Genomic DNA, 64,425 nt, shown 5'->3' on the forward strand with positions numbered 1-64,425 from the left:
ATGCAAGACAGGAGAGATGCTCAGTACATATTCTTGTAACTCAGACCATCTGTGCATCTTCTCTACACACTACCACAGTGGTTTGTAAAAATAAAGCCTGGATTAGAGATTAAAATAGGCTTTTGGTAACTTCAAGGAGAGACTCTTTAAATCAGCATGCTGAGCTGTGGGCATGGTGGAGTTGATGATCGTGCCTCTCCCATGGGAAGACTTTAACTACTGGCCAGGTAGGTGTGAGCTCTTCCATAATCAGATGCTGCTGAAGGATCACAGAATCACAGAATATTCAAGGTTGGAAGGGACCTCTAGAGATCATCTAGTCCAACCTTCCTGCTCAAGCAGGCACACCTACAGCATGTGACACAGGGTGGCATCCAGGTGGGTTTTGAAGACCTCCAGAGTAGGAGACTCCACAACCTCCCTGGGCAGCCTGTTCCACTGCTCTGCCACCCTAACAGTAAAGAAGTTGCTCCTCACCTGGAGACGGAACTTCTTGTGCTCCNCTATGATTCTACGATCCTATGATTCTATGATCTGCGTCCTCTCAGGCCCAGCAAAGGAGGAGGCTCCACTTGGAGAACAAACAGTCTGGTTTAGATTCCTGCTTTTCATCATCTCCCTTTTTGACCATCACCCAACCTCTTCATCCAACAATTCATGATATGAACCTCAATTTATAATTTCTGTGTATCACTGACCTCATTTTACCCCTTTTTTTCCATCTTGCACACAAAATTCAGTTGAAGTGAAGAAAAATTAAGTACAGAAGTCGAGGGAAAGAAAAAAGTCTCCTCCCTGACCCTTCCTCTTCTGATTGAACAGTACCCGATGTCTCTTTTGCTACTTATACCAGGAGTGGCTCTTTTGACTATTTTGGTTTTGTTCAGCAGCCGTCCTGAAAACTATCTGACCTTGTTTAAATGAGAGAAATAAAGCTGTGTGGTAGAAAACTGACCTTTGGAGGCACGCCGAAACTAACAGAGGAGCTGCCAACACCCCATCGCACCTCTCATTAGCTTCATATCTTTTCTTCATTTACATTTATAGCACTCCCACTTATTCTTCATAACATCCTGGATCTTAATTGGTCACTAGAAACAAAAGCGAATAGTGCCTCTTTTCAAAATAAAATGCAAGTTGAAATGACTGTTGGCATGACCAAAAAATAACATACAGATGTCAGATACATAAGTGCCTCCAAACTGTGAAAAAGTCTAAATAATAATAAAAAATATTATTTTATATTTTTAATATTTAATAAAATAAAAATCTACAAATCTGATAGTGCTTGAGGACTTCTGTCCTACCTCTGATACATTCTGCCTCTCACAGATGATAGTCCAAGCCATAACGGTGTTTCCACACAACCCCATCAAATGGCACAAACGCCTTCAATCTATCTTGTCATTTGCATTTTGCACTTTATGCTTCACCTTTTCAAGTAATAGTCTGCAACACATTGAATTCTCTACATATTAAGCCACCAGATGCCTCAAGCAGAGAACAAAACCAGGATGTTGTCAATGTCCTGGTATTCTGGGACAGAAAGAATTAATTAGATGAGGAATAATTCCAGATTCCTAGGGGAAAAGCAAGGAGTGGGTGTGAGAGGCGAAGCCCTTCAGGAGGGGGATCCTGCACACATGATGCCGCACTCTAGAAGCAGACGTTGCCTCCATGGTCATGGTTCAGACTGGAAGCGGCCGGCCGGTGTATTTAGGCACATCCACACACAACCGACCTGTCCAAGTCCAAGCATCGCACAGCGTTTGCACTGTGAGTACTGTCTTTTTGCACTAACACCCTCCCGCTTGTCCTATGCAGGTGGAATAGATGCTGTCACCTGCACTGGTTCTCTGACAATGCAGCGCTGCTCTGCTCCACTCCCAAAATAGTGCTGCCTAATAATACATGAAATAATAGAGCCTGTAGTTTTACACCAGACACACAGCTAATCACTTCCAATAGTTTCAGTTTTCAGCTTCCATTTCTTCATAGCAATAAAGGGAGAGCACAGAGTCATTCTTTTATTTCAGCTCCGGCGATGGAAGCCTAGCTAAAGCCGAGGCCTGTAACCCAGGAAGCAATTTTGCTCCCATAGGGATTTCCTGGGCAAAACTGCAGACAAGTCATTTCTCCCTGGCAAGTGTTCTGACAACCAAGGGTGGAAATGTCTTCCTCCTCACAGAGATATACTGGAAGAACTATATGAAGAGATATACTGGAAGAACTATATGAAGAGGTACTGAGCCAGGCTGCTAGGACGATCCATCGAGGCTAACGGCACTTGCACCTCGAGGCTGTGAGTGCTGTGACACCTGTCGGAACAAAACTTACAACCCCATAGCTACAGCATGCAGTTTTATACCACGAGGAAAACTACCCTTTTTTTAGCAAACCCTACTAACCCTACCCTTTTTTTCCAGATCTTTTTTAGATGTTGAAGCCAGTTTTCACCTTTATGAACAGCAGTTTTTCTGATGCTTTTTAGCTACTCATTTTCCTGAAAGAAAGCATATCAGATCTGTTTTATTGCCAGCTGCAAAGTGAAAACATACAGAGGGAAAAACGCCATAACATAACCAGCTCAGCCCTTCTGAAATAGCAAGTATTACCACCCACAAGTCAACTTTTTTAGAAGAGCCTAAAGCCATGACAAAGGAGTCTTAAATGCAGGTAGGCACAAGGCTAGGAATAGGCTGAAACCAGGCACCGTAATCTGGAAAAACTGCCTGCAAAATGCTGCGGGGAGTCCACAGAACAGACGAGTTCAGGTGCCATGCTGTGACACCACCATAAACGGGACCAGCAATATAGGAAGCACTGGTGTAAAACAGAGCCTATATGCAGTGCGGTTTCTAGTCACATTGTATTGTAAAAGGCAGAGTGAACGCAGCCAGAAGCTGAAGACATTTCAGACAATAAAAAAGGTAAAAACAGTTCATTAATCACAGGAACTATTCACATGCATTTTGCTGCATTATCAATTATTTAACTACTTCAAACTATCATTCTTCTAAAACATATATCCTCTGCATGGCATTGCTTAGCTTCTTTGCTCTTTTCATGCAAGACAGGAGAGATGCTCAGTACATATTCTTGTAACTCAGACCATCTGTGCATCTTCTCTACACACTACCACAGTGGTTTGTAAAAATAAAGCCTGGATTAGAGATTAAAATAGGCTTTTGGTAACTTCAAGGAGAGACTCTTTAAATCAGCATGCTGAGCTGTGGGCATGGTGGAGTTGATGATCGTGCCTCTCCCATGGGAAGACTTTAACTACTGGCCAGGTAGGTGTGAGCTCTTCCATAATCAGATGCTGCTGAAGGATCACAGAATCACAGAATATTCAAGGTTGGAAGGGACCTCTAGAGATCATCTAGTCCAACCTTCCTGCTCAAGCAGGCACACCTACAGCATGTGACACAGGGTGGCATCCAGGTGGGTTTTGAAGACCTCCAGAGTAGGAGACTCCACAACCTCCCTGGGCAGCCTGTTCCACTGCTCTGCCACCCTAACAGTAAAGAAGTTGCTCCTCACCTGGAGACGGAACTTCTTGTGCTTCAGCTTGTGGCCATTACCCCTCGTCCTATCGCTGGCCACCAGTGAGAACAGCTTGCCCCCTTCCTCCCTGCATTCTCCCTTCCTGAACTTATACATATTAATCATATCTCCTCTGAGCTGTCTCTTCTCCAGAGAAAACAGGCCTCTCTTCATACGAGAGATGTTCCATTCCCTTAATCCTCCTGGTTGCCCTTCTCTGGACCCTCTCGAGAAGCTCCACGTCCCTCTGGGAGCCCAGAGCTGCGCACAGTACTCCAGGTGCGGCCTCACCAGAGCTGAGTAGAGGGGCAGAATCGCCTCCCTTGACCTGCTGGCAACACTCCTCCTGATGCAGCCAGGATCCCATTGGCCTTCTTGGCCACGAGGGCACACTGCTCACTCATGGTTAACTTAGTGTCAACCAGGACTCCCAGGTCCCTCTCCGTGGAGGTGCTTTCCAGCAGGTCGACCTCCTAATCTGTACTGATGCCTGGGGTTATTCCTCCCCAGATGCAGGACCCTGCACTTATCCTTATTGAACCTCATGAGGTTCCTCTCTGCCCAACTCTCCAGCCTGTCCAGGTCCCTCTGGATGGCAGCACAGCCCTCCGGAGTGTCGGCCACTCCACCCAGCTTGGTGKCATCTGCAAACTTGCTCAGGGTGCAYTCCGTGCCCTCATCCAGGTCATTGATRAACAAGTTGAACAGCACTGGGCCCAGTACTGACCCCTGGGGGACACCACTGGCCACAGGCCTCCAACTGGACTCGGCCCCCTTTATCACCACCCTCTGAGCTCTGCCATCCAGCCAGCCCTCGATCCACCGCACCGTGCACGTTTATAGAGGTGCAAGCTTTCTGTATCGAGTTCAGCTGGATATGAGAAGCAGCTGGCCTCTTCAGGCTGCCGAAGACACTGGATACTGGGGAAAATCCCTCGGAAGCGAAAGCTTCAAAATAAACCTCACCTTGCACATGGAAAGGAAATCAACTTTCTAAACCAATTTATTGTACATTTTAAGCTTAAATCATGGGATTAAAGGATAGCAAAAAATGTTGCTACAAAAAAGAATGATGGAGATGATTCTTCCTCTTGTTCGCCATCTCACTTGTTAATTTAAGGCAGCTTCCAAATGAAAACAAAAACAAACAAACAAACAAAAACCATAAGCATAATAGTGAAACTACACAGGACTAAAAGACTAAAGTTCATTTTTCCACACCCATACCTGCTTCAGAGGTCCAGATGTCTTGTAACAGTCATGCTGTATTTCTCTACAGTCACACCTGAAAAAATAAYGTTCTTTACAATGAAAAGTTGCCAAGAAGCATTTGGGGCGAGAGTGAAGCACATGAGTGCCTCAAGAGACCCCTTCAATACTGTCACTCAAGCAAGGCTGGAAGTCGAGAGACTGGACACCAATGAATTCTTTGGTGATATACAGAACCTGTGTTATGGTTCGCTTCATGAAAACAAGTGCAATGCAGAGTGCCAGTTAGCAGTTATGACTTCTTGCTATTGAGTTGGGATTAAAAACTGGAAGATCTGGTTAGACAGCTTCTGCCTAGATAGGTAGAAGCAAGAAAGCAAATTCACACTTAACCCAGATAATCTAACATATACAAATTAAGTGTCTAGAACAGATCAAAACCGAAGGGGCAGAAAGGATTAGTCACAGACTTCAAGCCAAAAGGAGCATTCGCCTTTTCTTCTACTATAGCATAGTCCAGGGGATCTGAAAAAGTAAGAGCATAAAAACATAAGGAACTCAGAGAACAAGGAAAGTGAGGTACTAAGCATCCCAGGCCACCGTGGCTTGCTTTTCTTATGGCTTCTGGGGAGCCAGGGCTGAGGGGGACAGCAGGGCAGGGGCTGAGCAGATTGGCCATGTATGAAGGAGGCGAGTGCAGCAGGCCCCAGGATCGCCGCAGGTCCAGGGATTGTGGCAGGCCCTGGGATAGCAGAAGGCCCAGGGATCATGGCAGGCCCTGGGATCATGGCAGGCCCCGGGATTGAGGCAGGCCCCGGGATTGAGGCAGGCCCCGGGAGTGCGGCTGGTCCAGGATCACAGCAGGCCCCGGGATCGTGGAAGGCCCAGGATCACAGCAGGCCCTGGGATCCTGGCAGGACCTAGGATCGAGGCAGTCCCTGGGATTGTGGCAGGCCCAGGATGGCAGCAGGCCCAGGGATCGCGGCAGGCCCAGGGATCGCGGCAGGCCCAGGGATCGCGGCAGGCCCAGGGATCGCGGCAGGCCCAGGGATCGCGGCAAGCCCAGAGATCGCGGCAAGCCCAGGGATCGCGGCAAGCCCAGAGATCGCGGCAGGCCCAGAGATCGCGGCAGGCAGGGCCACTGAAGCACCCAGCTCACCACCAAGTCTGCGATGACACGACAGGTGCGAGGCCAAGCCAGGCAGTTGCTCGGCCGACGAGGGCCAGGCCCAGCGCAGTGATGGGACTGCTGGGCAGCTCCATGCGATGGGCCGGTCTGCGGGCACAGCCTGGGGCTGCGGTTCCCAAGGGATGGGGTCTGTTTGGGAACGTTTGGGAGGAGGCCCTGGGGGGGTGGCCACTGAGGCCCACAAGTGCACTCAGGGCATGGAGATATGGATGGGATGTTTATGTTCAGTCCCTGTATTCCTATGTCTCTCCTCTGCATGTGTTTTTTTTCCTATGAAAATGTCATTCCAATTTGAGATTTATTCTCTATTTATAAAATGATGAGGTTTGTGAGGTTCACATTCTAACAGCTCAGACATTGATGGGGTAAAGAGTTAATAGAAATATGAAACACATGATGCAACATGCAGAGTGGGACTCTGCACCAGCTAGAAATGCAAACTTCACACTGGATGTACTTTGTCAGGGTAAAATCTACGTCCCTCCTGCAGGTAACACTTCTTTAGCAAGTGTTTCAGAAAAGAAAGATCTTCTCAGTTCAAAATAAGAGCACAGCAGGGTATATTCCATCCAACCCTTGATCAACACTGACAGTCTCCAAACTTTCCTTCTTTCCAGATTCTTAGATGATCTCTAGAGGTCCCTTCCAACCTTGAACATTCTGTGATTCTGTGATTTTGTGATTCACTTCTGTCCTTTCCTGGGAAATGTAAATTCCCCACTGCTAGAAACATCCCAGCGGCCARTGTCCGTTCTAGAGAACAGACACTGATCTCTTTGCTGGTGTGAACAACAGCACAGACAATATCCTCAAAGAAGTGCAGGGATAATTCAGTTACAGAGAAAAGAAAGAGAGGTGAAATAGTTGGATTGAAACAGTTGGATAAGTTAATGCCAACAGTGCTAAAAAAACAAAAAAGTGTTGGAAAAACAAAAAAGAAAAAAGAATGCCTTTTCTTTCAAAAGAATGTCAGTTTTACTTCCCTCTTAATTTGCTACATTTTCATCAAGACAGGCACTGGAAGAAATAAAGAGAGAACTCCTGCTAAGCGCTTAAGCTTGAAAGTTACACCACAAGAGTGAGGAGATGATAAAAGACAGGCTCAGGTTTTCATGATGCAATCAAGACTGAATAAATCACCGATGAGAATGGTTCTGAAAGCTAGATTGCTGATTACAGGTCTTACCATGAAGAGGCAGGAGTCCTTCCAGGCACAGGCTGTCATTTTCGTTTCCATTTTGTCATTTCCAAAGGAGAAGGATGAACACTGACACTCTGGAGGCAGGTGTTGACGTCTTTTTCATGTGTTTTGGCAAGGCTTGTCTACACGCTATGCCAACAAAAACCTAGAATTGGACTGAGGACGGTACAGCCTCGGACATGCATTCCCATGTTATAATCTGCTTCTTTTCTTACCTTGCAGTTGTGCCAAGGCAGTAGTCTTGGAGCCATTATGTGAAGGGGATTAGAAAACAATTCCAAATTAAAAAAAAAAAAAAGAAAAAAATGTTTAACAAGAGTTAAGGCGAAGTAGCTGTTGTAAGAGGTACCAGTGCTGGAAATAAACCGATTGAAGYTCAAGCTACAGTAACCCAACAGCACAGAGTATCTTTATTAGCATGGGTCATGTGAAAAAAGCCAGTAACATTATTCATGGAGTACTCATACTTTAACAGCTCACTCAAGTTCTGGAAGATACTATTTTTGTTTATTCTATCAATTATTCTGGTCTGGGTTTTCTGCATAATGTTGGTATCTCTCCTATTGAAATTCTAACTTCTTTTCAGTATTTCCTCATCCCTGATACGTGATAGAATCATAGAATCATTATGGTGGGAAAAAACCTTTGAGATCGAGTCCAGTCATAAGCCTTCAACACCACGCCCTGTTAAACCATGTCCCTAAGTGCCTCATTTACAGCTAAGTCCATGTGCTGCAGCAACGATCAGTACCACCAGGTTTTGTGGCTCCATGGACTCTTTAATAGTATGGTTCATTTGCAGAATCTCTCTCTATATAATTCTGATCTTTACAAAAAAAAATAAATTCATGCAGTCACCAAAATGACTGCCTCGCTTTTGTCTGTGCATCTGCTACTACTGCTATTTAACTCGTGCTACTGAATTTGTGTGCAACTATGCACATCACTTTCTTTGGAGAAAGGAAACCTTATACTTCTAAGCAATGAGGAATAAGGGGTCACCTTACCAGACAAGCAGAAACTTCTAAGATCCATGTGCCAATCTCGTGTCATCTCAAAAGACAAATCTGTGCAATACAATCCTAAAATCTACTGTGATCCTTAATAGGAGTTCTGTTCAGACTAGGGTCAAAAATTAAATTCCCAGAAAACCTCCAGCTTGCTCCCAGCGGCAGTTTTGTATGTTGGGTTGCTTGCTCAGGAAAGCACGGCAGCAAAGATTGTGARAAAGGGAAACTTTAAGAAGTCACTGATACAGGCTGAAAGATCATCAGCAGCAATATCTCAGCAGAACATATATTCTTTCATAAGGCATACAAGAATGGAGGACATTTCAAGTGCTCAAAAGGTGTAACACACTACTTATAGACAGACAAATGAAAAATGCTGAAGTGGAGAAAATCAAATACACGAGTCTTGCTAGCATCAAAACTGCCTTTTTTTTACTAAAACTAATATAAGAAGTGGTCTGAGTAAACCAAAGGCCAGTTTTGAAGGCAYGATATGCATCATCCATGATGAATAACAGTAATGTTTCTGCATCCAGAAATTATTTATTAATAAGTTTTCTATATATATATATTATAAAGCTAAAAGGTTGAAAGTTGCTAAATCAAAGGGAATTTAACTAGGGCTTTGTGCAGGATAACTTAATAAAGGAAAGATGATCTTTCATCTCAAAGCAGTATAAAAGTTAGTTTTAGTTATTTCTTCAGCAGCAGTCTGAAGGCTTAAGAAACCAAGACAATTCCAAACACCCCTTTATCTTAGTCACTTCCTTTCTCTGTATAGTGGTAGCAGCACAAAAGAAGACAACCTCCTCAGACAGGGAAGAACATTACACATTTATTGATACAAGTGATGAGAAACTCCTTCAGACTTTAAATAGCCTGCAGCACTGTGGGTCTCCCTTAATTACTGGAGAGACTGATACAGCATGTACTCACAAGATCTAACTGGAGGAAAAAATTCACATCTAATCAATAAGCCAAACAGCACCAAAATCCCTTTTGCAAGAGATTAATTCTTGAATTCTACCTCACATGTGTGAGAAAAACCAGAGTATCACAAAGAGCAGGTGTCTGTTTTCATTCACCCCCTATCTCAGCTAGCAGCAAGCAGCTATAACCATCACTCGTGATACACACACATATTTGTGCTATGGCTTGGGTTCGTCATCCTGCACAATATATCACCAGCTGCAACACAGACCCACACAAAAGAAAGAAAAAATTAAGGATTACCATCATAGCAAGATCCCCGGGCGTGGTGTAGGCAGCACATGGGATTCCTGCCCATCCTTCCAAGGTCTTCATCATTAGTGCCATTTGCTGCTTACTCTGCCAGTGTTGAAACCTCTATTTTAAGAGATGCTGCCATGTGAAATTACACCCACTCCTTTCCGATTACCTCTTTTTTTTTGCCCCCCATCGCATCATGTCATTAATCCAGATTAGAAACAATGTGGGGCAGCAAATGGCTCTTTACTGCTGGATCTTTGTTTGAAGGCAGTTAGCATAAAAGAGACCAGGTCAAGACATTAGTCACAAACAGTAATTATCTGGATGTATTACTAAATTAATCCAGAATGACATATGTACCTTATAATGGCATATGTACATTATAATTAATAGAAAAGCAAACATAATTTACAAATGAATGCAATGGCTGTGGAATTTTTTTACAAATAATCAATATCAGCTTGGAAAAAGAATTAAAAATAAGTATTCCCAACCTTCAGAACAAGAAACCAGCAAAACATTAATCTTAATTAGTTATTGTTTAGTTATCAATTATCAATAATTACTAATTATTAATTTTAAGGATACAAGTAATGCCATCAGGCCATAGTGTGATGATAAAACAGTTTTTAGATCATTAGGGATGAGATCACCTCTGTTAGCTATACCTCTCATAAAAACAGGGGTTCTCAGTAATTGTCATGTAAGATTCTAAGTGAATTGGATCAGAACATGTTTAATCTACTCAAATAAAATTTATAAAACTTGGAATAGCAAAATAATTCTGGTGATGTATTTGTGTATACAGAATAGGGTATGTGTTCACTTTGGTATTCATGTCCTTAGGTTACCTTTAAAAAGCTGGACCAGGGCAGAAATGAACTATAAATATAGTTTAATAGATGAGGGGAAACGCAATGAGAGATATTTAAAAGTTCAGTTCATTTCAATTCCTAAAGAGGAGACTGTAAGGTGATGTGATTTAGTTGCATTTCTGAGAAATATTTTAGTCAAAAAAAGGTTATTAGACTCAGTAATAACTGACTAGATTAAATTCTACAGATGYTGTTATGTAGGAGGTTGGAGCAGAAGGGTGATATAGACCCTTCGGAACCTAAGTTCAACGAACACAGGGACACTGAAATTTTCCTCAAACACCATAGCTAAAACATATTCTTCAAATGGGATCTTGCTTGCTGATAAATGCTAGAACCAACTTCACATTGATTTTACACTGATTTACAAATCATTCCTCTTTACAGAATAAAAGGTTTATAAAGCCAGAATAAAAGGTTTACAAAGTCAGACACCAAAACCCTTTCAAAAATGATTGTTGACACCTATGTACCAGTTCAGCAGTGTTTAGTCAGATAAATTCTGTCTTAAATTCCCATATCCTTCCAAAACTCTAGCTGCAATATCCTCAATCTTTTGGGCCCTCCTCATGTTTCCCCCTCTCTCCCCCATTCTCTGACAGGGGCAGATACATTATCTCGATCCAGACTCAGAGGTTCACACATGAAACACTACATTCTGATAGAGAACACAAGTTAAGGGGCTGGTGAATCATCACCATTATATATCATCATCACCTGCACCACCAGCGCTTCCCTCCTTCCCTCCTTCCCTCCTTCCCTCCTTCCCTCCTTCCCTCCTTCCTCCCTCATACATATGCATTGCCACAATCTGCAGCAGATTGAAGAAGCAATGACTGAACAAAACAAACAGGATTCATTCACACAGAGGCTGTGCTGCAAACCTGAAGCCTTCCATCCTGCTTTGAAGTACTCCAAAACTAAATATGAAGACGAGCATCCCAAACCCAGGTGTGGAGTTGTCGGCTTAGTCATCCTGAAAGGAGTCCTCCACAAAAAGGAGTCAAAGAAGTCAAAGGTTAAACTTGAAATATGAAACTCAGCATTATCAGAGGGACAAAAACCAACCAAACAAACAAACAAAAAAACCAAACCCCGCCTGCAGTCATCACCGGAACTTCACTTGGAAAGCTATTTTCTGCTTAGGAAACAAATAAAGATCGTAGGTCAGCAACTGGACTCACAAGCACATAAAGAAACAAAATGACAGCTAAAATAGATACACTCTTCAGAAAAGGCTGAGGAAAGATAATAAAATGTAATCTACTAGGAGTCTGTAGAGTATCAGAAAGTTTATATTTACATTATTTTGAGGTATTAAGAAAGAAAATACCATTGGGAATTATGAAAATGTTTAACTTCCCAGCTATAACAGGAAAGCAGCAGATGGTAGTAATAATAGCTGGGCCTAAGCAGTCACACAGGACATAACCATTTTCTTCACTGAAAAATCTTAAAATCAGTGAGAAGAGACGCACTGCCTTACAAACCCACCTGCTAGAGAGTGTTTAAGGTAATTACGGAAATCTTGAACACAGCACTGAAAGTGAGCGGACCATTTAAATTTAATATTTGTGCCTCAGTTCTTTTCCCTCAAAATGGGGATAATCACTCCCGCACAGCCCAATCGAGTACTGAGATGTTAATTAATATTTGCAAAGCATTCCAGTAGCATGCTGATGAACAGCATGGCAACACCTACCTGAGTTAATAACGCTATTCCGTGTGGTGTTTAAATAGCATGTGGTGAATAACGCCTGGGGCAATACAGTAAAGGAGGATTAAAAGCAATGTATCGACGAGTTGCCTCCTCGTTTGGTACTCTCCATTCTTTGTGCTTAGTGAGACAAGTTCTCACAGCGCAAATACTTCACAGCCATGTCACTGAAAGCTGCTSCGTGATGCATAGGCACTGGGCAGGACAGAGATCACAGATCCACGATCCTCAGGCACCCGCCAGCTGCTGATTTCCAGCCTCTGAGGAACCAAGTCGGCGCCTTCATACCGAGCTCCTTTTTGTAGTGCCCACACCAGGTCACAGGCACATGAGCGTGCAGCAGGAAGTGCTGCTGCGGGGCGCAGCGCGGCACGCGTGGCCATGCCAGCGGCCCTGCCAGGCCCTGCTCATGGCTCGGCCTCCACAACGCCCCGTGTCCTGCTGCCCTCCCCTCCCGTGGGCCCCGGGGCCGCTGCAGGCGCACGAGGCCATGGCGGGGCCCGGCAGGTGGCACCGCAGCCCTCGCGGCCTGCGCAACATGGCGCCCGCGCGGCCCGGGCGGCGCAGGCTGAGTCAGCGGAGCTGCCGCCTCCGCCGCGCCCTGCGCACCCAGCAGCGCCCCACGGCTGCCAGGCCCCGCCGGTGGAACATGGAAGGTGGAGCAGCAGCGGCTGCCACGCCCGGGGCTGCGGGCGTCTCACTTAACCCTTCTCTGCCAGTGCCCTCATGGCCAGCCTCCAGGGCCTGGCCACACCGGGGCTCATGGCGTGGGCGGCTGTGCCCCCTGTCCGCCACGCTGGATGGAGAGAGGGCCATTGGGATCGGGTTGATCCCAGTGCTGCTGCCCCCTCGATGCTGCCCCACCTTGCCCCATACAGGAGGGAGGCCATGGCCTCGGCACCCCTGCCCCCTCCTGCTGCCAGGGTGCCGCTGCCTGGGCAGTCAGGGCCTGCCATGGCCTCCCAGCACGGCCTCCCCAGAGCAGAGCCCGTGTCCCCTCCCAGCACGGCCTCCCGAGACTGGATCCCATGTCCTCTCCACAGAGCAGAGCCCATGTCCCTCCCTAGAGTGGAGCCTGTGTCCCCTCCCCAGAATGGATCCCGGGTCCCCTCCCAGCACAGCCACCCTAGAGTGGATCTCATGTCCCCTCCCCAAAGTGGATCTCGTGTCTCCTCCCCAAAGTGGATCTCGTGTCTCCTCCCAAGAGCGGAGTCCATGTCCCCTCCCCAGAGTGGATCCCATGTCCTCTCCCCAGAGCAGACCCCATGTCCTCTCCCTAGAGCGAACCCCATGTCCCCTCCCCAGAGTGGATCCCATGTCCTTTCCCCAGAGCTAACCCCATGTCCTCTCCCCAGAATGGATCCCATGTCCTTTCCCCAGAGCTAACCCTATGTCCTCTCCCCAGAGCGGATCCCGTGTCCCCTCCCCAGAGCAGACCCCATGTCCCCTCCCAGCACAGTCTCCCCAGCGTGGAGCCCGTGTCCTGCGGAGCCCACAGAGGCCAGGCGGGGACATGCGGCCGGCTCTGCCCGGTCGCCAGCGCTGAGCCAGTGCTGCTGGGCTGCTGGGCCRGCCAGGCCCGAGCTGGTCCGACAGGCTCCACGCAGACGGGAAGGGAGAGGCAGCCTGCGGCTCAGGAATGTGCAGCCCTTATCTTTGGCTCCCCTGCAATCCTGGGGAGGGAATAACTCTCCGGAGTTTGCCTTTCTCTCGCTCTTACTCACCCTCTGCCCTGGGTGGAGCTTGATTCTGCTGGCTCGGAGGTGCCTGTGAATCAGGCTGCGGGCACGTCCAGGGGAGCCCAGGGGAGCCGAGAGCCGGAGAGCGCGACCCGCCACCTGCCCTGGCTCGCCAGGGAAGGTAAGAGACACACAGCCCCTCGTGCGCCCCGAGCAGCGGCGTGCGCGCCCCGTCCTGCCCCGGCGCAGGGCTGGCTGTGCCGCGTGCGGGGCAGGGGCTYGCGAGCGGCGCCAGGCAGAGGCGGCTGGTGACGGGGAAGGCTCCAGCAGCAGCAGGAGCTGCTGGCCGTGCCACGACTGCCGGGGTGGCACCAGGAGGCCCCGCAGGAGGTGGCAGTGGCAAGGGCGGAGGGCGCGGGTTGCAGCAGAGGTGGCACCGCCATGGCTGGCGAGGGAAGGGACTTGTCCACCGTCATCAGGCGGAGCACAACCGCTCCGTGAGCACTTCACCAAACCTCTGTCCCATCGTCTTCGGAAGAAAAAGCGAGGAGTGGGTATTTTCTAGCATATCACTGTCCTTGGAAGGAGATTGGGCAGCCTGACCCCGTTTCCCAGGTTGGAGCTGAGTTGGCCTCCTCCTGCCGTAGGAAACACGGTAGGGGCAGCTGCTCAGGACGCTCAGAGGACCTCCCTGGTGGCAGGTCTGGAAAGGCCAGCGCGAGAGGTAGGCAAGACAGCAGAAATGGCTCCTGTGGCCCACTGCGCCTCTGCGTGCGCTGACCTCGCTCCACATGCTTGGGTGTGTTGCTGCCTGCTGCCATGGCCTGCAAGCAGCGACACACACCTTTGTGCACGTACATGCAGAGGCACAGGCAGCTGCGCAAGGACACATGCATGCACAGACACACGCGCMCGCACTCGCTAGCTTTTTTCCACAAATACAAGCCTGCCGGACAGAGCTGAGGTTCGGGGTGCGCACAGAGAGGAAGGGGAAAGCCTGGTGTTCCTGGCACTCTAGATTGATTAAGGTCAACGGAGTTCAACCACGGCTTTTGTCTGGCCTGAGGAGCCAGGTTCTCAATTTTCTAAAACAGTTAGGAGCGGAGAAGCTGCTTGGAGATCACCAGCACCTATCTTGGCATTCTTCTGATGAAAACATTTAATTCAGGAAATTTGCAGTAAGGTTCTCTGTGATAAAGGCCAGAGATAGATGAGTAACARTTCTAATCAGCAGGGTAGTGACAAATACATTGCAGGACACTGCCGGCCCCAGACTGCTCTGCACAGCCTATAGTAATATGTGTATTCATTGGAGAGRCAGTAAAAGAGCAAGCAGATAAAAAAACCCATAGCATACCTTCACTGTCTTCACCATTACAGGCCTACAGAAGAGCTTCAGTGTGGGGAAAAAAAGATTTTTTTCAGTGTACTCCTCTTTATCCAAAGTGCTTTAGAGAGTTGTATGGGAGAGGCTAAGAACTATATTTGTTCTCACTTAGCAGGGGAAATGGTGATATTTGATGGAAAAACAAAAGTTGTAATCACTGTGTGCTTGCAGGGAAAATTGCATGTCAAAGGGAGAAATAGGGAAACGTCGCACACTGCAGTCTGGTATCTGGTATGACCGTGCCAGTGCACAGGGCAGAGGCACCTCTGTTCTACAGCTCAATTTTCACGTAGTCGCAACTTTGCAAGCAGCTAAAATCCACCTCAGAATCCTGTGGAATTGGACTTCTTTGTATTTATGGGTAAATGGAATGCTTTTGAACTGTTTAACAGACCCCATTTGGCAGGATTAGCCTGCCCTAATGAATGAGCTTCATGAGTGGATTTCTACAGTCTAAGTTGGCAAGGGGAGTGGAGCAGAAGGCCAAGGGCAGCATGCAGTGAGGAATCCCCTTGTGCAAATCATACCTTACTCTGGTGGACCTTTCCTTGCAATTCTGTTATGGACTTCTATGCATTTGTTCTTTATATAAATGCAAATGCAGGCAATTGACTGAAATAGGGGAAGCGTTGCCTGAGTGTTGCTGTCTCTTTGGGTAACCTGCTTTCGGTAGAGGCCTGTTTGCATGCAGAATCTCATTTCCCCAGCTTTGTGACAGTGTGCAGAAAGTGGCTAGCTGTAAACATGAGGTTTTCCCTAGTGGCTGTCTGCATTTTGGATTTACACATGCCACGGCAAACTCTTTATTGCATAAGGCAGTTAAGATTGACATGCTGTCTCAACAACCACTTCACAAGGAAAATTACGACATGTAATTTTTCGGCTACTTTTCTCTTCCTCTGGCCTGTAGGAAGATCTTTGGACATGCTAAATGTCTGGCTAATTTCCTGATTCTCCAGCAGAATTTTTTGCGGATCCTTCGCACTGACTCAAAAGCGGAGGTGAGCGGGAGTGGAGCCGGGGCTCTCACGTGCTCACCAGCCTCCCTGTTCTGCTCCAATTCCTGCCTCTGGCACTCAGCACATTCACTGCTCCCCTTGGACCATGAAGAGTTTATTTTGCCAGCTCACAGGGTGAACTGGCAAATGCATGCAATATAGAACATAAAATTGCAATCTAGGGATATTCAATGATTGAACTGAAATGAATTTAAGCAATTTCTCATCTGATGACCATGACTTCAGAGAGAATGAAACTCCTAGACTATAGCAGGCAACTATATCCTCTTTTAAATTGTGTCTGTGATTTGTGCAAAACCATCTAGTGTGAAGAATGGGACTGTCTTCCCTCAGATGCTCTAATTTAGGGCGGTCACTAGAGGCTGATCAGATGACCAGAAGGGAAAGCTGTGGGTTGTTTACATGGCATTGTAACAGGAAAAGCAAATTCTGTATTTTCATCTTCCAAACAGAAGTTTTAATGGTAACACACAAGGATTTTGAGCCTAGGTACAATTCAAGAACAGAGAACACRGACTTCAGCAGGAAGTACAGAAAGGAAGATCAAAAGGGGAAAAGTAATTGTGAGAACTTAGCAGACACAGCGTGGCCAAGAAAGCGCCTCTTTCAAAACAACAGCCACAGTTCCCTAGACTTAGGGGAATGTGTCTGAGCCCTGCTTGAAACAGCACCTATAGGAAGGCGCTGTAATCTCTAGGGTGGTCCAGCATCCTTTGGCAGCTCTGGTAGAAACTCCAGTGCCAAGTGTTGTGGTTAATTGGGAAATTCTGGGGTATGCTGCTGAGCTGACAGTGCTACATACACATGGCTGTGAGACCGGCAAGCAAGAGGCCTTAAACTGAGAGAGATTTTATCAATAGAAATTAAATCCTTAATAGAGAAAGCTAGAATGTGTAGGAAGAGCTTCCAGAAAAAGAAATGAATGTAGCTGTCAGAATTAATGCAGGTTATTCAGCAAGCTGCAGCAGGGCTAGAGAGCACTAGCAGGCTCCCTATCACACAGAGTACAGTTAAAAAGCCCCCCTTAAACCCTAGCACAGCATTTTCTTGAGTGCAACCCAGATTTTCCATCCCATGTTTTTCCTCTTATCATCACAATGTCTGTCCAAATAGCTTTACTTTCAGCATTGCTGTTGTCTTCTGAAGTCAGCAGAATACTAGCCAACTGTTCTCATTTTTTTCTCACCATTTCTCATTTCTCACCATTTTTTTTCTAAGTCATTGGTTTACAAACTCGGCGATTCCATAAATTTTGGAAAACTGAAAATTTTTCACAGGCCACCATAAAGAGATGTATGGAACATTGTTTAACAGGGCTGCGTGGACCACTTGTGGCCCATTTACTCCTGCCCGCTGGACTGCAGAGTGGAAGTGACTGCTTTACATTTTTCTCCAGGACATGCGCCTCTTTCTACTTCTCACATCACTTTGAGTTTGGCACTCACACGCGTTCACACACAGGGAGTTTGTGGCTGTGTGTGCAGCACAGCAGGCTAAATTAACCCTTCTGTTGCCACCCTTCTCTTCTTGCTGCCGCCCTGCGCCATGAAGAGGCACTTGAGCCCAGCAAACCGCGTGTGTTTGCACATGAGCATGGGGGTCTCCGGCAGATAGGGTTTATGCGGCCTTTGCTGCATCTCGGGCAGCTCCCTCCGCTGCTGCCCAGAGCGCTGCGAAGGCCTCGGCTTTTGGGAGTGTCTGGAAGCAGCGAAGCAGGTCCAGCCAGGGAGCGATCACTTGAGAGAGGCAGCCTGGGAACTCGCTGTGCCGGCAAAACACGTCACAACAAGCACCGGAGTCAGCACTGCGCAGGAAGATAGAGACAGCCTGAGGTGCTGAGACATCAGCAGGGGCTGGCAGCGAGCAGCAGCAGATGAGAGGAGAAGGAAACACTGAGCTCATTTTGCTTAAACTGAAAAAATAGAGTCCGTCAACTCGAAGGCAGATCACACTTGATTCACACCTGGGACGGAGCAGAATTAAGAAAAATGAAGGTCCTCTTACTTTTTTTAGTATTAAAGAGAGCAATTCTCATTGGTTTGATAGCTTTTGTCGATCACAAAACTAAATGCTTGAGATGAATATCAAACCAAATAAAGTCACTCCCAATTGCACCAATCTGGACAAGCCTCACGCCAAGCCTGAGGGAAATTTCCCTAGGAGACTCCCTACTCCGAAAAAGCTCTTGGTAATTGCACACTGAGAGATTCATGCTCTTTTCTCTCCTATTTCTTCCTGCCAGTGTTTTTTTGCCTGAGTAGAATGGTGATTTTGTTGGTAGCCCTTGTACACTGGTGCAACCAAGTCTCTTTGGAAGTGCCCAAGTAGATGGGTGAGAGAGACCTTCGCTGCCAAGAGACCTTCACTTCATCTTGCTTCTCATCAACCCAGTGTATCGGCCTTCATCTCCTGCTTGTTAAGTTTTCAACAAGCTCCTTCCTTCTCTCTCCTTTATCCACTGCCCCTAAGCATGGGAGGAGTTGCCTGTAAACAGCTACAAAGCTGCCTTCTTTTTGTTCTTCTTCAGCTTCCTCCCGAACAAAACCAGCCGTCCCATTTTAACATGCTACCAGTAACGTCTGGGGAGCTAATGTACTGAATGCTTGTTTCTTTATACATTCCTGCCCGTATTTGTCTGTGTTCACTATATTCTTATATTCTACTTAGAGGGCACATATTCTACTTGGAGGACACATCTGTAGTTTTTTGTAGTTTTGCCTGTTCAGTTCCTAATAAGATAGTATTCTGATTTATGACTGGTTCTTTCCGAACTTAAAATTTTTGAGCCTGCTTTTATGAAATGACTGTTTAGGATAGCAGAGAACTGCATGCAATGACAAATAATTCCAACAGTCTTCTAGAACAGGTGGAGAGAGGGCCCTGTGAATCACTGTTTTTCTTTGTCCTCACTCTATGAAATACCAGTTCTGAATGACTACAAAATCAGGAGGATGGTAAATGCAAAATATTGTATCGTTTGTATAACAGCGATGGAAACCAKTGTGGTAACTGGTCTGAAATGATAAGTGAAGGGTGGTCTGCAATTTCTCTAAAAATAGGTTCCCAGATTCTTTGTCCTGATCCATGTGCTCCTCACAGTGCAGCATGACATGCCCCGTCAGATCTATTTTCTCTCTGCCGATGCCAGGTACTTCACGCGTCTTTTGGGTGTTTCTCCTACGTTTCTCTTTATGTTGGCAAACTCTATCAAAAAGTTTGTTCATCGAATCACCCTTTAGCTTTAGTGCAGTGGCTATAGCTCGCTTAATTGCACCTCTAATTGTGTGCACAATGCTAAATTTGCACATCTCCCAGTTGTTCCTTTTTAGCCCCCCCAGATAATTTTTCTCTATCATTCAGTCTTCATTATGAGACCTTCTTCAGTAAAAACCCATTTTAATAACTGCTGGTACCTCCTGTGACACAATGGTGTCATGACTCTTGATTAGAGTCTCTTATTTAACTGCAACCAAACCAGCCAGGCTGCTTTCCTGCAGCCTAACTCCACGGTGTCAGAAAAACTAATTGGTGGTCCCTGGGGACAGTTCAGTAACAGCAGGGCTAAAAGCAAAAATCAAAGCATAATAATGCTATCTTGTAAATAACAGGATTCTCTTTGCTCCACAGTAGTAAAAAAGCAACTAACAATTGGGCAAAAACTACTATCAGGAAGGAACAGAGTATCAAACATTACACTGCTCTATATTAATGCATGTTTCACCTTCATCTTGCAGTTCCAGCCCCACCATCTCAAAGCAGGATATAGCAGGGGTGAAACAAATTCAGAGCCAAAAATAGACTAGAGGATCATCAAATACATATAGTGTTCGATGTTTCCATATCCGTATGGATATGTTGTTTCCATATCAATACGGAAACTGTCCATATTTTAACAGTGTCCATATAAGAAACAGCACGAGGTTAGGGCCTTCCATGTAGAAAAGACATAGTTGACAGGGATGTAGAAAATGAGGAGCAATACATATTGATTCTTCTATTGAAAGCACAAAACAGGGAACAAGGAGCAGATTCAAAAGAAAGGGAGACTCTATAGCTCTCTCTTGCTGAAGAAGAAATTGTCTTTCATTTATGACAGGGGAGGTGAAGGGCAGTTACTGTGGATCACTCTGCTTGTGTCCCCGAGCTTTCCTTGCTAATTTGATCCTGAATCCATTGGCAGCCAATTTTTAGCTGGTTGAATATAATAAAATCATTTTAGTGGATAGAAATGCATTACTCTCAAAAGGCCTTTGACAAGATCTCTCACAGAGATTATTGAAAATAAGTAGTAATAACCATAACTCTGGAGAATTATGGAAAGTTAACCAARCTAGCTGATAGGTGAGTGTAATGAAAATGAAACCATGAGCTGCCAGTGCAAAATAATTTACACAAAGGAAAATACTGATCTACTTGTATGGCTTCTGGGATTGCGCTAAATATTTTAAAAATCAAGGACATTTATCCTGTCAATTCCAATGAAGGGCATTTATCCTGTGCTAAAGACATTCAGTCTTGATAGGAAAGAATCACATTTCCCTCTAAAAATTGGTCTAGTATTTAATTATCACAACTGTAAAAATCAGCCATATTATCCACCTGGATTTCAATTCGAGTTTGTTCCTCTCATTCTTGTGATAATCATCTTGTTTCTCAAAATTACAGTGAAAATATTGAACACTTTTTATCAAAATAAAGCAGCCAATGGTATCTTATCTATATAGATTGCTCTTAAGTATAAAGAAATGGTATAGTACATGGAAGACTGCAGGGAAGAATGCCTGGCTGTCATGGTTAAGGGCAATATCAAGATTAGATTTGTTTGAAGCATATCAGAAAGAAAATAAATCCCAGCAATGAGAGYGACCCATTTCTAAATAGAGTAATTACACTTCTAACAAAGAAAAGGTAAATTGTGTAATGTATGATGCACATCCTGTTAGGAAACAGTATAGTATAAAATGATGGTACATCAGGCTAAAAAAGTCAGGAGGACGGATCCTGTCAAATGGTCAGAGTCAGTTTTTATCTTTTTTGGTCATTAGTAGTATAAGTTAATTTTATTTTATCAAGACTTTTATTTGCTAATCACAGTTTGCTAGTCACAGTCACATTGTCCAGGGACAGGAAACAAGCCTCACAAATAGAAAAATCTATTAAGTTTCTCACAGAGGAATTTAAGAAGAGATTTACATTGCACTTGAAAAGACAAAAATATCTGATATAGGGTTTTTTTTCCTGTTTTGCTAAGAGGGGTGCTGTAACTGCTAGTATCTGAAGTTAGCTTAAATTGACTTTGTTAAAAGATGCATTTTCACTGCATTAAGATAAAGGAGAATGAAGTAGCTCGCTAGCAAAATGGTTGACTCACAGCTGTCTGTTATTTTTCAAACAAAATATAACTTTCTAAGATATATGCTTACATATAGTTCCTGGGGCAGATGTTATTGCCTATGTGTACAAGGGGTGGAGTGTCCAGGCTGAAGGATTTACTGCCTCTGTCCTTTGTATCTGCACGTCCCTTCTCTGCTCTGCTCTACCGGCCAGGCTTGTGCTCAGCAGGGTTGCCTGCTGCATGCTAATCATGCCTATTGTTACTCCATATATGTAGTAAAATCAAAATGACAATGAGATTTCATATTGCAGGACTCGTGTTTTGAGATTATCTTGAACAGAGTACAAAAAGTTGTTAAAGCAAAACGATGCTTCATAAAATGTACGGCGAAGGAGGGACTCATCAGCCCTAATGTAGGGTCTACTTTAGCATAAGGTAAATACTCCCTTGACTTTGTTCCCTACATTCTTTGTAGATGCAGTAGGAACATCCCAGACATTCATGGGATTGTGCTGGAGATGCCTCATGTGGGACTCATCTGCCCTACTATGGAAGCAGGGCAAAAAGTACAAGTTGTACCTTCAAAATAGAACTGGAAAAGTACAAAACTGCCTCCAGTTTATTTATCAAAGGACTGTATCATCAAAGTATCTTCAGGGGAGTGAAATTCTGGAACCACCTCCTGGGCAGGTGCTGGTAAATGATCTTTAAAGCTTCAAGAGGGATCTTGATAGAAGGGAATGTATGACAGGATAAAGGTAGTCTTGGAATTGGAGATTAAGCACTGAAGCTTTGGAAATGTTAGTGTTCCTGGGAGAAGGACTGAGAAAACCCAGCCAAATACAAGCATCTATGCTGGAATGTGAATCTCATCTTGTTCTCCATCAGCTATGAGGGGAATACAGGGCAATTACTTTGCATGTAAACATTTTGGACACTTCCACTTAGCCAGTGAATCCTAACCCGTGGTGAGCAATCCGGGTTCATGAACAGAGGTGTCTGGAGTCATGTTCGGTGCCTTAGGGTAACGCAAACATGGCATATGTGGCACAAGCCCCATGATAGGGACACTGCTCTGCACCAGCAGCTGGAGGCCAGTCAGGACACCTGAGGGCATCCCAAATGACACTGAGTACCTGCATGCAGACACCTGCATTGCTCCCCAACAGTTTATTTGTACTTGATTTATTTTAATTTATCCAAGGCTTCGGGGTAGAAGAGGTGCTGACAGAGGTTAGAGAAAACTGGAGGGTTTCTTTTATTTTTCTCTGAGGGAACGTAATCGGACAGCTCTAGAGATGGGACATTTAGTGGCATCTGCCAGCATGCTTAGTGATCTTAAAGAACTATTCAGGTCCCTTATTGGTGTGTTCAGCTCATAAATTTAGGCTTAAAATAATTGCTGGATTGGATGACAGGAAAGGAGTTTTCCCAGGTCATCCTGGCCGGGCTCAATAGGAGCGCGTGGCTCYCTTGTACCGTGTTAGGGTAGTGCTATTTCTGGGATGTGTTCCCTGCAGCTGCAGCTGCTGAATGTGTGAAGGACTTCGATGGTTAGCTTCATCTTTCCTGTTTCTTTCTAGCTGTACATTGTAGTTTTTATGGCTTTGGGGCTTTGGTACGAAGGCTTAATTTTTTTCAGTACTTGTCATGTGAATGGAAAGAGGGAAGTTTCATGGATACTTCTGAACTGTTTAGGGGATACTTTGGCCAGGTGGTTGTCCACAAGTGCAGAACCTAGAACAGATCATTTATATGGGCTCTTCTCCTTTAGAATCATAGAATGTTTAAGGTTGGAAGGGACCTCAGAGGTCATCTAGTCCAACCCCCCTGCACACACAGGGTCAGGGCTTAGTCCTATGAAATTCAGTTCCTGAATCATAACTGGGGTACAGAATATCTCATTACCCTCTATAAAGGTCCCTGAGAGAGGTGTCACATATCATTCTTTCTAGTGGCTTCATTTTTTGCTAGTTTCCCCATAGCTTGTATCATTTTGTAAACTGTGACTAGCAATTAAAATAAAAGTCTACATTAAATTAAATAAACCTGTAAATAAATGTCTCTATTAAAAACAGGCTCCCATATCTATGTGGTATACTCTCAGTCTGTGACTCAGTTTCTTTGACTGATATAGTAGGTCAAATTTCCACAAATTAACCTTTTTTTTTTTTTCATGAGGTGAATGAAAACTAAAAAAAATCAAATTTGCCAGTAAATGTCAAGAAAGGAGGCAATCACCTTCTTCTTCTCCTGTCTTAGATGCTACCGTGACCTTGCAGAAAAATGCAGACATCATTCAAGCATATCAATAAATAGTGTGTGCCCCAATCTTCATCTCAGGAGGTTTAACAGTTCAGTGAGCTCCCACTAAAGCAGCCAAAGAATAGAAACGAAGAGCTGGCATCTAACTTTAATGAGGATCTTGACCACTGAAGCAAATGCAGGTCCACAAGGGTTACCTGTTTCATACAGTTCTCTCCCAAACTTTGTTGCTTTTGCAAAAATATTTCCTTCATTTTGCTCTTACCAGGCCTCCTTTGTGGCAACTATCACACGTTTAAGAGAGAATAAGGACTTAATTGCACTCAGATGCCCTTCCCTGGCACTCTGGAATGCCCAGCACAAACAAATACAAATACCCTGGCGTCAAAAAGTAACACGGTACTGCTGCATGTTTAGTAATATTGCTGCATATTTAGAGATAGTCTTCTCTAAGGCATGTGTGATAAAGTGTGATAAATTATACGTGACACATATCGAATGTCTCAAAAGAGGTTAAAAGAGRTGTAGAGATAATAGTTTAGAATACATTTTAGAAATCTCCATATGACAAATAARTATTAGCCATAAACACTAAGTTATATTTTTATCTAATTTGTAGGGGAACTATTCATCAAATGATGGGTTATTTGACCAAGAACTAGACACCTTTCCTTGCACTCGGCAGCTTACCATCAGATTTGAACCAGTAGCTCAGAATTCTGCCAGCTTCAGATAACTGTTCCAGCAGTTCTGACTTAAGAAAAAGAATACATTAACTAAATGGAATATAATCTAGATAAACTCTGCAAGATGGACATTAGTAGAGCTGTCCTTGCAAAGACTGCAAATGCATGGAATCCAAAAGCCGAGGTCACTACTGTACTCCACAGCAAACTGGCATTCCCAGCAGCTACCTCGTTTGCTTGTGCAAAGTTTTAATTCTTTACTGACCTGAGGTGCACTCACACTCTTTCCCCAGTGTGCCACTTTGTGCATCTCTTGTCATGCAAAATGTTGAGTATCCTCATTGCAGATGGCAGCATACGAGGAGGGAGATTATTAGGATCAAGCCAGAGCTGTACTTGGGCTATTCACAGGATTTTCCTCAACTTTTAGGGCTGCGAGTGGCACAATGAAAATAGACCTACAGGAGGTAGGACCAGACCATGAAAACAACCGTAACAATGGTACAGACAGAGAAATAAAAAGCATTTTTAATGCAAGATAAGAATTAATCCACCTATTATGTCCTTACTGCAGATCATGGAATTAAAGAATTCTACAATATGAAGAAAATATACAAAATACATCACATCACCTTACTCATTATTTAAATATTTTAATAGATTTATAAATGCTAACAGTCACTGTCTTTGTAGAAAGCACGCTAGATCAGTACATTCAAAGGAAAATGCAATATAGAATCAATCTGAGCATTGTAGGTCACTTCCCTGTTTCCATAAAAAAATTCTGACCCTACTGTCAGCTATCCGTGTGCTTGAAATCAGCTATCCGTGTGCTTGAGTGAAGTGACAGATAAACAGATCTGTGTTTCTGGAGCTTTTTCTCCTGAGGTCCAGGAACTTCAGCCTCTCAGCTCTTTGGTTGATTTTGAAATCAATCTATAATCTTTCCACAGGGCTGTAATCTTTATCTACACAATCACACAACCATTTGCTCTCTAGATTGTTTATAGTCTCCAGACTTAAAATCTGTATCAGCAGACCATCAGTTTTCCCTTTTCCGCGAATGTGAAGCCTGGACACTTGTTCTGCTGCTGACTTACCGAGCAGATCTATCACAAGTGCAAAAAGACCATATGTTTTTAAAAGCAGGTAMTTCCACAGAATTTCCCCAGTGCTTTCACTCCCCAGAACCCTATTCAGTAAGTTATTTTTCTGCAAAGAGATGCAGAATATTTAAGAGATTTTTCAAATGAAAGTTCTGCTTAGCTACCACGTAAGCTTTTCCAATGCAGAATTGTGTGTGAGGTGAGCGCAGGGCACGCGCAGTGAGCCGGGGGCTGCAGGCAGCGCTGAAATTGCTCTTGTTGCTTCCATGCGCCGTCCTTGCAGCCGCGCCGCCAACGTGGAGCTTCTGTGCAGCGCAGGCCTGGCGCTACCGGCGCTGCAAACCCGCGTGCACACCGCGTTCACTTCACCCCGGGGTGCAGAGCAAGCGGCTCGGAGCGAGCTCTCGGAAATTCAGAAAATGGAGCAGGACATCCTCAGAGCTTCCCTGAACTACCTGCACGGGATCTGTTCAGGAAGGTCCAAGTAAATGAAAGCTACGCAAAAAAAATGTGAGCATGCTGGAGAATTTCCTCACACATAGTCTCAGGGGACTTACGTGGGAACTCAGCAAGGGAGAATTCACTTTTACAGCTTTCCTGCATGGCCTTGCTGCCAGCACAAAGCTCCAACACGCTAAGGTAGCTGTTCAATTTGCTGTCCGCACTTTTTAGTGACTTGTCTTCATATCCTTGCAACACACGAGTTAGCTGACGGTTGTATGGTTGCAGGATCATTTCTCGTACCGTTTCACAGGGCTCAGCTATGTGTGTCTTTCTGAGAGGCATTTCAAGCCACCTGGGGGAGAGCTCTGCCCCTGGGGGCCGCGGAGGCGCTGCCGCTGCAGCCTCCCCGGAGGCCGCGCAGGCCGGGCGCCCTCGGCCGGGCGCCGCAGCGCGTCCTGCCTTTCCTGAGGTCTTCTCAGCACCGACTTCTAAGCACAAGGAGCGTCTCAAGCATGACACCGCGCCTCCGCGCTCAGGAGCCCAGAAGGGTGACGGCGCAGGTTCTGCAGCCTCCTCAGTCAGCTGCGGGAYGCCTGTTGCTCCGGCGCCTGGCGGAATCCAGTTCAGGTGTTCGCTCCTCCCTCTCGCCCTGTTTTCCTGTGCAGGTGACGCCCTGGAGAGCGGCTCTCCCCGCCCTGGGCTGCCGCCTTTCCCCCACGGAGGCCGCTTCCCCCATGGAGGCCGCATTGGGCCTCACTGGGCTGCGCTGAGGGACAGCCCGGCTGGGCAGGGCGCAGGCCGATGGCCACGCTGCCGACATGGTGTCCCGGCCGGCCGGAGGCCATGGCACAGCCCGGCGCGCCCGGGGTTGAGGCRCCCGCAGCCCAGCAGCGCTCCTGAACACACAAGCCACAAAATGGCAGGCGGCAGCGGCCTGCTCTGGCTGCGCCGCCTGAGGGACCCAGGGCCCCTTCCCCAAGGGAAGCCATGTCCCCCCAGGGCCTGTCCTGACACCCTGGGTCACCACACGGGCAGCCCCGTCTGCTCTGCGTTTGCTTTCCCCTTGTGGCCTGGGGAAAAGCATGGAATGCTTTACCATGGAAAAGGAATACTGGACCTTGTCATTGCACTTGTGTCTTCACTGGTAATAATTTTCCTGCTTATTCATTAATAATATTGATTACCACAAATCCATAGCAAACATAAGTGCCTCCTCATTCCCCTGCATTGTAAGACCCCCTCACTCCCCCTTGGGAGTTTGAGGCAATCTTTTTTGTTGGCTATGTCAAATATACAACGTAAATGAAATCCTTCTGAACTCTCCCATTTCTTCAAGGCGCAGTGAGAACTTCACAGGACATGGCTTCTCTCCACAAGAGCTCTGCTGACTGTCCTGCAGTAATCTGTTCTGCTGCTTTCCAGCCCAAAAGGTCKTCTTGCACCCAGACTGCACGTCAGGAAGTGCTTTGTATACAAGTTTGGATACGCATGTGCCGTGAATCCATGCACTCCTCTCACATAAAGCCTCCAGAGAAATAACACCTGAGATCTGCAGTACGCAGTCATCCTGCACCTGGGTCTCACTTGAGAAAACTGCCCAAAATTTCTTCTCTCCTTGGAGCCGTCTTTCTCCCGCTCCCTGAGCACAGCTATGGGTCTCTTGACGCCTGCTTGCCCCAGGCACCTCCATTACCTCCTCTCAGGCCCATGGAGAAACCTAGCTGCCTTTTGCATCCTTCTAAAATTTTAATATTTAAAGCATCCTGTAGCAAGGAGGTGTAAGTGCAGTGTAAGTTCAATTGAGAAAAAGTATCTCCTGATATTCAATTTGAATCTACTACCTGCTAATTTCTTTTGATGGCCTTTTGGTTCTTGTATTGGAGGAGAAAATGGACAAAGGCTCCTTGGTTGTGTTTAATAGACTTCTTCAGGCAAAGGAGTCATAGTTCAGATATGTAGTAGTGCTTTTGWAATGTGAGGAACCTTTACCCACAACATGTTTGGTTTGTGAGTTCCACCTGAATTTATGTAGTGGCATAAGTTTCTCTATTCCTTACCTAATAATACTTAGCATTACCTAACATTTTTCCTTTAAAAATGTCCATTCCCTCTTGATTTATAATAGTACCAATAATAATTATATTAATGCAATATAAAATTAACGTTGCTTGACCATTTTATTTTTATCAGTAGTAAAATCCCTCTGCCATTTTTATTGCTAGTTTATATTACAAAGTTCTTGCTTTTTTTTTGTGGAGTTAGTTCTCACCTTTAGTGTTGTGAGCAAGCTAGAATTATCAATAGTTCACCATGACCATTCATCTCGTATTTGAGTATGTTGAACAGCACAGGTTCCAGCACAAGCTGTGGGACTGCATGGGACATGGTAACAACCACAATAAGCGTGAAATTCCAGTGAGATGTTCTGGGTAAGAACTTTGCACTAGCAAAGCATAGAAAATAAGCTAAGAAGAGAAAAACTGAGKTTGTTCTTACATAAAATATTAATGATCTCATTACTTCAGTGTTTTGTCTCTTTTTCTGTAATATCGTTCATGAAGAATGTTAAACTAGGAAAAGGTCTCAGAAAATATCCAAGAATGACTTGAGCTAAGGCAGCATTTCCTGAAAATGAAAGGCTAGAGACACTTCCGAAACAGTTAAGAACAGGTACAAAGATGACTTGAACACACCAAAAACGAATGTATGGAGTGGACTACTTGTTTTCTAAGACAAAAAGAATAAGAATTAGCAGTGGGGRGACAAAGCTAGGTAATTCAGACTACAAACAAGAAACATATATAAACTGCAGAGGCAGTTATCCATTGCAGCACTTCACACAGGTACCTGTTGGATTCAGCTATGTTTATTTTAAGGCCATATTTTTCTCTGTTGTCTGATGCAGCTCTACGAGGATTTATAATTTGAAATTGGTGTCACTTGTGAAATTCTGTGACCTCTGTTAGCCAGATAATCAAATAGGGAAGTCCACTGAACTTCACCTCCAAACTACTTGGACTTTATTTTTGAAGTGATTAATGAGAGCAACAGTGTGGACCTGCAGTCTCATCTCTTCTTAACACATCCCTTTTATTTGGGGAGCAGAAGTCTCCTCTGCACTGGATGACAATGACAGATAACAGCCACTTCCACCCACTGTACTCAGCCTCTATTGAGAGGATTTTGCATTAATGGTGATGCGTGGTTTGCCACGCCATGCTCCGTTTGGACTATAAGGAGCCCTGTGCTCGGGTTTCAGTGATGGGGCCTTAGGAAAAGTGTGTTAGAGCATTGATGTTAATTGAGGGCCAGGAGCCCAAGAGCTTTGGAGCATTTCACAGGTCAGATGGGTGTTAGTACATGAGTTGCATTTGTGCCATGACAAGCATTTCTTCCCAAAAATGTGCTCAAAATCATTTTGTCTTTATTAAACTTATTTGTCTTTATTAAACTACAGATAAGTAGCCTTAAAAAGTTAAATATAGTCCCCTTCACTACAGGATTTTTCTAAGTATACAGGGAGCTGAAGGAGCAATCATGGCCCTTACCTTTAGACTTCCAGGGATCTCAGCAGTTTTGTACTTGTGTGTTCTGACCACACTACAGCAGCGAGATACTTTAGACTTGCTGGCAGTCCAGCCTTACCCTTGTTGCTGTGCATCTGCTGGGGTGATTATTGACACACAGCTTTTTAGGAATTCTGGAGATGCATTTGTACACACACATGTGCTTTCTGGTTTTCTACTGTGTAATACACAATAAGTTATTTATCATGTAGAAAAGAGTTTTAACGCAGTCCAAGTATAACCAGCAATATTATACTTATTAAAAAAATATACCTTTCCAACAAAAAAAAAAAAAATTGAGCTCGGTTATCTGTAGCGTAAAAGAGAAAGCTGAACATTCTGTTAAATGCATCATCCTCCTTCATCACTATATTGCCCAATTTGAGTCATTCCTGATTTTGCCTGAAAACACTTAGCTATGTTAATGCCTTGTGATTGCCATCTCTGCTTAATTAAGGCTGCCTATCCGTCAGGAATGAATTCTTTCTGACGTTACTCTGCACCCATTGAATTTGTTCCCTTTCTTGTTGCCATCATGACCCCAGCCCTCCCGAATGGGGGGACGGCTGTGGACACATCRCTCATCACTGCTCCTGTCTTTGTGTTCCAGCTCGCCCGTGCCTCATGGCTCGTCGGTCTCAAAGCTCCTCGCAGGGGGATAACCCCCTCGACCCTAACTACCTGCCTCCGCACTACAAGGAGTATTACCGCTTGGCTCTGGATGTGCTCACCGAAGAGGGCAAAGAAAGCTACCAGCGCTTCCTGGCAGAGGAGGCAGCCCCTGATTTTCTTTGCAACTCGGAGGTGGATCACATCATACAGAATCTCCAGAAACCCCAATATGCCAACCAGGAAAGCAACACAGACACCACAGGTGACAATGACATGGATGGATCCTCTGGGACATACTGGCCTATGAACTCAGACCTTGCTGTTCCGGAGCTTGACCTGGGCTGGCCAATGGTCTTTGGATTCAGAGGGACAGAAGTGACAACCCTCGTGCAACCCCCACCCCCAGACAACCCAAGCATCAAGGAGGAGGCTCGCAGGATGATTCGAGCAGCTCAACAGGTGAGATAAAGAGGAGCCTAACTAGATCAGAGAGAAATACATGTTTGTGTGTGAGAGGGGCATCAGGATGCATCTGGCCCTCTGCTAATTCCCCAGATAAGAACTTTGCTCCCATGACCTGACGGCAGGGAAGAACAGGATGGCATGTTTCTTAAGTTACCTTCCACAGCATCAGAGCTAGCCTCTGCTGTCTAAACCAAGGGAGAACTGTGTAAGGCAATGTTAAAATATACAGAGAGGTCTCGGAATAGTTGACRTTGGATGGAATGGGTGGAAGGGATTCCTTTCTGGAGATGGTCTAGTCCTGCTCAAAGTAGAGTCAACTATAGCAGGTTTATCAGGGTCTGTCCTTAAATATCTCCAAAGATGAAGATTCCACAAACTTTCTGGCCACCTGTTCCAGTTTTGATAACACTTACAGTAAAAAAGGTGTTTTTTCTTGGTTTTAAGTGAAATTTCTTGTACATCAGTTTGTGCCCACTGCCTCTTGCCCTTTCACTGAGCACCACTGGGGAGAATTTGGTTCTGTCTTCTTTACTCCTGTCATCAGATATTTATATGCATCAGCAAAAGAAGAGTTTGGAAGGTCATGGAAATCCTGGAAAGGTTTGAAGCTCCGTCCCATTTAATAGCATATAGACATAGCTATATACTGGCTGGCTGAATGCTAGCCAGAAAGTTATGCAAAAACAGCACGCATGTGTCAGAGAGTGTGGCCCTGTAGCCACCTATCTCAGTACAACCCCCCTGTGTGGTTCTGTGACCAAAAAAATTCTGCTATTGGATTAATTAACTAGGGGACATTCAATAGCAGTGAGGATTTTCCTTCTCTTCACCTTCATCTATGGAATATGCACATAAGACAGGAATTCTGTTTCCAGTTCTGGAACCCACCATGTTTAAAAAAAAAAAAAAAAAGACCCCAGGCATTAAAGTGAAGGGCAGCGCAGCAGTTCAGCSGTGAAGTGTGAAGCGCTGGGGAGCACAGGCACAGCTAGGACATAAACCAGCACAGGCCTGTGATGTCCTTGCTCTCTTCTTCTAGGTGGTAGCCATCGTGATGGATATCTTCACTGATGTGGATTTGCTGTTTGAGGTGTTGGATGCTGCTGCTCGCAGAGTCCCTGTGTACATCTTGCTGGACGAAATGAACTCTCAGCTTTTCCTCGATACAGCTGCTAAATGCAGAGTCAACCTGAACTATGTGGAGGTGAGAAAACAGACCTCCTCTGTCCTTCCTATCCTTAGAGGGCCATGGCTTGGGACAGAATTCTGCCATTAGAGTGAAAACCTGAGAAAAGGGAGAGCTGGGGTAAAGCCCAGAAGGACAGCGCGAGGGGAGCCAGGAGAGCTGGCTCCGCAGCACAGTGGGGAAGGCTGCAGACCTGCTGTTTAGGCTTTTTCCTACCCATTCGGTAGGCAGGCAGAATAGCTAGTGCTGGTAGAAAAAATGGGAAACATGTAGGAAATAAAGGAGCAAGGGAAAGAACCAGGGGCAGGAAAAGGGAAATAACAGCTTCCAATTAAGTCAGTGCCTTATCTGGTTTGCAGTTCCTAAGGGTGAGGACAGTTTCTGGCCCAACCTACTACTGTCGCACAGGGATGTCCTTCAAAGGCCACGTGAAGGAGAAATTCCTCTTGGTGGACTGCATGGTGGTGCTGAGTGGCAACTACAGGTGAGAAGCTCTGCAACTTCACGTTTCCCTGTTCATTAGAGAAAGGCTGGTCGCTGGGTAAAGCGGGGTTTCACATTTCCAAGGGAACATTAGTGACAAAGTTCTTCTCACTGAAAGATACTGAACAGCAATTTTGAGGAAAATATGCCATTTTTGCAACAGAAGTTGATACACCAGTTGAACCTGAAGCCCGAAATACTCAAAGCTGAGCTTATTAAACATCAAAGGTATAAAGGATCTGTATAAAAGATACAATAGCTATAATGCATTTTAAAATCAAGTGCAATGCTGAGCAATAGCATTGACAAGCGTAGCAAGTCCAAAAAAAAAAAAAAAAAAAGAAAAAAACCCCCAGAACATGCAGACTGGCACAAGTTTTGTGACTCAATATATTTGCAGGAATTTTTAAACCTAACTCAAAAAAGAGTGTCACCAATCTTCCCTAATAATAAATGAACCCTAATCCGACCACCTCTTCCAACGTAAAATAGTAAAAAAACAGACTGAGAATTAGGCACTTACATTTCAAGAACTAGTTACTAATATGGAATTACTGATGCTTTGTTAATTAATAGGCTATCCCCCAGGTAAGCCTAGTATACCAACCAAGAGCTGTGTGCTATTATATCTCATTCCTTGCTGTCAGAGGCAGGCATCTCTTCCACCCTTCTTCATAACCAAAATCTACACTAAAGATACTCTGTCCGCATTTTTTTWAAAAAAAAAACCCTCCCAGAAAAATGCCTTTGAAACTTACATTTTCAGTGTTTTATTCACCTGCAGAGTGAAGAATCAAACAATTCAACAACTCAAAAAAATAGACACTGTGGGTTGGTAGTATATGAGCTATATTCATAAATCAAGTTTTGCTTTATTCCTTATTTCTATTTAAACACCATATCTTTAGTCTTTTTTTATGGGTCCCAAAGTCTTAGCAGAAGCAGACTGAACCTGCAATCATGCTTCATGTAACTGACCTGCAACTTTGGTTTTCCTCACATGGATAATTGAGATTTAAGTGCAAAGGAATGTTAAAATAATCTCTTTGAGGAGGGAGCTATACTGTACAGGACTGTGTCCACAAAAACTCATTAAAGAAAATTAGGTCAACTTAGCCAGAAATACTAGTTTAAATTGAAGATGCTTCTATCACATTAAATGCTTCTGTAAACAATTGTATCTAAAATTAAAATTGCTTCAGTTTATTTCTAAAGTAAATTAAACTGCATGTTAAAAAAAAGAAGAAGATACATTTGATTTAATTAACCTACTTTAAGTGATCAAACGGATTAATTTTTCATCATGTGGATCTGGAAAAATGGAGCCAGGCACCTGATCACTTAGATTCATGTTGTTCCGCATGGTTCTCGATGGGGATACTCATTGTGCAACTCATTGAATCAAAAAATCCCTCAGCTTTGGAGGTGCCTCTGGGGGTCAACTCGTGCCAGCCCTGCCCTGTTCCAAGTTCCAGATTCCATGAGGCTCCTCAGGTCCTTACCCCATTGGGCTGTGAAAACTTCCAGAGACAGAATCTCCACAACCTCCTCCAAAGTTTGATTGTCCTCATTGTAAAGATTTTTTTTCTTTATAGTTTACCCTTATTTCTCTCGATACAGTTGTATCTGTTGTGTTTATCCTTGTACTGTGTACCTCCAAGAACAGCCTGGCTCCATTTTACCAGACGTTAAGTTTCTGAGGACAACAACTAGTTCAGTGCTCCCCTCTCACCTCCCTTAGCATCCTTCTCTGCAGCTCTTTCGGCTTCTCCTGACGCCTGATGTACTCCAGCCTGTTGACCATCGTGGTGGCCCTCTGCTGAACTTGCTCTAGTTTGTCAATGGTTTTCTCATACGGGGAAGCTTAAAAGTAGCCTCATTCTCCAGCTGCAGTGTCAGAAGTGCTGACTAGAGGAGAATAATCACTTCCATTCACCCTTCATCTGTACTTTTACTAAAATATCTGTTTGTGGTTTGCTCTACATGGCTGCTCTTTCCTTCRCACGTAGCAAATCGTTTTCTGCCAAGCTCTTTTCTCCTTCTCCTCAGCCTGTGCTGGTGCATGGGCTGTTTGATCGCAGGTGTGGGATTCTACATTTGCTTTGGCTGAACTTCATGCAGTTCTCACCAGCCCGTCCCTCCAGCCTCTTGAGACACCTCTGAATGTGTGCCGTGCTCTGCAGCACATCGGCTGTGCCGCTCCCCACCCCTACCCCCAGCTCCATGCTGGAGTCATCTGCGAGCTTGCTGAGGGTGCATGTGCCCCCACACTTGGTCCAGGTCAGTAATAACAGTCTTAAACAGTATTGCCCACTGCCCTGACCCCTCACAAACACCGCCCAGACTGCTGACCACTGTGGTTTGGCCCTGACAGCTGAGCCACTTTTCCATGGATGGTGCAGTCTGCTAGAGAGCTCTGATTTAGCTACAAAGGTTCTATAGAAAGGCCATGTGGAAATCCTTGCTAAAGTCAAGGGAAACAGCATCCACTGCTCCACCCTTGTCCATAGAGCYGGCCACCTCATTGTAGAAGGCAATCACATTGAGTCAGGCACAGTCTACCTTGGTAAACTGCTGGGAACTGATCCCAGTTGTCCTTTTGTCCTTCCTGCACCTGGAAATGGCTTCCAGGAAGATTTGCTCCATAATCCTCCCTGGGACTGAGGTAAGGCTGACTGACTATAGTTCCCTACCTGTTTCTTTTTGCCCATCTTGAAGATAGGCATGTCAACCCAAACCACCTGCAGCAAGGTTCGCTTGGCATGAATCATCCTGGGACTCGAGCCTTTCTGCTGTCGTTGAAACTAACTCACCTATTTAGAACTTAGATCATTTATTACTCTGTAAAATCCTCCACAAATGAATGATGTCCAATAAATCCTTAGGGATAAGCCTTGGGAACACCAGTGCGTAATGAATAGCTGCCTGAGTAGCACATTAAGTCAGGAGAAATTTTCCTCAGACAAGCAAATGGTTTAATGTGAACTGAATTACTTGATGACAGCACTATCATTACTTCTGTTTTGCTTTGTAGTTTTATGTGGTCTTTTGAGAAGATTCACAGAAGCATTGCGCACATCTTCCAGGGGGAACTGGTGTCCAGCTTCGATGAAGAATTCCGAATTTTGTTTGCACAGTCAGAACCTCTTGTTCCTCCAGCCAATGTCTTGGCAAAGGCAGAGAACGCCTTTGCCATGGCTCCCTTTGGCAATAACATGCCTTTCTTTCCCAAGAAGGCACCCCTCATGTTCCAGAGAGAGGACAATCTTTTCCCCTCCTTCATGGACAGAGTTGATCCAGACAGGTACTTCCTGTCCAATTTCAGGCGGGATGACATGCTGCGCCATACTGTGGAGGGGTCAGCCATGCGAATGTATAAAAAGGTAGAAATGGAGAATTCGCAGCTGGATCCTGTCAGGGGCTTTCTCCGCTCCAAGCAGTTAGAGATAGATGCTTTTAAGAGACACAGTTTTGCAGAAGGAACATTTGAAAATTTTGCTTCTTCCAAACAGTATGCCAGACAGATGTTCATGAACAATATGGACGAATTTAAAATCCAGTCCAGCCACTTTCAGAAGGACCAGTTCTACCAGTACCAGTTTGAACATCCCCATGGCAGGCCTCAGGGACTCTTCGATAGGATACGAGGGGGCAGGCCAGGATTCAATGAACTGGAAGACTATGGAGAGGGACCGAGATACCCTGAACTGGAATCCAATTTTCCGCAGGAGGGTTTTCCCTTGAGACTGGATTATGTACCTTCAAATTCTTCCAGGGAAGTAAGACACGGATCTGATCAGCTGAACCCTGCAGGCAATGGACCCATGGGAATGATGTTGAGGCGGCAAAACATAGGGCAGAAATTCATTTGCCAGACATCTCCTACACAGAAGCAAAGCCTGGAACAGCGGCTCTTTTTACAAGAGAAAGAGGAGGACCCAGATCAAGACAAGAATACCCAGGAAAATAGAACAGGGTTACGTGACTGGAGGATTTCTTCGTATCTTAGTGCATACCAGTCTGAACCAGAAGAAGGTCTCCCAATGCCCATGGAATCAGAGGCATACAATGATGTTCTTGGGGACACCCCCACAAAGCACTCAAGTGACCTCATCCCAGTATTCAAATCCCCTATATCATTCAATAACAAGTCACTAGGAATTGAAAGTTCTAAAGAATTTGCAGATCCTGAGAGAGTAGGTGAAGAAACACCTATAACGAAACAAGATGCCTTTAGGTCCAGAATAAATCCCTTGATCCAGAGGAGCTCAAGACTCAGGTCCTCTCTGATTTTTAGTGCTGCCAAGTTAGATCAGCCAAACGCAATAGAAAAGGTTCACATGATCCAAAAGGAACAGATGTCCAGTGAGGTGACGAAAGACAACGAAACTATAAAGACAGCTGCCTCATCTAAAGTGGCAGAACTCTTAGAGAAGTACAAAGCTGTGGGCAAAGACACGGAGCGAACCACGGTCAGTCACACCAAAGCTATTTCCAGTTTCCTCCAGGAAGAGTCACAGAGCGCAGAGAAGAAATGTACCAAATCTGTGCAATACAAGATTCTGGAGAGCAGGGTATTAGACTCCAAAGACTCCTGCAGTACTTACAAAATGCACGGAGAGGTGGACAGACCATTTGGAATGGCGTCTTCAAGCCCCCAACTTACTGACGCATTGAGTAAAGACCCCCTAGCACATTTGAGCACTAAGGTGGACAAGTTAACATCTCGGTTTTACCCTATAGAGCATAAACCTGCTCTTCCAGAGAAGGAGAGTCTTATATTTGTAGGGGACACCCAAAAACTGAATCTTCCAGAGAAAAAGGAAAGAGTGACATTCAAAGACGACTCTCAGAAATCAGCTAATACAGAACTCAAGAAACCACAGATTAGAACAGGCACTACTTCAGTTCTTGAAAATTTATCTAAGAGTCACGGATCTGACAGCTCTCTCAATAAGTCTGAGGAAGAATGTTGCAAACAGGAACAGAATCCAATGGAATTTTTCAGAAAAGGGTCATTACGGCTGAAGCAGCTGTTAAACCCTAAGCTTGAAAAGAAATTGGAGGAGGAACCCACTTCTGAGAGTGGAAAATCTGACAAGCAGCCTGTGGTTCTCAAACGACCTTCCATAGGGGACTGTCAGGAAATAACGGAGGAAGAAAAAAATCATAAATTTGCAACACCGCTTCCTCCCAAAAGCAGCCAGCCAACTCAGGGGAGATTTCCCTCATCCACAGCTAACATCCTGTACAGCAGCAATCTCCGTGACGATACCAAAGTAATTCTAGAACAAATTTCTGCAAACAGTCAGAAGAACAGAGCTGAACTGGCCAAGCAACTACCATCCACCAGCAATCCTGATCTTTCCAAGTCAACTACAAGCTTGGAAAGGAAAGGTGAGAAGGAGAAAAGCTGTAACATCCACAGATCAGAAAGTTTCGGGAGTCAGAAACGAAATCTTCAGCGGCAACCATCAGAGGATCGAGACACTCTTCTGAAAAAAATGGAGAATATGCGGAAGGAAAAACGAGTCTACAGTAGATTTGAGGTCTTCTGCAAAAAAGATGATCATACGAGTCAAAGTGAAGAGGAATATGACACAGATGCCAAAGATAAGAAGATGGGAAAATTCATGCCAAAAATCTTGGGAACCTTCAAGACCAAAAAATGATCATAGAATACTATTTAACTCCACATAATCACTGACTGTCAAAAGAGAATGAGGAGGAAATATATTTATGATGGATACAAGTATTATAGGCRATGCACTTGTGTGTTATTGAGTGGAAATATGTTCATCATTGGCCTCCTGTGAAACAATCTGCCAAAGCCACTTGTATCAGGCAATGTTATTGCAATATATTTCGAATAAAAATATTAAATTGCCAAAGTGCTTAGTAAAGTATAGTTTCTTTATCTTGCATTCAGAGAACATTTTCTGCTGACCACACAATTCCATTATCAGTAAGGACAGAAGTGAAACGGAAAATTCAATACTTGGGTTTAAGCCATGAAAAAAAACATGTAGGTATAAATATATTAATTGAAGCTTGCTTCTCAAGTGCAGATAGCTTTTCTTCATACCTGGTACTAGAAGGCACATCTTTGAAGCATGTATAAGAAGAAAATTCTGCTAAAAAATAGGCCCTTCCTCATCTATAGTTATGGCCTTGTCCATTAGTACGTGCGCAGCTTTCAGTTTATCATTTTATAAACCTACTGGGTGTGTTTTGTTACTGTTTTGTTTCCTTATCTATAATCGTAGGTACTACTGCTTTAGAGGGTGAGCTGAGAGAAGCAGCTGGAAGGCCACAAAAGAGAAAATTTGCATGCTATGCAGAGAGGAAGATGTGTATCTAGGTCTGTACTTCAACYGAGCTGAGCTAGCAGGGAGGTTAATTAAGTTATAAGTTATATTATAATTATAATGCTGTCGTGGCCAGGCAGTAATTTACTCATGATGCAAGTCCACTTTTCTCTCTTGGGGAGGGCGATGGTTTTGTTCTGTTTTTTGTTGGTGTTCTAGGACAGTATCAAAGTAGTTGGGAATATTGTGATGCATTAAATAAACACCACGATTTACTACGGTGTTGAAAAAGACTCAGTTTTCACACACACACGTCCTTCAGAACGTGAAGCACTCAAAAGTGATCTGAATTCTCCTATGAAACTGGGTCCATATTCATGAACAAAAGAAGTTGATTCTACGAAGGATGGACTACTATATAAACASTGTAAGGAGGTAAGACCAGGACTAAGTGGCGCAGATTTCCTAGCATGTGTGTATTTTCCTTGTCTCTGTTTGCAATAAATTCTTATTTTTTTTTTACAATTGAAAAGAGAAAGTAATTTAACTTAAATATGGCTAATACCCTCCATTAAAAAAACAAAAGAGGAGAGTTCGTACACGAAGGTCTACATTACTAAAATGACTTCCTGTATTCATAAACATTTACCAACAGCACTGCAGACATTTCAGTGTCCTGACTGTGTGACATAGTGCTGTTTATTGTATAACACCACCCCATCAAAAGGTCGATTCACCAGCAATATTCAAACAGTGAAGGCACAAAAGTAATGGCAGATATATCCAGGCCAGATCCTCATCCAATATACACGAATGTCCTTTCAGCAGTGCCACACCAAGCTGAGTAAGACCCTTTCAGGTACCAACCAGWGTGTGTTAAATACAGAAACTCATACAGAAATGCTGGATGCATCCTTAGTTCATTTGCTTTTTGCAAATACAGATGCAGCTGTAAGCCCTAAATGAAATGTAATAATTAAACAGCGTTCAGTTACAGGTAAACAGGTAAATAGACAGGTAAAGCTGATCCTACCCTAGCAGGGAAAATGTATATATATCATGTATTTATAGGTATATATAGATACAAATGAGGTCTTGAGATTATTTCTTGTCCTATTTTCTATAATTTATATTCACATTATTCCTTACAATTGCAGCCTTCCAGTATTATTCTACAGCAGATACGCTGGAAGTTTGTTTCTGTAGTCACAGACTACATTGACATTCTGGAATTTTGCTTTATTTGTTTAGATGTTYAGAATTTTTATCTCACTCAGGATTTTGTTCAGTGTCAATGTTCCTGACCAGAACTAGAATTACTCATCTGTTCGGGGTGATTTTGCTTACCAAATTTGTAGATGTCCACAGCTATGGCAGAATAACTAACTCACTTGGCAACGACAGAAGTCTTTAAGAAGGAAAAGTTGTTATTGCAGCCCATCACTTCTCATTTTGGGATGAGGTTCAAAGAAGATCTTAGATTTTACATGGTATCATCAGATTGCCAGGTCAGGGGCTTTTTGTGGAAGTCACAGCCATGAATTAAGCAGCTAAGGTCCCTTTTCAGCAAGCAGGAACTGGCACTGCAGGCATTTGCACACAGAGCAGGTTCCTTTGCGCGGTCACTAGYGTTCACTGCATCTACCTGGGCTTGTACTTGACATGGATGGGAAATGCCTATTTATGAATARGCCAGAAGAAACCAGGACCTTCCTGGGAACTGCATTCTTAGCTCCCTAATATTGCCAGACTTAAGTGATCGCACCTGGTGCCAGAAATGAATGCACTACTCCTTACGTCAGTACTAGACTCTGGTGTTTACATTCTAAAAGATAAAATAGAAATATTGTCAAGGGCAGTGGTACTCACAGGTGGAATTCAGTGTCTGAATCCTATGTGTAAATACAGCTCCAAAGTTCTGCAACAACAAACATTACAATAAGAGAAGTGAAATTCTGTGGAGACTTCTTACAAGAGCGTGGAAGATAAAAGGGAGAATTTATCAAAAATCAGCATTAAATCAGGAAAATAGTTTTTAAGTTTACTGTAGTCCCACTGTTATCTGCAGACACCTTCATCATCTTTCAGTGACAGCATCTCTCAGAACATTGCTTTGTGAAAGGAAAAATATTATCATCATATTTCTAATTGAACAGGATATCCCTGGAATTTTTCCCCATACATACACAGCAAACCTTTAATAAAAGGCAAGGAATTTCTGCAGTGAAATGTAGAGTTTATTATTACAATACTTACRAAATACATTCATTCACGGTACGTAAGGTATTAAATAGAGTAGCAGAACCCATCCACTTAATTATAACAAAGACAAGCTCCCCATTAATTTTATTAATTTACCCCCAAAGAGTGGTACAGAAGTTAGTGGAAAATAAAATGAAGGGCTTTAGGATTATCCATACAGAGTGCAGCCTTCCTGGTTTTCAGAGAAAAACTGATAGTTGTTATAGTCAAAAAAAAATTAAAAAAACCCAAACACACTGACATTTAGGCAGTGCATGTGAAGCTTAAAAAGAAGTGTGAATATCTCTGAAGACAGTCAAACATCAGAAAATTGCAGCTGCATTTTTCTGAAATAATACAAATAAGGGCTAAAACCAGAGAGTGGTCCTTGTTCTCATGCTCTGAGCAAACAGTGCTGTCTTGGACCATGTCTTGGAARACTGGACGGCAAGGGAATTAGCCTGTTGTCTGTGTTGCTTTGCTCAGAGGAAATGGCGCCCTCTTCCACGTGATGAATGAAATGAATAAAAAATATTCTCTTCAGCTGGATTATCTGTCAAATGCCTCTTATATTTTCATTTGCTGTCACCAGCAGAGCTAGGGGATTGATGAGACAAGCTGCATTTCATCAGATTAGAGCTCCTAAATATATTCACTATTCATGCRCTTGGGAAGAATTTGATATTGGAAGACTCTGCAATGCAGATTTACATATGGTTCCATAGGCCTGGGAGTAACTGCCCATCGATGCTTTTGGATCTCCAGCAGCTCCCATATTTGCAGTAATCTGGAACATCTTTTTACTGGACTTCAGAAAGGGACAGACATCTTTGCTGTGAAACTGATCATTTCTGGGATTCTGTGCGAGAGAAGAAGCCAAAACATTTCAGGAACCCTTAAGCAGCTTTCTAAAATACAGACAAGGAACACAGGATTTGCTTGATTTGAGAGGTAGCACAAATCACGAATATTAAATGCATAATAAAACAGACTGTTCTGTAAGACCAGGAGTAGGGTGCTGAGAATGGTGTGAGGGAAAAGGGCTTCAGGATGAATATACTGAAAGTGCGATTAGGGGCACTGGGGCAAGGTGTAAGGACCTAGTCCTACACTGAAGCAACAACCCAATTGCCTCCTTGGCTAGTATCTTGTTTCCAACAGTTGTGAATGCTTTAAAGGTACAAAAGAGGTCATCATCATCATCAGTGAGGGTGACAGAGCACTGGAACAGGCTGCCCAGAGAGGCTGTGGAGTCTCCTTCTTTGGAGATCTTTAAAACCCGCCTGGATGCAGCCCTGTGCCATGTGCTCTAGGTGACCCTGCGTGAGCAGGGGGGTGGGACTAGATGACCTCTGAGGTCCCTTCCAACCTTAAGCATTCTGTGATTCTATGATTCTATGATCATCATTGCCCAGGAAACTCTCCAGACTTTTACCACTCTAATGGCTTGACTTTCCAAGTTCGAGGCCACATATAGCTATTGTGTTTAACAGCCCCACTCGGGGCAAGTTACYGCATACTAGGGGGATGACAGCAGGCTTGAACCTGCAGCTCAAGGAAAGATGCTCCCTTGCAGCTCCACTGWGAGCCTGAAATGCTCAGGAGTCTACTAATTACTGTGGCACTGGCCACTCTCACCCTGCTGATTATAGTAAAGTCTTTCCTGGTCAACTGGTTGTGACTGAACTGCTTAAAGAACCTGACTGGACAGTGAAAATGCTGCCTGCAATGGCAGGACCTTTAGAAGAGGGAACTGGTGCCTCCTTCCAATGTTTTTCTCTACAGTAAGCTCCCCCTGACTGCCTTGTGTTGGCTAGACTCTCTTTGAGCTAGATAGCAGACAAGTAGCCCTGAGCCGGGGAAACGAACAAACAAACAAAAGAAAGGAAAACGAAGTCACTGAAGACCTCAATGAGCATAAGGATTTGTACAAGAAAGGGTGATCAAGAATGAAGACGGAGGAGTAGAGAGGACACAAATTAAATCTCTGCTATTCAGCAACGTTGTTCAGCCATCCATTAGGCTGATTCCAGAGGTAACATGAATTCACCAGGGAATCCCAGAATGATCCAGTCTGAATCTGGTTTAAAACAATCGCTACCTACAAACTTTGGACAGGATATGCCATTACTGGAGAGAAATTAAATGCAACAGACTGATAATTCTGAAATTCAGAAGGAATCTTAGGAGCTGCTGACAATCTAAACACTGAAATGATGCTTGAGTTCTCATTAGTCCAAAGTAATGAAAGTGGAATGAAGCTGAAAATTGACCTGTCCTCTAGAAATTGGCCAAGAAAAGGTCACACAACTCAGCATATTTCAAAAGAAGATGTATTAAAAATTCTACATGGGGAAAAAAAGTATAGGTAGAGAATCTGCAGAGACATTTTTAGTTTCTTTATTGAGAGCATTTAGGTAATATATGAGATTCATTAAAGCTAACCTTTGTGAAAAACAGGTTATTAACGAGGTAGAGACCTAGATTAACAAAAGGAGCACTACTCACATTATAAATATTCTGAATAACTGGAGGTGGCCGAGCATTTGCATGTGCCCATGTGACTTGTCTCCCCAGTTTCCCATTGTGAGAGGTTCTCTCCAGCTGAGGAGGTGGTGCAGAATGGTTCCTGACCACAGGACGGGAATTTCCATTACCTACAGGAAAAATAATACATAAAGAAGAGAACTGAGGACAAAACATAGATTATACTGATGGAGGCGTGGACAGAACATGAAAACTTGAGTCAGCCCATGCCACCTTGCCTCCTCTCACAGACTTGGACTGCCCAGAAAAGGAAAAAATTACTCAGAATCAAATTAGAAAGCAGAAATGAGCAAGAAGGGCTTTAAAGGGTATGGGAAAACAGTAATTAAAAACAACAAAGAGAAAAAAAAGAAACAGTCAAGGCTGAGGCAGCAATGAGATAAGCACAAAGTCATACACAGAACCCATTGAACAGTGTCTTATTCTCCAAATCATTTTCCTTCCACTCAGTCATCCTGTCATCCTGCCATGAAAAAAATCCCATATTTCTCGTTCCCTTTTCAATCCCCTTCCTCCTTGCTTCTCCCACAATAAYGCTTCATGGTGAATTACATCCCCATGTAGGAAGGTTAGACCTACTTTGAACAATGGTGTGTGTTATGGGATTGTATATCACGTTGGTCCTTGGTCTCTGACATGAAGTTCTGGCTAGATCTTCACTCTGGTTGGATACTTCTGTGTGCATGCTAGTTGTGGTTGCAGCATGCATATGTGCTTTTCTTAGAACAGGTGATCTTGGTTCTCTCTGCCCTTTCTTGGGAGGTGAAGTTACAGAATGAGTATGTGGAAGAAGTGACCTGGATTGAGACTGACTCTGCTGAATGTTTTCCCTTGGCATTAGCTCCTTTGGATAGCTGTTGACTTTCTTTTCAAGGATCATCTGCAGGAAGGAAAAATTGATTAGACTTAAAACACCAGTACAGCAGAGCAGAAGAATAAAACAGAGAGAAAGACATGAAAATAACTAATTTCACAGGACARACCAATTACAAATGGATAGTCAGAAAGAAGAGAGAAATGCAAAGCTCAGTGGCAAGAAAAAATAGGCTAAAGAATTAAGAAAAAGGACTACGTGGGTGAATAGACATTGTCAATATATCCTGACAGAGAACATTACTACATAATATAGGCAATAACCTTGGAAAGGAGAAAAAGGTGTGTGCTAGAAGGTTAACACAATGCCATTTCTTACCATCCCTTTCTAGATTTTTACACGTTTTTTTAAACAATCAAGAGGACATTCATTTCAATCATCACATCTTTTCTTACCTACTTCTGCATGGCAATTATCAAGTATCAAAATCCTTGGCAAGCTTCTCAGGTTTTGGTGCAACCTGCTCACCTTCCTCCAATCACAGTCCTCAYTGATGTGACAATCTATCACTAACATTATTCAAAATTATGCATTTGTTTCTCAGTCTTGAACCTAGGTTAACTGCAAGGAATCTGTTGTCTTCTATAGTAATTTTCCTACTTATGCTCACTTTACTTGGTCATCTGCTCAGGGCTCCTAAAATACTTTCATGGTAAATTTATTATATTCCTTTTCTGGCCTAAGATCTTAACATAAAAATTATAAATAGGCCCAGCTTTTAAAAATTTAACTTTATTTTTTTTCAATTTTAATTGCTGTTAACAGAAGCAATCTGATAATCCTGTTTACATAGTGCAGCATGACTTGGCACTTAATTACTCTTCAGCACCAAACTCCAGTCTTTCTCAGCTATCATGCTTTACAGACTATTCTTTTCCCAGCAGGAATGCAGATTTGAAGATCTCTTAAAAAGGTTACAACAGTATGGAACTGGACAGTAAGAAATACCAAAATGTAGATATTCATGAAAAACCCTTGGAAGACAAATAGGAGAAAATGACAGAATTCAATGAGTGTGTGCAAGAACAGCACACGCTCATATAATTTATTACCTCATATAATTTATTTCGATACTCTGCGACAGAGAGCTGGATATCATCATCTAAAGGAAGAATCACATCATAATCCAGAGAGGGTTCTCTGGCAGGACAGTGAAACCTGTGAAGAAGATGACACATAATGTAACACACTAAGAAAGCACCATAGATTCACATCATGTTAGAAAAAAATTGTTCAGTCATTTAACATGACCTCCATTCTAAACAGAGGTAGAATTAGCTTTGCCTTCTTTTAAACGTATGTATAATGGAAGCCTGTGATAAGAGCAGCTTTATCATGGTTCACCAAGACAGCAGGGGAAACTGCACATTGATCTCATTCTCACCTTTTCACATAAGGATGCTGAAGTGCCTCCTCTGCTGTTAGCCGTTTATCAGGGTTAAATACTAAGAGTTTTTTCAGAAGATCCAAGGCATGTAGTGGAGTAGAAGATGGCAAAATCTCCTCAAATGTTACTCTTTGCCTAAAAGTCAAGAAACAACAGCATAAGCTCCGTATGTTTAATTCACAGTGAAGTCATGTGAAGTCATTACTGCTGTGGAAATCATATCAAGATCATACCTATCCCCAGAATTCACTCRCCAATAGTACGACACAATCCAGGAGCAATCCACCACATTCACTGAACTAAGCTCTCACCTTGTTGATTAGCCTCGATGTCTCCCTCCTAGACTTGGCAACCTACACAAAGTGCCTAATTTAGAAGTCTGCTATATCTCTTGCTTCAGATATAAACTTGCAATACCACACCAGGCACACCAAAACCTACTAAAAGGGCTTTAAAGTTAAATAAATAAATAAAACCCTTAAAGTTAAATAAATAAATAAAACCCTACAATCATTCCTTAGAGGTAGGAAAATATGCAGACAGGATAATCATTTCAAGTGCTGAACACTAGAAAGTGAACATCAAGTGAAGAGGTGGCATTTCTGTCCATATGATGTAGTGAATTGTTGGCTTCTGAGACATGGCTATACCAGGCTTACCCGGAGCTCAAGCGGTTGATAACTGAGGCCCTGTAATCTGACTGCATAGCCAAAATATCTGCAATAGAGAAAAGATACTTGATGCCGATATTAGATTACTGAAACCATACAGTTTATAAAGGAAAGCAGCTATTTGATTTTACCTTAGGAAATTAGGATAACAAAACTCAGTGAGAGACCTTATGGAAGAAGGATTAAATATTTATTTGCAAATGTTCAAAGTTGATTTTCTTGACTCCTATTCATCCTCTTACACCCTGCATATTCCTGCCCTCATATACCCACATACTCAGAAGTACCACAACACCTGAAGCAAAATGGTCTGGCCAGGATCACTTGTGTGTGAGGTAGTAGACAAAGGGCATCAGCTACTGAGTTCCTCATCCAGTCTTTTGGTTTCTTCTTGTCTGGTGATGAACTCTTTTCCATATATCTTTCAAGCTCTTTAAGAGTAAAGAGTTGTACCGGAATGATCTTTTGCTTCAGAACCTCACATCTTCGGTGTCTGTAAATTTTAGTCAAGAGGTCTAAGACTACTTGTTTGTTTTCTCTTGTTCAAAATAACGTTTTAACCATATGTTTGTTCTACTTACTTGGCTAGTAGAAAAAGAAATGCCACCTGCGATAGGATGCAATCTATCATGCTGTGTTTAGGATGCAGGGCCGTCTGCTAAAGCCATGTGTCCTGTGGTCTTATCAGAGTGTAGGTCTTATGATTTTGACGTAATCAATGCCTTCCTCAATTTTATTGCTGGGGAGTTAGCACTTTTGTTACTTCTGTAAGTTATTGTTCAAACCTTGTTTTGTTTTTTTTTTTTTTCTTGGCATTTTCACACACACATTTCTTTTCATATTTCATTCACCTCAACCTGTTATAAATCTCTGATAAAGAACATAAATAAATGTAAACTACAACAGATTTTTTTCCAAGACTGATGGCCTTAAATCAAAGGTCACTATTTTCCTATAAACTATTCACATGCTAAGTCAGAACACAAAAACATGTGGCAAACAATAACAAACTCTGTGGATTAGAAAGCAGAAAAGATTACAAAAATAAAAATCCCTTGTGTATCTTCCTCCACAAAAGAATCTTACCTTCTGCAGATGGGGCAGGGAGGACTCTCAAGATGTGCTCTATTTGATTCACAGTTGACGTTCCAGGAAAAAGAGGTTTTCCAAGTAGCAGCTCCCCCAGAATACAGCCGATGCTCCACATATCCACTCCTTTTGTGTAGCTATAAACAAGAATAAAACAGTGTTAGGACCTAATCAAGCAAGCATCTTTCTATATGTGATATTTTCAACCTCTMTATGAGCTTTTTTCCCCTTCGGAAAACAAGCTCAATCTACTACTTGAAAAAGAATCCTAACAAGTTTTGCCCATAAAGTAAATGAGATTAGAGAAACCGTGAATCAGAGCATTGTGTCCAATCCTGGGCTCCCCAGTACAAGGCAGACATGGATGTACTGGAGCAAGTCCAGTAAAGGGCCACAAGGATGATTAAGGGAATGGAGTAGAAAAGAAACCAGAAAAGGTGAATATCCAGACAAGCTCATATATATTTAACATATGACCAATAACGAAGATGCAAGTTGCTGTTTGGAAACAGCTGGCATAACATGACCTTTCAGAAGAAAGTAATTACAATTAAGCAGACTAAGTGGCAACTAATAGGTATATGACAGTATGCAAAACACACATATTTCAGAAATGGAAACTTTGCCTGTTGGTCAGATTTAGTCTTATTTCTTCTTTTGGTAGACAAAATCAGAAAATAAAATATATGCAGTCAGCTTAACATTTGGTTATAGGTCTAAGGTCTACAGGTACAAGGTGCATGGAAAACAGATTGTTTGATTACTTTTAAAAAACAAAAGATTGAAGAAATGCAGTGAATACAACCTTTTTGTTTACTTTATTATAGGCTCAAATATGCAATCTAATCTATTTGACAACAACACTGTAAAGCAGATTTTTCTGAGACTTCTATCGGAAAGTCACAGAGATTGTCAGTGGGATTTCAAAGTTAGAGGAAAGGGAATATACACGATATGAGAGGCAGGCAAGTGGGCAGAATGGCTCTCTTATTAGCACTGGCCAGTGGAGACTTCCAACTAGGGCCTTGCCTGAGGCTGCACTATTGAATGTGATGTAAGAAATTGCTGGGATGCAAAAGTAACCGGACAAGAAGCTAACCAAATTCACATACATCCCTGGAAGACCACAGGGATTTCACAAGCAGTTAAGGGAAAGCTGCAAATGATTGAAGAGGATTTGCGGAGTCCTTTTGGGGAATCAATAAGTGAGAACTAATTATGGATGGGTTGCTTGTTTGGGAAGGGATGGTATGGAAAAAGGGGGGAAAATGTGAAGAGGAAAAGAGAGAAAAAATATGTAAGGGTAGTGAATAATGTGATCTGGGCTATTTGGGAGTGCCTGTCAAACAGATCCGCATCAGATCACTACTGTTTGGAGCAGGACAATAAGCTGCTGCTACCACCATACGTGTATCTGACTTGCTTCGCTCGTCAGGAGTGAGCTGGTACATGTTGCCTGCTGTTGGTGAGGAAGCCCTGGACGGTAACATCTCCCAACATCACCATCCTCTCCCACACCTCCCATAAACAATAATAAAATGCTAACACCTGTATAGCTGATGAAGTCATTTCAGAAGACAGATGGTGAGGATCAATAATCATTCTAACTAGCCAGAATATAAAGGTGATGCAGAGAAACTCTGCAAAAAGGGAAAAAAAAATACTTTCACTTAAAAGCAGACTGTAGTCCACTCCTAAAGTTACCTCTGAGAGGAAAGTAAGATCTCAGGGGCTCGGTACCAGCGTGTTGCCACATACTCTGTCAGTGCAGGGTTGCCCTGGTCCTCGTTCATCTGACACAGAGAACGAGCCAGCCCAAAATCACACAGTTTAACAAAGCAGTCTGCATCCAGGAGGATATTTGAAGGCTGTATCAAACAAAGAAAAAATAATAAGCTCTTTACTTTCTGAAGAGTGGGTTATCATTGAAGTTCTTACACTAGTCTCATTCTTTTCACACTTTCTCATTACTATTTAAAAACAACATTGAGTGACTGCCCATTTCAATAAAGATTAGTGACTGAACTATACCTTCTGATCCCTGTGAATAACATTTCCCGAGTGGATGAATTTAGTGGCCTTCAAGAGCTGGTAGATAATGTAACACTTGTGGATGTCTTTCAGTAAATTCCCCTTCTTAATGACTGCATGTAAATCTGTCTCTGTAATACAGATCAGTAAAGGATTACAAACTGTGAATAAGTTCTCCAGAGAAAGGCCACAAAGACTATTCCCAAAACCGCAGTCTTTCAAGTGCATCCTCAACAGAAGCTGATACTTCAGTTACTGATAGGACTGCAACCCTTCTGTATTGTAAGGTCCACTTCTGAATTATAAATGTACCTGCTGTACCTTTGAGTCTCAGGTTAGCAGTTTCACACAGAGAAAAACATTTATGCTCCTTAACTCTGACCAAGAACACGCTAACTGTAAAGCTAGTGTAACATCTACTGGCTCATTCGCATTCTGTATTATATATATATATACACACCTACGTATATTTTGATCTGTAGAATTCATGCTACTGTAGTTCTATTGCATAATTTTATTACAATAAAGATCCATATAATTATCCGATTCAAGTTTTATGTTTCCACAAGCCTTCTAATTTGTTGCTCACTGCCTTCGTTCCACCTCCTCAACAAAACCAGTTCTTATATTTTTTCCCTCTTAAATTTTACTGTTACACCTATCTAACCACAACTGACATAAATATAAAGACCTGTTCAGCCCCTGTGCATCTGTCTACTTCCATCATTACTCATGTTAGTCAACAATACAATAYTGTCAAGGGAGGGAACAAAGATAACCGATAAGAGACGATGAATTTAAATGGTTGGTGCAATGCAGATTCTCACCCATGGACTCAAAGATGAGGTAGATGTCCTTGTCATTCTGAGCTCGAATTACATCATGGAGCTTAATTATATTTGGATGTTCTCCAAACTCCTGCAGAGGATACAAACAGACCCAACTGTTGGAAATCAAGAGCCTTCCTTGTGAACCAAATAAAGAAAAATAGCTTATTTTATTTTGTATTGTGCTCTACAATATTAAAATGTTATCTCATTCATTATGCTTCTACAGAAAAACAAAATATTTTTTTCTAAACTTGCTCCACAATATGGAACTGCCAAATTAATCTAAAGGAAAAAAACAAAAACAACAACACCCCACTTGCAGCAATTCCCATTTGCAGCAACCAGTGAAAATACAGTACAAAATTGTAATATAGAGCCAGGCCATCAAACATGCTTGTGTTTATTCTGGGAAAAAATATTCGTAATATCTACTTTAATAATCTAAAGAAATCTTCACCAAACTACAAAGTTAAAGAACTTAATACYGAAGGAAGCATCCACTCTCTCACACTGCCTTGCCCTGGATTTTATAGTCAAAAGTGATGAAAAAGCTTTAATCAATACTATGAAAAACATCCCACCCTGAATAAAAACTTGACAGAGGCAGTCCTGCTTAAGGAACCACACTCTCATTAAACTCATTACCAAAATCACATTCTGTACTGGGACCCAAAAGGCACCAAACAGATCTGGATTTCTGCTGAATAATAAATGYAAAACATGCCAGCAACATTATGACCAACATACTACATATCATTCAGAAGAAAACCACCAGAACCTCTGGATTCTACATACATTAGGTGGTATCCATCTCCACCCAACTGCTCCAGAACGCTATGCTCTCAAAATCTAACTTGCAATGTAAATCAGTCTCTAAGCAACTTTTCTTAYGAATTTTTAGCTCTTAAGTCTCTTGCTTTTATATCAGGTCTGAAGAAAGGTTTGGGTGTCTAAAACCTCACATCTGCTTCACCTAAGCTTAGCGGTCTTCGGAACTGTCTCTTCCTATGAGCCCTGCCTTGCTTGCTCCCTTAGATGATCATGGTTGTAACAACACGACCACTATTCCAGAACATTCATGTTTCTACATGGTAAGTCTAAGGAAGAATGGAGATAGGGTTTTAAAGTCACTGCCGCTAATACTGTAATTAGGCCTTGTGTGGTTAATAATAGTAATATAAGAGCAATGTTAAGCAATTCTGTACTGAACTTCTCCCTTTAGTTATGCCTTAATTATTTCAAGTGGTTGAATTTCTTCCCACACAAGGGAGGAAGAAAGTTTTAGCACRTAACCCTCTTTCATCCGTTGTCCCCACCTCTGAATCAAGGCATTTAAACTTCAAGGAAAAAAAACCTTTCCATCCATAAAGGAAGACATGAGAGTGCATATCCATACAGTGGTTATAAAGTAGACACATTACTAAAAATGGTGAAAGAACAAGACACATCTGCAAGAAAATATGAGACAACTCTCCATTTCATTCAGGAGCTTTTGCAAAGTCATGGAAAGACTGTTTGCCAAGACAGGTAGCAAAGAAAGGAAGCAAAGAAAAACCCATGACAACACTGACTACTGCATTTTCAAAAAGAAAGAGAAGGGAATATGGAAGTGTCGGCAGAAATAATTAAAAACCAGAGAGGAGGACCTTACCTGCAAGAACATAATCTCCCGAAAAGTTCTCTAAAAATAAAGAGAAACACTTATTATCATAACAGGATGACAGACAATAACACAGACTTTCAATGAAGACAAATCCATTCTAATCACTAAGGTAGGAAAAAGAAAACATTATGTGGYAGACAAGCGAGACAATCATAAGTCTTCTCTCAGTTCTTAGACAACAGTAATAACGTAAGGGAGAAACACATGGACATTTCTATAAGGGCACCTTCCCTCAGTAACATCAGTCAGTAGTTTATACAGACTGCGATACACAGAGCCTCATATTTTTGCTCATTTTAATCCTAGAATGAGGATTCAGACTATTTCAGACTATAATATCACAACTGTCAAATAACTAACATTTTTCAGAGTGTAGGCCAGTTGCCTGTAGGTCAATATACGTATATAGGTCAATATACAAATCCTCAATAGCTATGAATTCCCAACAAATCCTGCAGGACATGTCAATACAGTGATTTCTCACCTGAGCATCCGTTCTGTTCCTGAAAGCATCAAAAATCTTCTTAATAGCAACCGTTTCTCCTGTCCTGCGATCAATCGCTTTCCACACGATGCCATAAGCCTGTGGAGGAGGGAAGCGCGGATGAGCGGTGTGCTCAGCTCACACTTAGTGTTGAAGCAGAATGTTCTCAACGGCTTAAAAGAAGAAACAATCACTAACTACCTAGGAGACACAAAATGAGCAGTTCTTCTTGACTGACGGACTAAGAACATCCACACTGAGTCATACCAAAAGCAGACAATTGCAGAAAAACATAAACAGAATAAATAYGTAATAATATCCCCCCTAATTTTTGACTAGGACACACCTGAGCCAGACATGGTTTCAGTGTAATGTAACATCTCCACAGGTTTATCTTCTATTAGCGGTCCAGTACCAACACGTTGCTGTTCTGAGAAGAACGTTTGCTTTTCTAAGAAAGAAATCCTAGCATGACTTATCTTAGAAATCTGCCTAATTCAGTGTTTTGATTCTGAGCAAAGGCATAAAATGCTAACCACAATGACCCCACAACAGCAAGGTAGAAATCTGTGCAGTAGCTTCTTTCGGTTAAGAAATCATCTTTAAATCTTGGAACCCATCACCTGCAGCAAACACCACCAACATACACACAGAGCAGTAATGATAAATATCATCAGCTGCATTTGTCACACCAGCACCTACAAATTGCAGATAAGGATGGATGATGCAGTGCAATTAAACAAGGCCCCATGAGCTTGATTTATAAAAGTGCTTAATTTGTTCTGCTTAGCACTGCTATGATTAAATCCTAAATTTAACACCACGTTCCATCTGGGGCCTCTCATGACAAGAAGGACAGTGAGGCACTGGAGCGGGTCCAAAGAGGAGCAATGAAACTGGTGAAGGGGCAGGAACACAGACCTTACGGGGAACAGCTGGGGGCCTGGGAGGGTTATTTAGTGTGGAGAGGAAAAGGCTCTGGGAGACCTTATTGCTCTCTGGGAGGAGGAGCAGGCTGCCCAGGGAAGAGGTGGAGTCCCCATCACCAGCAGTGTTGAAGAAAGGTGTATGTGAGGTGCTTTGGGACATGGCTTAGCAGGTAAGATGTTGAAGGGGTAATGGTTGGATTTCRTGATCTTGAAGGTCCTTTCCAACCATAATGGCTCTATGATTCTATTCTATGATCTTCAGCAACCAGGTAAATGGAGAGTTATTTAAATTGTACAGTAAAATACAATAAGAAAACAGAAGGAAGGGATGTTTTTCAAAGTTACATAGCTAATTTGGCCAAAAAGAGACATCTATTTCTGGTCACACAAACACATTTGTCTCAGAGATTAAAACTAAACACACAAACCCGCACCAACAAAAAACCACAATTACTGGTATCTCAGCACTTTTACTCTAATTGCTTATAATTGCTTATTTTGCCTGATGTGCAGYGAAGGTCTGGAATCCATGTTCCAGGACCATGAATATTCCTGGGGAAGTCTACCTTAATATCAGACTATTTGAGCATAGAAAACACTCATTTTCTTATACTGGAGCTGTTTTATTTTGTATAGTTCCTTAAATATTGACTGAGCAACAGAGTACAAAATTACTCTATTGTGCAAGAGTTAGGCATTCCCTAGAATGTGGAAAGTTGAGATTCAGATCTATTAACATAAAAAAAAGAGTTGTTCCACAGGGGATGCTGTGTAATCACCGTTGCAAATATCACACTAATTAACGCACTCACCCAAAATAGGAAAAACTCAAATTAGAGTTCCGCTCATAGGCAATACTGATTTTAATTTGAAAAAAAAAAAAAAGGAAGGAGAAAAAAGAGCATCGCTCAGTCTTGATAATATCAGCAGTGCCTAGASGGTGGATCTAAAACCACTGAAGACCTTTAGAGAGTCCATGTAGCTMTGTTTCTGAAACAGCCTCCAAACAAAGCCCTCAAACACTGGGGTATTACAGATGAGAAAATAATGCCATTCTGCTGTAGGAACATAGCATGTTAAAAGATGTAATATATTACACTCGGTCAAAAGAGGAAAGCTGGTTAAGTAGTAACAAGATGGCAGTAAAACCCAGACAAATTTAGAATGAAATAAAAAAATGATGTGAATTCAAACTAGAAAAACTAGGAGAAGGGAGACAACGTGCCTCATTTGCAGCTGCAGTTGCACATGAAATGCTGCAGGTATCTGTGCAAGCCTTCAGATCATGAAAACCAGCTCATCAGGAAGGGCTCAGAGCCTGTCTTGAGGAGAAAGAACTGAGACAATGACTTTGGCTCTTAAAAACCACGTATAAAAATATATAGATACTTTATGAGTAAGAACTACATGAATGTGGCGTTATACTTGACACAATATGGTCATAGTAAATGCGAAAGAACCTGATACAATTTCTTTTTGAGGCTCATACTCCTTTTACTACAAAGTAGGTGTGCACGAATGTTGATATGTGTGGTAACACAAATTTTTAGCAAAAATATGGAAACAGGAAGAGTTCTCCAATAAACTATGGGGGTGGGATAGAATGGAAGGGAATTTACAGGCATTTTTTTCATTTTATCTGTTAAACATCATACCTATTTTCTTTTTATAGAGAAACAGCAGGAAAAAAACCCTCAAAGCACCAGGGCAAGAGTTGTGATTTTCGTCCTCTCTCGGGCACAGTAAGTAACTAAAGACCCGGTATTTCGCCAACTTTCTGGCATCCTCTCCATCGCTACTGCGGGCCGCAGCCACATCGCCGGGCCGGGCCAGCCGCGCTCCCGGGCCGCGCGCCGCGCTCACCCCCTTGCCCAGCCGCCTCTTGACCTCGTACTTCTGCGCGACGAGCGCTTCCACCTCCGGCGCGCTCATGGCGGCCGCGTGGTCCCGCCGCCCTCGGCTGCTATGGAGACGGCCGCGGGAGGGCCGCGCAGGCGCCCGCCGCGCCGGGGGCGGCGCCGGCTGTGGCGGCCTTGGGGCGCTCGCGCGGCCCGGTTCCCTCTGCGCCTTCCTCGGGGCGTGTCCGGATCCTGACATCGGTCGCGGACCCGGGGTCGTTTCCGGGTCCCGGTGGCTGACGTGGYGGGCTCGGTGCTGCGGTGGGTTGCACAGTGTGCAGCTGGAGGCCGCTCTGCACGGGTRTCCCTGGGACCCGCAGTAGGGCCGGTACCCTGTGGCCCATTCATTAGTCACCTGCGTGATGGGCCAGGAGCAGCCGGCAGGTTCTGCCGCGACAGGGACCTGGGGGTGCCGACCCAGCGCATGGGGGTGCTGCCCTTCAGGGGACCTTGTCGGGCGGGAGAAAAGGGCCGAGGGGGCCCCCCCAACCTGCCCCTGGGCAGGAACAGCCGCCGTGCCAGGGCAGGCTGCAGGTCAGCACTGAAGGCAGCTGGGAGAACCTGGTGGTTCTGGTGGGCAGCAAGCTCACCATGAACCAGCCATGTGTTGTCTTGGCAAGAAAAGGCCAAGAGCCTCCAGTGCTGCGTGAGGAAGGCACTGCCCRCGGGCTGAGCAGGAGCCTTCCTCCTCCCTGCAGTGGTGACTGTGTCCCCACTGCAAGAGACAGGGACGTACCAGTGGTCATGAAGGTGATGAAAGGCTCAGTCTGGCACACGAGGACAGGGAGGCGGGATTGCTTGTCACTGCCTCCGGGGGTCTGGCCAATGTTTGTAAATGCCTGGTGGGGGCAGCAGGGACATCAGAGTCAGGCTCTTCTCCATGGCACCCAGGCCKTATGAGAGGCAATGGCTGCAAGTTGATACCTGAGGAATTCTGTTTAAGTGTAATAAAAACCTTTCTTGCCATGAATGTGAYCAAACACTAGAACATGTTGCCCAGGCAGGTTGCGAAGTTTCCTTCCTTGGAGATACTAAAAACTCCACAGGACACAGCCCTGAGCTGCCTCCTCTGCTTGATCCTGCTTTGAGCTCCCTTCCAACCTCTTTGCTGTGGTTCTGTATCAAACACCGCTGTGGTAATACCCAAAACTGGAGGAAATGTGACCCCTGGTGTTGGCACTGAGGAGGTCATTGTTATTTAAAAGTGCTCCGCTTGGAGAGTGAATATATCTGTAGGCTATCAGAAACAGACTTGATTGCCTGTTGTTTCCAAAGTGAAGTACTGAAATAGGAAAAGAACAGAAAAAATCGATAAGAATATAGTTTATTGATAGTTCTGAATATGAATAATAGTTTATTGATAGTCCTGATTAAAGGTTGAATGTCTTATATTACTACATGTGTTACTTTAAATAATGTGGGTGCGTGCTTATTTATTTTACCTCCTTTGGAGACTAATGAAAGATTAAATTACAGTCCTTTCCTTCTAGAAGTTTTGGGAAAATGAATGCTGTTRGAAGTAGGAGCTGGCCTGCCCCAGGTCAGATTGTGGTATCTGCAGGTATAGTTGGCAGTGAAATGTAACAAAGGTCGCATCACTGGGTCTAAGAATATAATTCATGGGTGAAAAGTTACTATATATTAAAAAAWATATATATAAAAAATAATAAAAATGAATAAATAATAAATATCAAGACCTATCTTCAAAAAGAGAAAATCTCATTTTATTGTGGGGAATGAGAATTGCAGTTTCTACTGCCACTTAATGTGGATGTTCTGGAAGTTAAAGGGGAGGTTGCTTTTAGGATATATTTGGATCGTGCTCTCGGCATAGAGCGTGTGAATCAAACCAGGCACTCGCCCACAGGTCGTGTCAGCAGTTCACCTCGCTGCTGCCTCCTTCATTACCTGCCTGGTAGCAGCAGCACTCCGCTATGTCTAGTGGTGTTGGTGTGCAGGAGGAGTAGAGAAGCGGTTCTTCTSGGCTAGTGAACACATCCGAAGGGCCTAGGGAAGCTGTAGGTTTATCTGTTTGCATCGTGCACCGTGATGGGGAAAGCGACGCCGCATGCGCGCCATGTCCTGGCTGCACTGGTTCTCCTGGAGAAGCTGCTGCTGCTGCTCCTGCAGTCGAAGCCTCACCGCTTTCAGAACGTGTGAGCACTGGATGAGGTTGAACAGTTCCTGGCGTAGATGCCAGTTCTCTGCTTTTATTTGTCTGGCATGCTGAATCAGAGATTGTACTGCTGCTTCTTCTGCTTTCTTGGTCAGAAACTGGATCCTCTGATGACACTCTGCCTCACAGGCTGCCTTGGCCTGAAGAAATTTGCCCTTGATTTTGTGCATTTGTTCTGAATGCTGGATCTTTGTGACCAACAACTCCTTCTCCAGGTCCTTAATCTTGTTCATCTGTTCCAGCTGCAGGTCTTTGAAAGGCCGCAAGCCTTCAACCTCCGTGTTCATAAGAGAATATTTTGCCTCCATATCCATGAGGTAGTTCCTTACCTCCTTCTCTTTTTCTGCATACTCTGAGATCAGCTTCTCTTTCTGCTTCTTGATTTGAGATAGATCAGTGTGATTCTGGTCATTTAATGTTATTATCATATTTTGGTACTTCTGGCTGTGTTTTGCTATGTAGGAGAGATAAGCATTGCTCTCTTCCTGATTCTGCTGAGCTTCCTTTTCTAGGATATCATTCTCACGAAGGAAATGCTCCACTCTTCCCAAATATGTATTCATGTGTTCAGAAAGGGTCTCGTATTCCTTCTGCAAATACTGCTTCCTCTCTCTGACAAGTGCTTCTGTGTGGCTTCTTCCTTTGGATATTTCTGCATTCTTGGTTCTTAGTCCTTCTTTATTTGTTCCTGCACGCACGATGTCTTGTTTCAGCTTCTTCTTCTTGGATGTCATACTTCACGCTGAATCTGGGAAAACAGAATGAAAAATCAGGAATTCTAGGGGAGTGTTCTGGTATATATGAAGGTTGCCATCTTTTCTTTTTTTTCCCCAAATCAACTGCTTATAATTGACGGCTAAAATGTTTTGCYTTAAATATTTGATGTCTGGCCTGCATCTTGACTCGAAGCACACATATGCACGTATGTGTATGTGCATTTTTTATAGTTCTGGATAACAGGTAAGTATTTTTACTAATCTAAAAATATATATATTTTAAGGGTTTTTTTTTTTGCTGTTGGTGTTCAGTATTGTTCTATTTCTGTAGTTTGGAGATTGGAATCAAATCCCACTGGGGAATTATGACAGTTTTACTCGGTGTGCTGTTTCTCCATAGGCAGCGGGTCTTATGGCTAGAGCTTGAGCCAGACAATCGGTACTGAAGGCTGACTAGAGGCATGACTGAAATCCATAAGTCTACAAATTATAAAATATGGCTGCAAAATTACTGGATTAGAAGATATCTGAATTACTCTATAGACAGTTATATTATGAAGAGAAGTTTCATTCCTCCATCAAAAGCAGATTCCTGGTTTTATATTTGAAGAAGCAAATTCAAGCCACATCCATTTTGTGGAATTAGATCCTTAACTCACTATTTTCTTATTAAATGGGAGCAGAGAGGAAAGTGCTTCCAGTTTAAACCTAAGGCTTCAGTGATTGATCAGGATATTCAGTTACTTCGGGGGGTGACTATGTTCTTATCCTTCCTCTACCTGAGGTGAAATGGACTGACATCTCCTTGGACATCATCTTAACTATTAGACCATTATATAATTTGAGATGGAACTTTTAGACCATTAACTATTCTTGCATACAGGAAGAGTGAAAGAATAACTGCAGGACTAATGTTTCAATCTAAGGACACTCATGAGAGTGAGGGGAGAGTTGTGCTCCAATGCTCATTATTTTTAGTGTACACCCAGGTTTCCATGGCCAGGAAATAACATCCCAGATTAGAGAGGAGATGAAGAGACATGTCTAGAATGTATGTTTTTTTCTTTAGTTTCAAAATAATGTTTCTGTCCCTCCTGATGTCTGTATGCCAAAGGCTCACACTGTTAAGTATAGGTAAGCAAATCCTGAATCTGAGAAGTAAATTGGAAGACTAGTTTTGTAACGTTTATGAGTTACTTAGGTGACTTTAGACTTTTTGAAAGCAAACATTTTAATGCAAAACTGGTGAGATACATGCAATGTGGCAGGCATGGGTAGGAATATTGAGGGAAGGGGAAAAGCATCAATTTTAATGACTCTTGCAGACAACTGTGAAAATAAAAGTGAATGGTGGTTTGTATGTGTAACTTTTAAACAACTTCAATGGAGAAATACTGCAATCAAGGCTTTAGCACAACCAAAGAAAAGTCTGGTAAGACTTCTGTCATTAAAAAATCTAGCGTTTAATTAAATTCTATTTTTAATGAACATCTGTAACTAGAAATTACTGTATTCTAATAAAAGTGTATTTTTCAAAAAATGTCCAAAGATCAAGTAGATAGGTAAGCCAAGATGAATAAATACACAAAATCTGTTATAGTAACAATAGTACAGGTTCCAAGCTGTGAATATGGTGGTTGCACTGGAAGTGCAGTGCATACAGGGGGACAGAAGAATCTCGGGGAGAAATCAGTCCAACTGCGCTTTGGAAAACACACTGGGTGACTAGAAGGATGCCGTGGTGGAAAGTAGCAGAAATGAGTTAACTCAAGCAGTTTGGGGGGAAAGACAATTGTAGATATGTGTGAACGTTAGAGAAATGGCTAAAATTGCAGGGGAAAAACCAGCTTTGCTAAAGTGGGTAATATCCAAAATGGGCTTTTCTGAAAACCACCGGCCTTACCTGCTCCTGCAGATTTAAAGTTTCAGGATAGCTCCTGTGGTTGCTTCTTGTGTCCAACAGGACAGCGTTTGGAGAGAGCCCGGCTGTGGTTCCTGAACAGGGCATTGTTTACGAGCTGTGTGTGTCCATGGAGATGAAGGACGCGGCCACAACCAAAGGGCGGCAGCGACGTTCTGAGAACCGGTCTCCAGCCGAGTTGTTAAGCCAGGTGGTGTGACGCTTTGTTACCTGCCTGGTGACGAGCTGTCAGTGAAACAGGACGGAAGGGCAGAATGCCTTGCAAGAACAGATTCTGTTTGGAGACCACTCTATTATGTGGGAAAGACTCTCAGCTAGCTATTAGGATTTGCTAAAGGAAAACATATGAACTAAGCCGTGGTCCTCCTTGGGAATGAGGTGCCAATATCTACTCAAGGATTTGTAGACAACATATATTTGGGTATCTTTTGATGAGGCATCTGAAGTGTTACAATTTCTGTGAATGCACGTGCGTCCGTGTATTCTTCTCCGTTTTGGGCTTTCTCTCTTGGTGCTCTTGTAATGCCAACAGCCAATGCTAGGAGGGCCGTGTCCCCTCAGGAAGGGAAATGYGGAATTTCTCCTCCTCTTTGGAGGGGGAAGCGCTTCTCACTTGCATCTATGCCTTGCTTCTACTCTCTGCTGCTTCTCTAGCTTCAGCTTCAGCTAGGGAAATGAATCTTCAAAGCAAGTATTGCTTCTTTCCCTTTYYCTGGATGAGAGCAGGTAGGTGATAAGCCAATAGAGAGGTGGTCCCGGACAGCGCTGTCGGGTGCCGGGAGCCCACCATGTTGTAATCTGCAGGGCATGCCGGGAGCTGTAGTCTTTGGTCACAGGCTTTTCAAGGCAGCCATATTGTAGTCTGCCGGGCATGCCGGGAGCTGTAGTCTTTGGTCACGGGGTCTCCGGGTGGCCATGTTGTAGTCTGCAGGGCATGCCGGGAGCTGTAGTCTTTGGTCACGGGGTCTCTGGGCGGCCATGTTGTAGCTTGCAGCGCATGCCGGGAACTGTAGTCTTTGGTCACGTGGTCTCTGGGCGGCCATGTTGTAGTCTGCAGGGCATGTCGGGAGTTGTAGTCTTTGRTCACGGGATCTCCGGGTGGCCATGTTGTAGCCTGCAATGCATGCTGGGAGATGTAGTCTTTGGTCACGGGATCTCTSGGCAGTCATGTTGTAATCTGCAGGGCATGCCGGGAGCTGTAGTCTTTGGTCACGAGGTTTCTAGGCGGCCATGTTGTAGTCTGTATTGCATCCCGGGAGCTGTAGTCTTTGGTCACGGGATCTCTCGGGCGGCCATGTTGTAGTCTGCAGGGCATGCCGGGAGCTGTAGTCTTTGGTCACAGGCTTTCCAAGGCAGCCATACTGTAGTCTGCAAGGCATGCCGGGAGCTGTAGTCTTCCCATGGTGGGTTCTGGTCGATCTTGCAATCTCTTTCGAGGCACCAGCTGGGAATGAAGAACCGCCTCCCAGGTCGGAAGCAAAGACAATCCCGTGGGATTCCAGGAAGTTTTTTAAAGGACTAAGCGGTCCAGCCATGGCACAGCTGTGGTCGTCACTGCCTTCGTGCAGCGATCAGAGGCCAGTGCCCCAGAGGGGAGGGCTCCATGTGGATCCCCGCTACCCCCTCTGCAGCCCTGCATTTAGAAGGCAAGGAGGTTCACCTCATACCAAATGTGCCCCTAGCTTCAAACTGTGTAAGGTCTATAAGGGGTTAACAGGGCAGCGTGCTTTCTGCTTCTGTAAATAAAGCTTGCAYGCTGAAGATGTATAAGATATAGGCTATGTAATTTACAGTTAACTTTGCCATCTGCTTCTGTAAATCTTGCTTGCTATAAGGGAGGATAAAGACTAACAGGTAATTTACAGTTAACCTTGCCATCTGCTTCTGTAAATCTCGCTACAAGGGAGTATAAGGACTAACAGGATACATACCCTGCTCTTGTTGCTTTTGCCATGACCCCAAGATAAGTTTCCAAACATGCCAAATGGTAAGGGGATTGTGAAAAGGGGGTTAGTCAATGGTGGTCGTAAATAACGCTTAACAAAGAAGTTGTAGTCGTCTATAAAAACACGAACCTCTCCTCAAACGGCATGGATCTCAGGACAATCTGTAAGAGGTCCGCCGCCGGCAAGCTAATAAAGCTTGCTTTTAAACCACCAGGTTGAGCGTGCAGGTGATTACTGGGATTACGGACTAACAACTATAGGAAGGCCTACAGCTGCCACATCTGGCTTGATGCCCCAGCTGGGGCAGAGAGCTGGTCGGACCCCCTCACAGAATCCCRGAATGGTTGAGGTTGGAGGGACCTCTAGGGATCGTACAGTCCCAYCTCCTACTCCATCAGGTACTCCCAGAGCACGGGGCACCCAGGTGCATCCAGACAGGTTTGGAGACCTCCAGAGGAGCCTCCACAGCCTTCCTGGGCAGCCTGGGCCAGGGCTCCATCACCTTTCTACGGATGGAGATCTCAAACGGAAGGGCTCTGGAGCGGACGCTCGTGCTGGAGCTCCTTCTCTAGAGGCGAACCACTGCGGCCCAAAGCCGCCGAGCGAGAGAGCGCAGGCAGCGAGCAGCGCGAGGCAGCCCCGGCGCYGGGCCCRAGGCGGCTCTGTCTCAGCGGGACGGAGCCRGCAGGACAGGCGGGAACTCAAAGGCCACCCCCAGGGAGCGCGAGCGACCAGGAGCGCAGCGAACAGAGTGTGGTGCGGCAGTTTGCGGGGCAGTTTGCACAGGCAGGGTGGGCAGGATGGGCGAGCAGGAAGGCTCCTCCCAGGCGAGCAAAAGAATCCTGCCCACAGTCTCTTCCATGAGCGGGCGACCAGGGGAAACCATGGTCTCTACTCGTCAGAGAGCTTGYGCCAGGAAGGCTGTGGCGACGCAGACTGAACTGCCACAGAAGCGTGTGGCAGTGCAGGTCTCRAGCTGCGAGGAGTGCCTGAACCTCTCCTTGGTCCCAGGGAGTGGTGAAAACACCACCTGCCTTAGGTGTGAGCAGGTAGAGGACCTGCTTAGCCTGGTGGTGGAGCTGAAGGAGGAGGTGGAAAGGCTCAGGGCCATCAGGGAATGCCAAAGAGAAATAGACTGGTGGAGCTGCGTTCTCCAGTCCTCCCGGGAAAGGCACCCAGAGAACCCCCTGGTTCAATCTGGAAAGCCGGCACACTCTTGCCTCAGGGCAAGCCTACCTAGCCTGGCCTAAGCCTAGCCTAAGCCCTGCCCTAAGCCTGCCTACCCGCACGCTAGCTACCCTGCTCTGGCCCTGCCGCACGGTGCCCTACTCCTGCCCTCACCTAGGCCTCCCTGACGCTGCCTACCCCACCCCTAGCTCCACCCGCCGCGCTCTGCTCTAGCCCCCCCCCCCCCCCCCCCCCCCCCCCGCTCTGCTCTAGCCCCGCCCCTAGCTCCGCCCTGCCCCGGGCTCTACCCCAGCCCCTCCCTTCCGCCCGCCCCTCTGCTCTGCACTACCCCCTACCTCCGCCCTCCCCTCTAGTCCCCGCTCCCGACCCTGCAGCCTCCCCCCAGCCTGCCCACCCCCTGCCTTCCGCCCGCCCCTCTGCTCTAGCCGCCCCCTGCCTTCCACCCTAGCCCCTGCTCTCCCGCTGCTGCTCTGCCTAACGGGCCCTCCGCCCTCCCCTCTGGCCTGCGCTGCCCTGCTCTGGCCTCGCCTGCCTTCCGCCTGCCCCTCTGCTCTCCGCTCCCCTCCACCCCAGCCTCTACCCGGCCCGGCCCCCCACCCTCTGCTCTGCTCTGCCCTCTGCGCTCGCCTGCTGGCCTACGCTGAGCTCCCCTCTGGCCTCCTCTCCTCAGGCCTGCTACTTATATAGCCCAGTGCACTGTGACATTGCCGTTGCCGCCCTCCTGACATGTCCTTGCCATTGTGACCTGGCGCAGCATGTCATTGCCATTGCCACTCCCCTGGCCGTGTCATTCCCATTTGCACCACAAGGCTGAAGACTCGTAACAACCATGCTAAAGGAGAAAGACGTCAAAATACAAACAGAGCAATCCCTCCATCATCAACTTGATGCATGAATACACTCTGTGCCTGYGTAGTGTTTTGCAGTGCCTTTAAGGGCAGAATCTGGCTTCTGCTCTTTGCAATTTCTAGCTGCCTGGGACGAGCTCTGCTCCTTGCAGAGCAAGGCTGTATGCGACTGCGGTGTTGCAAAGCTGCATTTCATGGAACACCAGATGGTCAAGGACTGTGTGCTGTGGGAAGCTTTTCTAGACACAACACATTCCCCTGGGCTTCTCCTGGCTCTCAGAAATGTGAGGGCTTGCAGGTTCTGAGTGTGCGCGTGCGTCCGTGTATTCTTCTCCGTTTTGGGCTTTCTCTCTTGGTGCTCTTGTAATGCCAACAGCCAATGCTAGGAGGGCAGTGTCCCCTCAGGAAGGGAAATGTGGAATTTCTCCTCCTCTTTTTCAGAATATTTCAGAATATTTCAGAATATTT

At 44.2% G+C, this 64,425-nt stretch overlaps 3 protein-coding genes across 4 annotated transcripts; 1 reads left to right on the forward strand and 2 right to left on the reverse strand.

Moving 5' to 3' along the window:
- Positions 1-13,795: 13,795 nt before the first annotated feature.
- FAM83H (family with sequence similarity 83 member H) lies at positions 13,796-38,049 on the forward strand. Its single transcript, XM_026047114.1, has 5 exons — positions 13,796-13,837; positions 30,075-30,535; positions 31,581-31,745; positions 32,087-32,211; positions 35,245-38,049. Exons 2-5 carry the CDS (start codon positions 30,089-30,091, stop codon positions 37,880-37,882), a joined length of 3,375 nt encoding a protein of 1,124 aa, XP_025902899.1. The 5' UTR covers positions 13,796-13,837; positions 30,075-30,088; the 3' UTR covers positions 37,883-38,049.
- Positions 38,050-40,795: 2,746 nt separating this feature from the next.
- On the reverse strand, positions 40,796-55,196 carry MAPK15 (mitogen-activated protein kinase 15). 2 transcript variants are annotated; one of them, XM_026047113.1, is made up of 14 exons: positions 52,872-52,889; positions 52,682-52,786; positions 52,336-52,434; positions 51,840-51,869; positions 50,186-50,276; positions 49,359-49,489; positions 49,032-49,195; positions 47,325-47,464; positions 46,227-46,284; positions 45,565-45,702; positions 45,233-45,338; positions 43,886-44,186; positions 43,268-43,416; positions 40,796-41,618 (listed from the first exon to the last, which is right to left on the reverse strand). In XM_026047113.1, exons 4-14 carry the CDS (start codon positions 51,849-51,851, stop codon positions 41,415-41,417), a joined length of 1,494 nt encoding a protein of 497 aa, XP_025902898.1. In that variant the 5' UTR covers positions 51,852-51,869; positions 52,336-52,434; positions 52,682-52,786; positions 52,872-52,889; the 3' UTR covers positions 40,796-41,414. The 2 variants fall into 2 exon arrangements, with proteins under 2 accessions (XP_025902898.1, XP_025902897.1); XM_026047112.1 differs by lacking the exons at positions 52,682-52,786; positions 52,872-52,889 and adding an exon at positions 55,128-55,196.
- Positions 55,197-56,871: 1,675 nt separating this feature from the next.
- On the reverse strand, positions 56,872-60,514 carry CCDC166 (coiled-coil domain containing 166). The gene is made up of 2 exons (XM_026047107.1): positions 59,958-60,514; positions 56,872-58,086 (listed from the first exon to the last, which is right to left on the reverse strand). The coding sequence occupies exon 2, from the start codon at positions 58,070-58,072 to the stop codon at positions 57,170-57,172; it is 903 nt and encodes a 300-aa protein (XP_025902892.1). The 5' UTR covers positions 58,073-58,086; positions 59,958-60,514; the 3' UTR covers positions 56,872-57,169.
- Between the last annotated feature and the right edge of the window lie 3,911 nt (positions 60,515-64,425).

This window comes from Nothoprocta perdicaria, unplaced genomic scaffold (genome assembly GCF_003342845.1).
Source record: "Nothoprocta perdicaria isolate Ctin4 unplaced genomic scaffold, notPer1 scaffold_479, whole genome shotgun sequence".
NCBI classification, from domain to species: Eukaryota; Metazoa; Chordata; class Aves; order Tinamiformes; family Tinamidae; genus Nothoprocta; species Nothoprocta perdicaria.

What these genes read in the sequence shown, in the direction of transcription:
- FAM83H (XM_026047114.1), top strand. Translation starts at nt 30,089, where the DNA reads ATGGCTCGTCGGTCTCAAAGCTCCTCGCAGGGGGATAACCCCCTCGAC. An exon ending in TGATTCGAGCAGCTCAACAG is followed by an intron (nt 30,536 to 31,580) that starts GTGAGATAAAGA and finishes CTCTTCTTCTAG; the next exon opens with GTGGTAGCCATCGTGATGGA. An exon ending in GTGCTGAGTGGCAACTACAG is followed by an intron (nt 32,212 to 35,244) that starts GTGAGAAGCTCT and finishes TTTGCTTTGTAG; the next exon opens with TTTTATGTGGTCTTTTGAGA.
- CCDC166 (XM_026047107.1), bottom strand. Translation starts at nt 58,072, where the DNA reads ATGACATCCAAGAAGAAGAAGCTGAAACAAGACATCGTGCGTGCAGGA.